Below are 72,089 nucleotides of genomic sequence, written 5' to 3' on the forward strand. Positions count from 1 at the left end.
TATTGATATAATGGTCAAGGTGATAAAAACGGACCCATCTCTAAATTTGTAGGTAGTTAACAAAAAAAAAACTTTTGAGAATCTCCTGTTTTTTTGAAGTTGGTTATAAATAATAGTGGGAATGTCCGGAAGGCAACCCCACCGGAACGTTATTTTTTCTAGAAGGGTGCATATACCTACTTAATGAAAGTGTATTTAGAATAGTTTAGACTTTAGATAAAAAAAAATGTTATTCTTGCGTAAAATAAGCGTAAGCTTATAATATGTATTTACACATCTTAAAAAGCTACTACGTAACATATTATTAATTATTTTATTAGCTGTTCATAACTGAAATATTACAACTCATATTAATTAACAATTCATATTTATTAGTGTACAACTTGTTCAGATATACACTGCGATTATTTTAAAAATAAGTATGCATAGAATATTCTTTATAATACTTAATACGGATATGGCATAATATGTATCTTAATTTCATATTAATAATCGCCAACGTCCATACCACGTTGAATACACCGGTTCTCGTCCGATCACCGAAGTTAAGCAACGTCGGGCGCGGTCAGTACTTGGATGGGTGACCGCCTGGGAACACCGCGTGATGTTGGCTTTTTTGGATAGTTTTTAAATTGCTTTAAAAAAAGGTTTTTCAACATCATTATTGCCATATATTTTATTGCACGCCTCATAAGCGAAGCGTTGAGGTGGGTACTACTGTCACTTCGCGCAAAACATCTGATTTTTCAAACTTAAAATGTCTTTATGTATCATACATTGCACTTGTAAGATAATACATACACACACATATTAAGAAAAAACACTATTTTTAACGTTCATGATATTTTTGATGTCATTTTTGTTATTTAAACTAGTTAAAAAACAGTTTAAAAAAGTTCTGTCTTGGACGTCCGTGTGTCTGTATGTGCGGATCCTTTTTCTTGTTAACACGATAGCGACCGAAATACTTTACTAATCGAGTCTTTTTTTTTCTCTTACGCTTGAGTATGCTCAGGAATAGAACCCTTTCATTTTTCAGGGTCTGATTCGATGTGGTTTAATTGTTATTAAATAAACAAAAATAATAATTAATAAATATTTATTAAAAAAAATTATGAGGCGTGCACTTTTGGATTTTCCAAATTATTTAATTTTATACGAAATAGTTTATAATGGTCCAGGATTTTCCCAGTCAACCCATTTTTAATACATTTTTTAATACACTAAATTTATTATAAAATGGGTCTCATTCTATTATCACGCCGCGGCCGTTGCATTTCGACTTATATTCGGATCTTACACCATAAGAAATCTACATGTATACTAATATTATAAAGCTGAAGAGTTTGTTTGAACGCGAGATTACTCGGGAACTACTGGTCCGATTTGAAAAAAATATTTCGATGTTACTGTTAGATAGCCCATTTATCGAGGAAGGCTTATAGGCATATATTATCATCTCGCTAAGACCAACACGAGCGGAGCACTGCGGGTAAAACCGCGGAGCTCAGCTAGTAAAATATAAAGACACACACCTAATAACTACATACTAGCCTTAGTGAATAGAATTGAATGTAAACTTAATGCGAATCTAATAAAATGTTCATATCTGGTTTAATAATAATCCGTACTCATACTGTATATTAATCATTATGATAAACAATTAGGCAGAGCCTTATAAATTATAATTTAGAAAGAACTAACATTACGTAAAAGCAATTAGTTACGTAATTTTAGTTACTGGAACGAATGGTAATCAAATACATAATAATATGAGAAAGCTGAAGACACTAATTAAATTATGTACAAATATTACATTAATTATATGTACAAGTATGCATAAACTACAAATTAAGTGACCACACTGTAAATATAATTTTTGGATAAGAAAAAATACTTAATTTGTTACTGAAAAATTTAACAGGCTACTTACAATAACGAAAACTAATTTCATATGTTTGAAACTGCTAATCTCAGTTCCCATTGTTTTGAATTGATTTTTTTTCTATCCTATTAATATTACATATAAATGTGAAAGTTTGTATGGATGTTTGTTACTCTTTCACGCAAAAACTACTGAACCGATTACAATGAATTTTAGCACACATATAACTTGGATTAACACATAGGATAGGTTTTATCCCGGTAATCCCACGGGAACGGGAACTATGCGGGTTTTCCTTTGAAAACGCGGGCGAAGCCGCGGGTGGAAATCTAGTGTTTTATAATGTATAGTCCATATATATTGAGGTAGCACAGAATACTTAATAGTAGCTAACGCTAACATGATATCTATACAATAATACAATAGACTACAAGCCCGCATAGGACAAAAATATGGGTCAAATGAACCACCATGGGACATATCTAGAACGATAGCAGAGCAAAAAATAATAAGATTCATCACTATGCCGTCACTTGTAAGCTGTCCAACTGAGTGCAGATGAGAATTGAAAAGTACAGGTAGACTCGGTAAATTTTGGTCATATATTTTTGTACGGCATTCTTAACCATCGATAGATCCATTAAAAATAATAAGAAACCGCTCAGTGCCGTACAAAAATGTGGGTCCACCAAGTCGGAATTTTTATTTAATTTCCGAGAGTTACCGGGGGTAAATTTGGTCATTTGACCATGTACGGCATCTGTGTCATACTATTGCTATACTGCTTTTAATCCATTATTCCGCAACGCCGTACAAAAATCATGGGGATAAGGGGAAAAAATCGAGAGATGCAATCCCCTCTCTTTCCCCACTCCAGGGGGTCATTTGACACAACACGAAATAAATTTATTTTTAAAGTATTTTATGCATAGATAATATTTTTTCATGTGCCGTACATTTTCGTTGGTTCAAAGGGGAAAAATCTGAAAAAGAAAAAAATCCATATAACGAAATATTTGCTTTATATTTTTATAATAAAATATAAATATACATTAATATTAAGAAGCTCGAGGTGGTTAATTATCACCTTGGAAAGTCGGAGTCAGGTGGAATGGACTCCGTTAAATTGATGAACTAATAAAAAAGCTATGAACGAAAAGATGTGAATTATATGCAATCAGTCCATGAATACAGGTAAAGTCACAAGCAAATGCTAGTAATATATACATATTCAAAATGTACAAGTAAAGCGCTTTCAAATGATACCAAACACTGCATATTTATCTTAACTTTATTTTTTTACTCTGTATGTTTTGTCCGCTAGAGGGCGCCACATTAGATTTTGTGAAACCCCATATAGCCTTTAGCTAGCTGGTCGTTGGTTATCCAGTGAACAATTCAGACGCCTCTAATGATATGTCATTTGTCGAATTCTGATAAGTAGTTTAGAAGTTACGAGGGAATAGATGAACATACATACATGACCTGTAAACAACCATAACCCTCCTTTTGCTTTGCCGTAGTTGGGTAAAAATATGTTAATGCCGTACTGTATCAAATGGCCATAAAGCACTCTTAAAATTGTAGCTTTCGTCGCTTTCATCAGCCTAAAAGATGTGGTCTGCACAAAAATGTACGGCATCGTTTTTTCCTAATTTATCTATGTTAATACTATTTAAAACAACGGATAAAGTGTAGAAAACTATTATATTTCATTAATCTACGATGTTTAAACTTTAACAAAATTTCTGGTTTTGCATTTCTCTATAACTTTTTTTAGAACGGTTTCTTTTGAACGGCAATACTATACAACAATTGAATTTTACAATATCATGTTAAAAAAAAAGTTCCCGTACAGGGTCAAATGACCTTACAGCTCTTTATATCAAGAATTCGATGAAATTAAGATGATTATTGGTATACATTTAAAAGAACAATTATTTTTTGACGGCATTGCTTTTAATAGTACTTTTGAGTGCTAGATAATGTTTTGGAACCGAAGCCGTACTTAGTCAAATGACCCCCTGGAGTGGGGAAAGAGAGGGGATTGCATCTCTCGATTTTTTCCCCTTATCCCCATGATTTTTGTACGGCGTTGCGGAATAATGGATTAAAAGCAGTATAGCAATAGTATGACACAGATGCCGTACATGGTCAAATGACCAAATTTACCCCCGGTAACTCTCGGAAATTAAATAAAAATTCCGACTTGGTGGACCCACATTTTTGTACGGCACTGAGCGGTTTCTTATTATTTTTAATGGATCTATCGATGGTTAAGAATGCCGTACAAAAATATATGACCAAAATTTACCGAGTCTACCTGTACTTTTCAATTCTCATCTGCACTCAGTTGGACAGCTTACAAGTGACGGCATAGTGATGAATCTTATTATTTTTTGCTCTGCTATCGTTCTAGATATGTCCCATGGTGGTTCATTTGACCCATATTTTTGTCCTATGCGGGCTTGTAGTCTACAACATACTTATAGTAAATTTGTTTGAAATGAAATAGCTTCGACTACTGCAAAATATAATTGCTGCAATCTGCAAAGGGTTATTGTATGAACATTTTAATTTTTTGTAATGAAAAATTCAACGCCTTTGACTTTTTGCTCTACATTAATTTGTATTTAAGGGTACAAAAAAAAAGTTTTTTCCCAACTTGGGATTCTTGTTTTTGGACTTTTGGGTTTTGGGGCTTTGCTATTTTAAGTGACCTCATTGAAATAAATTAACCACAATTTCGGCAATACTATCGCCAACGTCCATACCACGTTGAATACACCGGTTCTCGTCCGATCACCGAAGTTAAGCAACGTCGGGCGCGGTCAGTACTTGGATGGGTGACCGCCTGGGAACACCGCGTGATGTTGGCTTTTTACTTTTTTTCCTTTCGCTTTATTATAGAAACAAAGAAAATCGTAAGTCTCAAAAATCCCTATTTGGGCTATTATTTTTATATTTCAATTGCTAAATTTCTTCAACCTTGAGAGAAAGCAATTCTTACAATAAAATAGGGTGCAATCATAATAATGTGCGAGGATGTTTAGCGAGGAATGTGTTTGTAAAAAACCAATAGTATCGCTTCAAATCACTTCAAACTAAACGAAGCTATATGATTGGTTATTACTTATTTACTAACATATTTCTCTTTACACATCCTCGCACATTATAGTCCGGGATACATCGCCCATTTTTGCAAGTGATTACTATCAAGCTAATTTTTCGTGAGTAGCTTTATTTTGATGAGATGCCCAATAATTTCATGTACGAAACTCTCGATTGTGGTAGCTTACAGAGGTAACAAGGATAAAATATTTTGATTTGATGGTTCTCAAATATTTATTACGCAATTTGTAGGACAATATGTCTGTTGAATTATATAAGTATTAAATAAGTGAAAATAAAAAAATCAGCTGGTTAGTAATCATTTATGATGACTTCGTTATCGATACACATTGGAAAGGGGGACTCTTTGATCAAACCATAGATTTTGTAGGACAAAAATTTTTTCGAATAATTTAGATAATTATCTTGAGATTGAACAAAAAAAAACATTCAGTTAGTAATTAATATTTGAGAACCATCAAATCAAAATATTTTATCCTTGTTTCCTCTGGTAGCTACCACAATCGAGAGTTTCGTACATGAAATTATTGGGCATCTCATCAAAATAAAGCTACTCACGAAAAATTAGCTTGATAGTAATAACTTGCAAAAATGGGCGATGTATCCCGGACTATTATTGGTGGAAAAGAATCCATATAACTCCATATTATTTTCATTCAAGTCTTTTAGCTCAGCTCAGCTTTGTATCAAATACTATATCAAAATATACACTTAAGGGCTGATTTTTCAATGCTTGGTTAATACTTATTCGTCGAATAACATATTAAACTACCATTTCAAAAATGTATGTATGTATTCGGTGACATTTTAATATTATCGTGTTATACTTTATTGGGCGGATAAGTTTTAACCATGGATTGTAAAATCGGCCCTAAATTAGGTAGAGATTGTCTAATCTAAAAATGAACGCCCCTCCACTGTGTCTACGCTCACATTCAAAGTACGTGTATAGACGCAATACACACAAATTGGTCTGCCTCATTGGTCGTTCAGTCCTCCAGTCCCGTCCATGCCCGAACGACAGGACCAGTTGGCCAACTAGTGCATAAATGACGCGATGCACGACAGAACGGACGTGTCATCTCGTACATAGCGCGCTCTCCCCGCCATACAATGCTAGGCACCTGAACTGATCGCCCGATTAGTTGACAAATCAGTGCGCGAGTGTCAAAGTTTGCAGTAGAATCGACGCGCGCACACATATAAAGTGGTTCAATAATTATTTGTCCTCACACATTGAAACAATTAAGTTTAGTGGAGGGGCGTTCATTTTTAGATTAGACGATCTATACCTATTGAATATTAAAGATAATGTTCTAATAAAACACCATATTTTAATAAATATAACTTTATTTAGCGAATTATTATTATAGTACTCATCTAATTTATTAAAAAACGCCTTACGCTAAAAATCACAATTATTTAAGGTCAATATAGTTATAATTTGGATAAACATCCTACTTGATATATGTCAATAAATGCAAGAAATTTCACAAAATAACTTCTGCGCCAGCGCCTGTTTGCTCAGTCTGTAACAAAAGGAAATTGTTATTAATATTTTAAATCGAAAGATAGACAAAAATACATTGTAAATATAAATATTCAAAGCTCTTCATCTATCGTTTGCATACCTCCAAAATATTACAATAATTGAATTTATATTTTTGGTTTTATGGCATTCAAATGCTTTATAAATATAAATTTATAAAGAATAGAAAAAATTCCATCACGAGGCGGGACTCGAACCCGCATCCTTTCGCGCCATTCCGGGGCGGATGCCTGACCAACTCAGCCACTCGTGACCCGCCAGAGCAATCGAATTTATTCTCGATTCGAGTCCCGCCTCGTGATCGAATTTTTCTATTCTTTATAAATTTATATTTATAAAGCATTTGAATGCCATAAAACCAAAAATATAAATTCAACAAAAAAAGGTCGTGTTCCATCGTTACAATATTGTATTCACTGAAAAGTGCTACATATTGGTTGAAATGGTTGTTAATCATCTCAATAGATGGCGCGCGGTGTGTCCCTTCAGACACATAAAACTGAAAGAATAGAATAAATTCGATTGCTCTGGCGGGTCACGTCGAGTGGCTGAGTTGGTCAGGCATCCGCCCCAGAATGGCGCGAAAGGATGCGGGTTCGAGTCCCGCCTCGTGATCGAATTTTTTCTATTCTTTATAAATTTATATTACAATAATTTCCTTGAAATTTTGCAAGGAGTAGCTAGACAAGAGACACGAGTTACTTTTTGAAGTGAAACTTCTTTAAGCGCGTTGAGAGTAAAATTTCAAGGTCGGGTCGGGCAATACGACGATTTTGGTATCTTTGAATCTTGCCAAAAAAGTTTCACTTCTGACATGTGTGCTCTTTTTTATGTTTGTATAAGGTTTACTTTCATACACATAATATTATGAACTAGGAATATATTTTGTCATAGGTTTATTTTTTTATTTTACATCATCTTAAACTCACCTTTACTCATTGTTCGGTGTTCGGAAAAAAAAAACACTTCTTCTTCTTTATGTAGGTTGCATCAAGGTGATCTCTGAAAATTAATTCACAGTGAAATTATTTTTAAATCAATTTGCCATCTAACTACGTAATAACACGAATCCATATTTCTAATCACAAAACTATGGTTTCAAAAACAAAACTAGATGAGGTGGTAATAACATAGTTCTGCAATACAATGAAATATGCATATTTACAACTAAAAACTCTTAAAAGCCAATAACGATCCAACAAAATATGTACAAAAATCTACAAAACAGTGCGCCTTGCAGAACTATGCACTTACAAACATCAATCCCTTTCCTTCCTTTTAAAAATGTGCCAAATCCCCGACAAGTTTTTATAGAACGTGTATTTCTCGTTGTGCCTATCGAGAGAAAGGTCACATTAATCACTTATACTATGCGATTCAACTGACAATAGGATCAATTATCCGCATTTTGTGACGTCATTATAAGAAATAACGTTTGCATTAAGAAAAAAACTTTTTGACTTTTCCCATTTAGTTGCGTCGCATAGTATTTAGTTTTTTCGTAAGGGCATAGTCCGCAAAGCCGTGCGCGCTGGAGTAACCTCTTTCATCAGAAAATCGAAGAGATTCGACACGACATTGTATTTGGCCGCGTCTATTCCGTACTGTAGTATCGTGTTCGCGCAGTACGAGGACATCGGAGCCACGCAAGTGTTGTACAAGAGCAGTGCTAACATCCATTTCTGGGTACGACTGCTTGAATTCAACCTCGGCTCGGATAGAGGCCGCAATGGACGCTTCCCTTGCTTCGTTGGCGTGCTTTGTGTACTTGTCCTATCGGAATCGTTCCGCGTCATATCGCTTAGTTCCTGTGACGTTTCAAATCTAAACTTGCGTTTAGTTTTTGAGCTTTTTGTGTTAATTTATACTCGCGTTGCATGAAAACTTTTTATATTTTGTATGCATTTGACTTTTAGTGTTCATGCATTGCGAGTGTTATAAAATGTTACAACGTACCGTTTGTCAAAGTAAGATGGCGGCGTAGTGTCCAGTCCAACTACGTTGTTAGTTTCCTGTAAAAAATGCATGATATAAATTATTATTGCTAGAGCTATTTAGAATATCAATTATCCGCCATCGTCTCATTTAAATTCATAAAAAGAAAGAAGAAGAAATTATTAAAATTTTTGAGTAATTTCTGCGTGAATCGTTTTTAGTTAGTAAATATATGGATGGATGGATATCAAGGATGCAGTGGGCAATAATCGGGTCCACACATAGCGAGCAGCATCTCGAAATCACGAAACAGCTGCTATGTGGCGGTGTCACGGCCGAGAAAAACGGCAATACACGCGCTTTAAACTGACCGGTAGAGACTGATCAGCCTCCATAATGGACTGACTTATAATACTCACTTGGAATACTTTAATCCATCAGTCCTCGGAATCACAGACACAATAGAAAATCTATTGTGTCGCGCCCCGATCGGGCCTTACGGTGGTCAATGGGTTAAGAAGAGAGCGGTACTCCCTCAAAGGCCGGCAACGCAACCACAATACGCTAGTCTGTGGTTGTTCATGGGCGGCGCCAATCATCGCTTTCTGTCCGGTGACGCGCAAGCTCGTTTGCCAGCTTATACATAAAAAAAAACTTATGCCATGTGCGCCCTCTAGCGGCCGGCCACACTCACGTTCTCGTTGTTGTAAAAAAAAAATTATGCCGTGTGCGCCCTCTAGCAGCCGGCCACACTCACGTTCTCGTTGTTGTAAAAAAAAATTATGCCGTGTGCGCCCTCTAGCAGCCGGCCACACTCACGTTCTCGTTGTTGTAAAAAAAAAATTATGCCGTGTGCGCCCTCTAGCAGCCGGCCACACTCACGTTCTCGTTGTTGTAAAAAAAAAATTATGCCGTGTGCGCCCTCTAGCAGCCGGCCACACTCACGTTTTCGTTGTAAAAAAAAAATTATGCCGTGTGCGCCCTCTAGCAGCCGGCCACACTCACGTTCTCGTTGCCGTCGTCGCTTGGCGCGCTGTCGGACTGGCGCCGGTTCTTGCACAGCTCGCTCTGGCAGCGGCACGCGAGCCCGCAGCCCTTGTCCGCCTTCTTGCAGCCGCACAGCTTGGTGCTGCAGCTGCCGCGGCACGAGCAGTGCGCGCTGCCGTCGCTGCTGCGCTTTGTGGGCCGGCTCGTGTCCGCTTCGCCCGACTGGCTGAAGTTCATCGTGAGGCGGGAGCGCTGCGCCTGTGTATAATAACATTATAAATGTATAGTTCATCGTAAAACGGAAATATTACGCACACATATTATCTATAACATATGTATTTTCTTTATTTAGATGGAGAAGAACAAACAGGACAAAATTACATATTCATACAGAGATAAAAAGGAAGTGGTCATAAACTGCTAAAAGTGAAAACTTACAACTTACATTATAATACTTTTCAAAATTCACCACATTTGTGTTTTTTTTTTTATGACAATAAAAAGTTAAAACGTGCTCAACACGGTTAATATTGTCACTTCTTAATCGCACCGGTCGCAAATTCACTCACTAAAACTTCTTATTATACTGAACTTTCATACCTGAATGCGCTTAAACAGCGGCGTAGCCCTCCAATCGGGATCCTTATTATTATCCTCGTCATCGTTATCGTCATCATCCGTCATGTCCGTGTAATCGACCATCTTGAGCGTGTCGACGGGCTCCTTCTTGCGTTTCTTTGTCTTTTCAACTTTCTTGTTCGCGCTGCGGAGCTCTTCCAACTCGTCTGCTAGCTTTTTCTGAATAATTAGAATACGAAAATAATGAGAAATTATTGTTAATTTTATTTCATTCAAATTTGTTTCAAGGGCTCGTATATTTATTGGTCCTTCGAGCCGGATACAAGTATAAATACACAAAATACGTGTTTATTAGCTTCTCCTGTATGTTTGTATGTTACAGACTTATTTAGACTGATGGTGATTTTAACCCATTTTAAACGAACTTTGTATACTTATTATTAACCGGTGACAATTCAAAAAATTCACGTTTAAGTTTATTCATAAACAAGTATATTTTTATGGTCTTTCTATGAACTCGTAACGGTACCATTTTATCCTTAAATAATTTTCGTGTTCAGAAACAGTTATGGAGTCCACAGTGATAGGTAGGTTACGTTAAATGGCCGAAAAGCATAAATGGCACATTTCACAACTGCATCAATAGATATAAATAAATAAATAATAAAGGACATTATTACACAAATCGATCTAGTCCCACAGTAAGCTCAATTACGGCTTGTGGTGTGGGTACTAGGCGACGATAAATATAATATTTATAAATACATTTATAGATAGCACCCAGACCCAAGAACAAAAAAAAAATTTGTTGTCTGTAAAGTCGGTTTACTGACGATAGTTGAACGTGACAACGTCCGATTGTGCTTCTTTGTCGCTCGTTCCGCGCTCTCGCTCGCACTTCAAGCCTTACGTGGAACGCCTCAGATGAGTTAGAGCGAGGTAACGCCGCATGAGTCATGTTTTTTCGTGCGTGCAGCCGGCTTTATCGAATTATAAGACGTTGTCACGTCAATAATAGATCCTTACGTTCTCCAGCTCGAGCTGTTCCAGCTTGTCCTGCTGGTACTGTATGACGGTCTGTAAATTGCGGCACGCTTCGCCCCGCACACCGCCCGCTCGCCCGCCCGCTTGTAGCGCTACTAAGTCGCTAAGCTGTAATTATATTATTAGAATTGTAATTAATTTCAGTAGTGGCATCCGTTGTAAAATGGTTTTCTAACCTTTATGACTTTGTCAAATAGAACGCGCACTGAAATACAATAGACGTCAAAGAGCGTTCACGCTATGTGACGCTATGACACGGAATTGTGTTGTACTACACGGAAATCATCATATATATAATACTAGGTTTCCGCCCGCGGCTTCGCCCGCGCAGTCAAAGAAAAACCCGCATAGTTCCCGTTCCCGTGGGATTTCCGGGATTGCGTCATTTTCCCGGGATAAAAAGTAGCCTATTTCCTTTCTCGGATATCAAAATATATCCATACCAAATTTCATGAAAAATGGTTCAGTAGTTTAGGCGTGATTGAATAACAGACAGACAGACAGAGTTACTCTCGCATTTATAATATTAGTATGGATTCAAACAGACGACGCTGACGCGCGGTAAGTATTGGGTATCTGTACTGATAAAGCCATTAGCGCGTAGTACAATATATTTAGACGTCCTAGCGCGACATTAGCTTGTAATAAATTGATGAGCAATATTGTAAAAACAAATATTTATTATAAACACAGAATTGGATACAATAGTATCGTTAAATATCGCATATTCATGGTCAGATTATATAATACTAGCTTATTGCCCGCGGCTTCACCCGCTTTGTCTAAAACCTAATAAAATATCGAAGTGTCTAGTCGTCCGCTAAAAGGATGAATAAAATAAATTAGTCGTCCGATTACCGGATGAATAAAATAATTTAATCGTCCGATTACCGGATGAATAAAATAATTTAATCGTCCGATTATTCGGATTAATAGATAACCTTTTAACACTAAAGCTAGTTGGGTTGGTCTAAAGCAAAGGGGGCGCAGGACTTAGAAAATTTTTGATGGAGTTGGTGTCATTATAACACCTATTTATTATTGTTTTATCGTAAAGATTACGCTAATATAAGCATGTTTTATAGGAACAACTTTTCTCTAAAATCAAAAATGGCCGAGATATTCGCCCTTAATTCGTTAGGTTAGGTTTAGGTTAGGTTAGCCTTTAGGTTAGGTTAGGTTAGGTTTCTTAAAAAAAAACTACACAGAAATAGGAGACCCGCTTCGCGGGGCTCCGTCGACGCGCAAAAAAAAAATCAAGTTTAGGTTAGGTTAGCCGTTAGGTTAAGTTAGGTTAGGTTTCTTAAAAAAAAAACTACACAGAAATAGGAGACCCGCGAAGCGGGGCTCCGTCGACGCGCAAAAAAATAATCAAGTTTAGGTTAGGTTAGCCGTTAGGTTACGTTAGGTTAGGATTCTTAAAAAAAAAACTAAACAGAAATAGGAGCCGCGCGAAGCGGGGCTCCGTCGACGCGCAAAAAAAAAATCAAGTTTAGGTTAGGTTAGCCGTTAGGTTACGTTAGGTTAGGTTTCTTAAAAAAAAAACTACACAGAAATAGGAGCCCCGCGAAGCGGGGCTCCGTCGACGCGCAAAAAAAAAAATCAAATACCAACGGGTGCCCTCCTCCCCCCTCCTCCCCCCACAAAAAACCTATAATACGTGCGGCAGTTCTCTAAAGAAACCCCGATAACCTAACTATATAGATAAATAGATGTTATCGGACGATTAAATTATTTTATTCATCCGGTAATCGGACGACTAATTTATTTTATTCATCCGTTTAGCGGACGACTAGCTTTGTCCATAAAATATATATAAAAACCTTCCTCTTGAATCATTCTATGTATTGAAAAAAACCGCATCAAAATCCGATGCGTAGTTTTAAAGATTTAAGCATACAAAAATTACTTACAGTCTGTTCATTTTGCAATTTCATAGTGGCAATCTGCCGCTCAAACTCCGCCTTGCTATTCTCATACTCAATATTCAGTCTATCGAAAGCTTCCTTTATCTCCTCGTATTTGGACTGGAATCCCTTTTCGCTCTGGTTCTGTAACTCGCGCTTAGCATCTACTAATAGCTCGAATAAGCATTTGAGCGCTACTTTAGCTTCGAGCATGGATTGAATGTTGTCCCATTGTGTGCGTGCCTTGTTTTCTGCCAAAAAGGAAAATATTTCATAAATGTAATATTGTGGTATGATATTTTTTCAATTAAAAATAGATAACTTATGACTTAATGGAGAAAAATATCAAACCTATACATTTGTTTTATATATTTTCAAAATAATTTTCAAAATTAAATTAAATTTTAACCCTCGAAGAACATTTTATATACAGATAAACACTTTTTCAGTCGATAATAATAGTTGTAGTGAAGTAAATTTATTGGGTGCACTAAAGAAAATACAGAAAAAATCACATCACACAATACTACAATAATAATAGTATAAAAAACTAAAAAACACGCTTTTTATAGAAAACCGAACTAAAAAAATAGAAAATTTTATCAAATTAGTGTATTGTCATCGGTCCTCAATAAATCTACAAAGTTTGAACGAAATCTGGCCGTTTAAAGTGGGTCAAAATCGCGCCCAAAGAAGTCGGTTACAAACAAACAAACATACAGGTGAAGCTAATATTAAGCGTGTAATAATAAAGTGTGTAATAAATAATAAATAACATACCTTGATCAGCAGTAAGAATCTTCTGCTGCAGATCAGAAATCTGCGCCTTCCGTAGCGCGAGATCGTCCTCGAGCTCGGCTATCTTCTTACTGCTCGCTTCACTGTCTGGTCCGTTACGGAGGTTCTCTATTTCTTCTGTTATCCACGCCCTAAATAAAGGAAAATATTATTATAAATCTAAAAAAGCTTTCGAAATCGTCAAATTAGATATTTCGTTTTTTATATGCTGTATGCAGTAACGGTCCAACGTCAATCCGCTATATTTATTTTAATATAATTTTGATATCACTCCCACCATAAACGAATCTAACACATATAAAATACATCAATTCATGACAAAATTTTAACACAAAAGAACCTCATTCTTAAACAAGTAAAAGTAGTATGTAAGCGTTCTACAGACGAACGGCAAGTTGCGAAGTATTGACTGCTGCCGCCGACGCGTCGACGACTGACGTCGACAGGTGGCGACGGCTGAAGAAGCCTCTGCCGTTCACAACTTGCCGTTCGTGTGTTAGAACCAAGAAGCTTATATCTAATACACTGGAGATTTCAGTATGAACCCACTTGCCAAGTTAGGTGTGAAAGGGATAAAAAAACATACAGGCGTCATTTAAGGTCATATTTTCTTGTTACAAGTTAATGTTCATACTGAAATCTCCAGTGTATTAATGGTATTAGATACTAGCAGTCCGCCCCGGCTTCGCCCGTGGTACATATTTCGCAATAAAAGGTAGCCTATGTTCTTTCTCAGGGTCTAAAGATTATCTGTGCCAAATTTTATCAAAATCGGTCCAGTACTTTATGCGTGAAAACCATACATACATACATACATACAAACCTTTCCTCTTTATAATATTAGTATAGATATAGACTATAGATAAGCTTCTCGGTTAGAACTCTTAAATTTACCGATATTCCATAAGCTCCTCAAGCGATTTCTCCGCCTCCACAATACTGAGATGCACTTCAAGCTCTTGCTCAATGTACTGTTGTATAGCGCCAGCTTTCACGTTGCCTTTGGCGTTGCGTTTCATTGCCGTCTTCTTCTGCCTATCTAGAGCTTCCTGTATGATAAAAAAATAATTAATAAAGCTGTATAAAGTAAATTTGAAAATTACTATGTTACAGGTCAGTTGTCTATAGCTGACATTCCTTGGCAATTAAAACATTAGTAATTTAAAAAAAATACATATAGTTAAAAAAAACTAAAAGACACGCTTTCAAGATAGATACTATTAAAAATTAAAAAATAATGATTACCTTAGGAATTAAACAATAACCAATACCTATAATTGTGAAAAAAGCGTGGGGTGCCATGTATAATCAGCTCTTGAAAAGCGCCCCACGCTTTTTTAAAAGCGTGTTTTTAGTTTAACTATATTTTCTATTTTTTGATGAAGTAAGTAGTAGTAGTAAGTAACGCTTACACGCTGCGGCTAAGGTCACCGGCGCTGCGTATCTCACGTGCACAGAGTGCCACAGGTCTGGTTGTATGAAGCTTTGTCTCTGTATCGACTCTCGCGGCACAGAATACATAATAGTAGCTAAACGCTACAGAACGGACACCCTCCGCCTCCCGCCAAAATTAAACACTTACCTCACCCCGCACGATCAGTATATTAGATGGCCCGCATTTTTTCGTAAGGACGATACGCAACGAAGATTGACAACATTAATCAAATTAACCAATTTTATTATTTTGGATTTGTGAATATCGTTTTTCGTAGAAAATGGTTAGATATTGTGTTTCATCAGAAAAACGCGAATTTCTTTACGTTAGTCACAATAATTAATGTGCGAACCCTAAAGCGGTAACACACACATTTGCAGTCTCTACAGTGTGACTGTCAAAACGATAACTTTGTATGGAGTGTCCGGGGTGTGCTCGCGGTACGGGTGCCTCAAAGTCCACACGGCGCGACGCGTCAGCGTTGCGTCGTCGCAACGCAAATATTTGACGCATAGCCGGCCCCACGGGCGCTGCGCCATCGCAGCGTTACTACTGCTACAACTGAGCGCTGACACCCCCTCCCGCTTCGTCTCGGGGGCTGCTGTCCGTCACGTGTGCGTTGCGCCACGCAGCGCGCCGTGTGAACACCTCGGTTATTTGTATGTAAAACGACGCAGCGACAGCGCTACGACGCCGCAACGCTGACGCGACGCGCCGTGTGGACTCACTCTCACCTTGAGCCGCCTGTTGACCGCCACGGCCTCCTCCATCTTGCGCTTGAGCACGTTCTGCTGCTTGGCGTGCAGCGACTCCATCTTGGCCATGGCGGTGGCTCGCTTGCGGTCCTCGTTGCGCAGGCGCAGCATCGCCCGCTCGTTGTCCGCCTTCCACTTGCGGAACTTCTCGCTCTCCTCGCGCATTTGACGGATTATTTTCACCTGCGGAATTGATTTTTTTTTTAATAAATATTAAACTACTAAATATCATCATCGTACATACAAATAAAAATTAATCACCAAAGTGTGTGTAAGTACACTTACGAAATCGTAAGTTTATTTTTTCATTACTGTCATGAAGAATTGAAATTGAAAAAAAAGTCAAAAAAACAGACGTGATTCAAATTAGTTTGAAATAATACAGGGAATTTTCTTTTCTTCCCTAAAAATCACTCTCACTTTTTCATTACAATTAAACAAAAAGGCTAATTAAAAATAGTTAAAACGCAGTAGATATATTTTTACACCTTACTTTTGTAGTTTCATAAGAACTCACGCTATTACGAATTTCTCAAATAAATTACCTTAGTGGCCTTCATAGCTTGTAGTTCAGCATTCAACGAAGCGATCTTGGCTTCATTCTTCTCTTTGACCTTAATGATATTGGCCTGTGCCTGGCACTTCTTCTTGAGGTCCGATATTTCCGCCTCGAGAGTGGACACTTTCGTACGCCGCTCTTCGTGTGATGGATCTTTGCTCTGAAAATAGAACCAATAAAAACTTGGATTCATTTATGGCAATATAAATGCAATGATAGAATTTAATTAAATTTTTGAAGTGAAAACTTCTTTAGCGGCGTTGAGCACTTTTTCTGTAATGGGTATAAAATCTTAAACTCACGTCAGGACACGTGACCTGATCGAAAAAGCGTAAGACGGATACCATTTCAAAATATCAAACATGCTCAACGTTAATAATCAAGTTTTCACTTCTGCCGGCACGCCCGGAGTGCAACCCGTCTTTTTTTAAATTAAATTTAATTTCAGCAATTACAATTTATATTATACCACAATCGTTTATTATACCTTTTCAAATAAGTAATTAAAAATATGCCCATGACGACACACGCATCAGTGTTCGAATAAATCACGTTTAAAATCCATTAAAAGTTTTCAATTTATTAAATTTAACACTCGTCTGAAATAGATTACTCACTCTATTATGCTTCAACTGCTGCATGAGTTCATCTCTTTCTTTTTCCAATTGTGTTATTTTTTCCTCATTTTCACGCAAATTCTGGTGGCTATCTATCATCTCCTTGTTGTTAGCGAGTATGGCTTGCACCACAGACGCCTTGATTGCCATGGCGCGGTTTAGCTCTTGTAATTCTTGGTTTAGTGCAACCTAGTAACAAAAATATATACATTTATATTATAATTTGTTTTAACGCTAGAAAATGTCTTGGGTCGAAAACACGTTCCTAAAAATACAGAAGTTCGAAACAAGTCTAGGAAGGTACTTAAGTTTATAATGAATACAATTTGTATAGATTCGGTTTGTGAATAGAAAAATTGGGAAAACATAAAATTACGCACAAAATATAATGGGAGAATGTAGTAGTACTTTTTTATACGACGTTATAATTTGCGCGTAATTTTTTTCATTACTATTCAATAAACATTTAATAAGTTAGCAAAGAGTATAGATTTTATTAAATAAACATAATTATATAACCCTAGATTTCCGCCCGCGGCTTCGCCCGCGTTTTCAAAGGAAAACCCGCATAGTTCCCGTTCCCGTGGGATTTCCGGGATAAAACCTATCCTATGTGTTATTCTAATGTATAAGCTATATTGTGGTAAAGTTTCATTCAAATCCATTCAGTAGTTTTTACGTGAAAGAGTACCAAACATCCATACATCCATACTTACAAACTTTCGCCTTTATAATAGTAGTAGAATTACCTGTCCCATAGCCCGTTTCTCTTCCTCCAAAACAACTTGATCCTCATTGAGTACTTCATCATCATCTAATTTCTCGCCATCACCGTCCTTCTTAACAAACGACAGCTTGATCTCATGATCGATCATCTCTTCATTAGTCTTCATGTTGAACGATTGCAAATCTTCCAAACGAGTCTTTATTTCCTTCAAATAGTCCACCATAGTCGTCTTTTGCGATTCTTCATCTTGATTGTCCGTTGTATTCAAGTTTTCAATAGTTTGATTGCATTGTTGCGTCAGTTCGTTCAATTTACGTTCGATTTTTTCTTTCGCGCTCTCCGCTAATAATGCCTTTTCACACAAATTAGTGTTTTCTATCAACATATTTCCGAGGTGTTCTGTAACTTGCTTGTGTTTCTTCAATAGTTCTTGATATCTCGCCTTCTCTCTTTCAAGCTCTTCTTCCAATTGTACATTGTTTTGTTCACATACAGTTGGTAATTTACCGAGCAGCTGGAGTCTTAATTCATTGACTAAGTTGTTAAGCCTGTAAAGAAGTATTTTAGATATACAATAGTAGACTTATGTTGTTTATAATTTTTCATGCCCACATGATTTTAATAGTTCGAAAAATTTCAAACCCCGTTTCAACTAGTCAAAACTATATTCTAGAAATTGTTACATTAAATAGTATTTTGTGACTTCAAACAATTTGAAAGATTTTAATAAATTGAAAATATAAAAAAGACGTGTGGCACTCGGGGACTGCCGCGGTGAAGCTATTGCATGCTATGCCTTCAAGCCACACCTCCGCCCGTCGGAGTGGGGAGCGTGAGGTTTTTCGTTACGGAATTTCTGAATTCAGTCCACGCGCTCAAGGCCCGCGATAGAAGCTATGCAATAGCTTAACTATGTATGAAAACTATTGGTTTGTAGGTAACCATTATTTTTATTTTTTTCGATTTTCCTGCTTAAAAATACGTGTTAACTACAAACCTAACAATCTCAGCAGCCTTAGCGTCCTGGTTGATAATCGGTTTGTTGCGAATACGACGCGCTCTATCTGCGTATCTCAAAGTTGATACTGTTTCGTCCAAGTTGTAGTCCGCTGGGCTCACACAAGCCACCATCAGCGTTAACGAGTTACCTCCCAGACTGTCTGTGATTAAATTAATAGTGTATTGTGAGATAATAATATACAAGAATAATACGAAAATACTAGCTAGAACCCGAGCGTCACTCGCGTAGTACCCAAGTTTAGTATATGTTGATTTATACTTCATTCTACCAAATTTCATACAGATCCAATCATCCCTTTTTGCGTGTAACAAACATCATGAACATTTATTAAAAAAAAATAGAAATAGCATAAGCCATTCGATAGGAACATAAGTATTACATAGGTGGTAGTACATTACTTTCCAGTATTTACTGATGAAAGAAACTTGATAAAATTAGTGGGTTAAAGCTTAAAGCTCTCTATACAAACATACTCAACACACATAAATTTCAATAAAAATCTATAAATCACCTTGTAACAACCTAGTCAGCTTGCTATCCCTATAACTAATAAAGCTCCTATTTGTTCCGTCCCCTAGTGCAGATATCACATTGCCGAGTGCTAACAGCCCCTGGTTGATTTTAACACCTTCCTTTAATCTCTCCCCACTGGCTTTCGTCTTTTTTATACGTTCGGAACCAGCCAAGTCGACGAGGTGGAACTTTGATGATGTCGCTATGTTTCTGTAGATAATATGTGGGAAATTAAAAATAAACAATAATATGAAGTAGATAAAAACTTGCTTTTTGTGTCGTTTTGTATAACAACTAGTTGTAATAAATATATTTTATTATAGTTTTAGTTACAAATCTTTGCATTTTTATTTTCCTTTTTAGTCATTTATAAAAACTAACAAACAAGAGAGATCAACTGTAAACTGCAACTAAATAGACTAATATTTTCTAACTCAAATGTGTATGTTTCTCTACAGTCTTCCCTTTAACAGTTACTCCTACAATTTTAAATTATACTTTACTACTTGTATAGTGAAATCCCGTGTCCCCGTAGTGGGGTAAGGGGCAGATGCATTATTCATACATCTGTTTCACTGATCGATTTTCTTTAGGGACAAGTAGGTGATCAGCCTTCTGTGTCCTGCCAGACCGAGACATTTTTTTTTCTTCGTCTCCACCGGGAATCGAACCCAGGACCCCTCGGTTATACGCTCAAGCGCCAACCACTGTACCAAGGAGGCGGTCAATACTACTTGTATACAACATACTTATCAGTCCGGCTCTCCTTAATAATGACAATCGTGAACACAGCATGACTCCTACTGGAAGCTTGGTTCATTGCTGTAGAACCAGTTACACGTCCAGACGAACCTTTCTCGAGAGCCATCATTGTGTCTGCCGTGGAAGTGACTGGCAGTTCCGTTATACCTATAAAAAAAAAATGTATGCGTGTACTAGAGTACACACGTAAGAAGTGAAACTTCTTTATGACCTTAAAAATGTCACGCGTACGGCGTAACGCAAAAATGTTACACTAAATTTTTGTCCAACCCCGATAAAGAAGTTTCACTTCAAAAAAGACGGGTTGCACTCCGGGAGTGCCGGCAGAAGTGAAAACTTGATTATTAACGTTGAGCATGTTTGATATTTTGGAATGGTATCCGTCTTGCGCTTTTTCGATCAGGTCACGTGTCCTGACGCGAGTTTAAGATTTTATACCCATTACAGAAAAAGTGCTCAACGCCGCTAAAGAAGTTTTCACTTCAAAAATTAACAAGCTAAAGAATTTTAAACACATAAGTTTATATACTTTTGTACAATTGGAATAAATGTTTGGAAGTAGCTGTGAATAGTTTAATTTTATATATTTAAGACAGTTTAAAGTTTGTGATAACAGAAAATAATCTATATCACAGTTAAACTATAAAAATGTATTAAGTGTATCAAATAAATAGAAAGATAACATTTCACAAACATGAACTATGAAAAATAATGTCTGTGTAAAAGTGGAAAAAGAATAAAAATTTATGTATAATAAATAATACCTGGCAAAATCACCCCTTTATTGACATCCTCCCTTATTTCTATAACGCTATGACCACGCTCTTTGCCAGAAAGTAGATCATAGCACTGCTCTTGATATAGTTCCATAAAGGAAACCGACACTTTGAATATAAATTTATCCTCATGTGTTTCAATAAAGTCAAATATATCAGCGACAGCTTGAGGAATAACACCTACAACATAATACTCAATTAAATGTGGGAATAAAAATAATTAAGTTATCAAAATATATATTTTTAACAATTTTTGAAATAACTGTATTGCAAAGAAATCTAGAACTTACATATAATAGAAATACATAGTAATTACATAGTTTTATTAAGTCACCATATAAAACAGTTCTTTATAACAAGAAGTACCTTAAAAATAACTTAAGTAATAATAATCATCTCACCTAATTTGGACGAATCACCATAGGAACCTGAGTAATTTGTGCCCATTGTATAGGTCTTTCCAGAACCAGTCTGGCCATATGCAAGTATTGTAACATTGTAACCTGAAATAAAGAAAATTATTTAAACTAAATACTTACTAGTTCATAAAGTTATCAAAATTCTAAGTTCACATTTCTATCTTATAAGAAAACCATGGTCCTATTAAATTTCCACTGCAGGAAACAGGTCAGCTTTATTAACCAAATATTTGTAAGTAAGGCCGTATTCAGAAAGAAAGCTGGAAACTTATAAGCGCTTACCGGCGTTTGTTAGCGCTGGTTCATCCTACACAAAGGAAGCAGGTTGAAGCAGACCAAGAAAAATTTTATATGGCAGCGCCCAGCGCTTACCACCGTGTGTTGAAGCTTGTCAGCGCCGTACAGCGCTTATTTTCCTGCACGGGTTACCAGCGCTGATAAGTGCTTATAAGTTTCCAGCTTTCTTTCTGAATACGCCCTAATTCACCATAATGACCAAGCACAAGTAGGGTACACATTTCACATAAAAAGTTGCAATAATGTAATTTACAATTTGATTAAAGTTCTTTAACATACCTTGGAAAAGCTTGCTAATGAGACCTTTAACGGCTGTATCATAGAACTCTTGCTGGGTAATGTGTTGTGGAAATACATAATTGTATGTGAAAGCTAAATCCTTTATTTGAACTTGTTGCTCCCCGTTAACAATTTCGATACATTCGTCACATCCTCTTTCAATTTCTTGCTGCATCAACGGCCTTATTCTTAACGCAACTTGCACTGTATCTATAGTGCCCTTATTAAACTCTGTGTCAACCATTTTGAGGTATTATTTATGATTTTTTACCATGAAAAGTACCCTCGGCCCGTGTTTAAGCCCAAAATATATTTTCTATGTTGTTAATATCATGTCCAGGAGCTGTCAGTAATTTTTTTCTGTTGTCACCATGCCAGTATATCTGCATTTAGCCTAAAAAGGTTGGTATATAAATTAAAAAATTTATTGACAAAGTGATAATAGGTTGTTACTTGTTATATTTGTTTTATTCCAAATTCTTCATAAATTTACTGTACCTATATAAAACAGTACAACTTTAGATTTATCTTATACTATTTATCAGATTAATTAGCGAATTGGTACCTAACTACCTGTAAGACGTTTGAATTGAGAACAGATGGATTTCATTTGGTTAAATTTAGTCAACTACTTATTGAATGAAATCAAGAAGAAACATTTTTCTTTACAAGCATTCTATTTATTCAATACGTAGGTAATAATGTTTAAATACATGTATACGTGAAAAAACGAAGTTATCGATATTAATTAGCACAATGAATTTAGATTTTAGTTTCACTTTGGTAGAAAACAAAAAACATCCAAAAATAAACGCTTACCACATATGAACTATACTTTTCTATTTCATAAACGTTGAAATATTGAATAAAACTACAGCACCACTAAGTTTAAAAAACCAAAATAAAAACGTAACAATCAGTTGAAAAATTTCAAACAGCGAGGCAGTAACCAAGTAGCCGTAGGTAATTCTAATTTCAAAAAATACAACGGCAAACGGTCATCTGGTTGGCTATAGATAGTAGACTTCAGTAGAGTTCAGTAGAATTTTCCAATTTCCACCTGCAAGGAGTTTTGCAGTTTCCTCGAGAATACAATCACGATTAAAATTATTAAGTTTCATAATTCGATTAAATTAAATTATCCATCCAATACTTTAAAAGTTTATTATAACAAATAACATTAGATGAAAACATCTACATTTTTTAATGTAATTAAAATAAAAAATGTACTCACGCTATCTTTTTTAAATCTAATGAAAACTATTTCGTAATATTCAAAATTTTGGTAGGTACTGTATACAAAATTTTGCGTAATAATATTATGTTTATGTATAACGTAGGTAGTTCATTAAAGAAACCACAGAAAGAAACGAATCTTCAATGGCGGCGCTTATCATTCCCTCTCGCTTACACACGGCCGTACGGCATGCAAAAAAAAATGGAGAAATAAAATCACTAAAATGTATTTGATTTTCCCTATAATAGTTTTTATCATAAACTAGAGGTCCGCCCCGGCTTCGCCCGTGGTACATATTTAAGTTTTCTCTACATAAAAACCATCCTCGTACTTCAAGGAATATAATAAAAAAAGAATTATCGAAATCGGTTCAGCCGTTCTCGAGTTATGCGCTTACCAACACATTTTGCGATTCATTTTTATATATAAGACTAGCGGTCCGCCCCGGCTTCGCCCGTGGTACATATTTACGTTTTCTCTACATAAAAACCATCCTCGTACTTCAAGGAATATAATAAAAAAAGAATTATCGAAATCGGTTCAGCCGTTCTCGAGTTATGCGCTTACCAACACATTTTGCGATTCATTTTTATATATAAGATTTACAATGACAATTATGCATTTGTGAAAGTAAATAATGTTTTATTGGAATTTGACAAAATATGTTCTTTGGGAAAAGTTGTTCAGTTTCATTTACATTCTGTATACGTAAATATGATAATTCATATAAATACACAAATACCATAACAAAAAAGTTTGTCAACAAACAATTTGAAATAATTATTAAAATAATTATCCATTTACGTTATTTTTATTTTCTTTTTTGCTGACCCTACCATACGTCAGTGTCAGCTTTGGCCGCCATTGAAGATTCGTTTCTTTAATGAATCGCAATATACATTTAATACCGTCATATCCTCCAACATTGCCTTTCCAGCCTATCTTTGCCCAAATAGAAATTTTAACTTTCCCGAGTGTTTATGTGGAGTAGCATGACATTTAAGACTTGTTTTGTTTTTTGGTAGAAAATTAAAGTCTTTTCTCGCAATACTGATTAGATAGCACATGTATAACGTCAATCAGTCTGCTGCTACATGTCGACAAAGAAGGAGATGTTTTGGTGGTGCCATGGTGGTGCCAAATTTTTCTAAAAAAACTTGTCTCTGATCACTGGGAATCAATTAGAATACGTGAATATTTCTTATTATTTATTAAACTAGAATATAAAAAAGGAGGTTATTTGTTATTTCCAAGCAAAAATACGTAGTATTATAGGAGTTTTGTCGCTGGGCAATGTTAGGTTAATAAACGTAGTATGACCTATCCCAACATTGCCCAACCGTTTTGAGGTGCTAGGGCTGACACATTTTTAACAGACTTCTCAAATAGGTAGCAAGGTAATTTTTTTTTAGGTGTAAATTAAGTACACAGCATGTTTTTTCTTTTAGGTACCTAGGTAGGATTGTACGAGTATGTATGCCTAGCTAGGTACTTTTTAAATGTTTAGTAGAAGTTACGTATAGGTACATAAATATTCATAATTTCAGTTTCATTTTAAAGATATACCTAGAAACAGTACGAACGCAATATTATTGCATGTGTACCTACCTATTAATTGTTACCCACCTACATATTTTATTAAACTTAATTATTTCATCCTTTACCTAGTTTATTTTTTTGTGACAACCCTAAACCCTAAAGATTTTTGTATGAAGATTGTGAGAAAATTACACCGAACTTTGCCCATACAATTTAATGAAGATCTACTTAGTTTGGATCATATTTTGTAAGAGATTCGGCATCTTTGCCTTGTCTTGTAATTTGTCTCTTAAAAACAGCTACGTAAGTCTTAAAATGGCTGAAATATTAAAGGTGGGCAAAGTTGTATACTTTTCCACCTTATTTCGCCCACCTCTTTCTTCCTTATTTTTAGAGAAACTATTAAGAATATAATTATTTCAAGTATATCTATTCATTCTTCATTCTAAATTCAATTCCCTACTCAAATAACAGCATCAATTCTGTCCATGTTTTGTTTTTTCTTGTATATGATCAAAACACTGTGAAAAGCGGGCAATGTTGGAGGATATGACGGTATAAACATTCGTGCAAAATGAAAATAAAATATAAATTAACGCCTTTTTTTTAATTAAATAGAATTTTTTTTCCATTATGCCCCCCGGTAATTAAATGCTATATATATATGCTGCTATAGTATGCTATATATTCGTGATCTACTCAATAAGCTCTTTCATTTGATACCGCACACGGCATGTTTTGGAAATTTTTATTTTTTTCTTTGTATGCCATATTTAATTACCGGGGTGCGGGGAGGGGGACCACAAAACTGGTTGGCAACATCTGTCTATAGGATGTCTGGGATCTATAAAATATATATCAGAAGTCAGATTTAGGTCCGCTATTTTTGCAAACGAACATATCCTTGGAGCCTGCTCTATGATAGATTTGTCTATGGCTACAGAAATTTCCGAATTTGTCATTGTGGATTTGTTGTTTGGTTTGACAGATGACACTGTGGTTTGACAGAAAAAAACGAGCCAACTGTGTGAATTGTGGTGAATTAATGTGAAGTGAAATCTACAAATTTATGTTAAAAGTTATTTAAAAATAAAGTTACATGGGAAGGAATTAATAACCGTCTGTTTTTTGTGTAATTTAAAGTATAAACAATTGCTGAAAGTGTCAGTGAATTCTCGTAGATAGATCGTGTTGACTCCTTGTGGTGATGTTTATAGATAGTTTGACATCATGCCGCCAAAAACAAGAGGAAGCAAAACAACAAAAGTTTTAAAAGAAAATGTTGGAATAACAAGCAAATCGAAAGTAAAAGTTAAAAACGACGTTAAAAAAGCTCCAAGAAAGGCACTAGCGGATAAAACAAATTCTGCATCAGATGATAATGCGACATTTTCTACCAAGAAATCGTCACCAAACACAAAAAATGACGTCGACCCCCAGGCAAGTAAAGATGAGAATCCTAAGCAACGTCGTGTAAGACGAGTTCCCAATCGGTTTGTTGGAAATCCTATATTAACAAATTTAAGTAATAGTAGTAATGAATTATCAAGTACTCATATTACAACTCCAACTAAACCAGTTAAGTCAGCACCGACGAAAAAAGTTCCAATTGTAAAGCTGTCGCCCCTTAAAAACAAATCCCCTCTGAACAACAGTATAATAAAATCTCGCCCTAAGCGAATTTGTCGATTACCATCAAAATTAGAAGGTCATTCAATAAGTCCTAATAAATATATTCCCCTGCAACCTGTACATGCTAGCACACCTATAGCAAACAAAGTTGTTAAGTCTGTTCCAAGTAAAGCATCACATAATGATACAAGTATCAAGATATCACCTGTTTCAACTGCTGCAAAAAAAGGGGCTCAGAAAAATAAGAGCAAAGCAAAACCTGGGGCAGATACAAATAATAATGGCAAGAAACAAATGCAGATTGATAAATGTTTTGAAAAGCAACAGCAATCTGACAAAAGTAAGAATAAATCAAGAAAAATTGTGAATGCTAATTCATCATTTAGAGTATTTGATGATATAAAGAAATCTCTCAAAAGGGATTCAAGTAAACTTGATCCCTATGAGTTTACATTTGATCCAGATGAGGAACCTCCACCCCAGAAGAAAAAGAAAAAGAGGGTTGCTAAAAAGCCACAAACTAAGCCTAAGGCTGCAGTGAAGGGTGTTTATGAGAAAAATTTGGCAAAAGCATTGGCTTCTTTAAAGAACGCTGTTAAAGTAACTCAAGCTAATGTAGAAGGCCATGTTATTAAAGAGTTACAAAATATCAAAGAAAAAGAAACTCCAAAAGCTTTGGAAAATGTCAATGTTGCAGTTGTTAACACCAAAACATTGCCACAGAGAAATCCTGAAATATCTAAAGTTAATATAAATAAAAGCGTTCCCTGTGAAAATAATTACAATTCAGTAAGAGTCGAAGATATTGCACAGGATCTGCAAGATCTTGATGAAGGTCATAATATTGACTATTCACCTGTAAACTCACCATGTCGAGATATCCCTCAAATAGTTGTAAATGATGCCAGTTATCATGACATACCGGCTAATACTAAAGACCCGTTGAATTTACAAGAAGACCTAAGTTTCTTTGATGATCAGCCAGTAGCAAGCAGTAGTATGAATATGTCCACAAGGCATCCATTGGCTAGTCCATGGAGAGTTGAATTTGGTAGCTTACCCATAAAATGGCAAGCAAATACATATGTTAAGCCTAACATGACACCAGCTGTTGAAAGCTCATTCATAAATGCAAGTGACACAACGAAAAAACATGTCTATACCAATCTCGTACCAGATTGTAATGAATCTTTGCCCCAAATCATTGAACAGCCAAGTATGAAACAGACAAGCATAATTTCCTTTATAAGAGAAGTAGCTGAAAGGAGTGCAAATAAAAAGAAGAAAAAATCTACACCGGTCAAGGCAAATTCATTGTTTGAAGATATAACTCATGCATCACTAAATATAACTCCTACAAAGAGTTGTTCTTCGAAAGAGAATTCTAAAAGTGATCTAAGCGCTGCATCCGCTGGGGCAGAGAATCCAGTTGAAATGGATGTTGATCAAGAGAATGTTGAAAATTCAATCTTGACAACTCCAAATAAAAAAGACAAAACGCCCAAAAAACGTAACACATTCTTTGGTTTTGATGAAAGCGAGGAGCAGGAAAATATTTCTCCGCTTAAAAAAGATAAAAGGGTAAAAGCTTTACGACCAAGGGCTCGAGCAGTCCTGCAGGAGATTAATGATATGAAGGGACCATCTAGAGCTGCTATACCACTTGCTGTAAGATCTGTGCTTAATTCTGATAATTTAAACAAGAACTATGAAGACCCTAAATCTGGGACAGAGCCACCAGTGTTCCCAGACAAAGATGTTGCGCAGACCAATATAGAAACAGTTATGAATCCTGTTAGCACTTTGGAAAATGAAGATTCTCAATCTGTGCATCTGTTTGAAGATATGGATCTGATACATCACTATCACAAGGTAATATTATTCCTACTTATGTTTGTTTTAGGAAAATAGCTAATTGTGAATTATCCTGACTATGTCCAGGTTTGATTTATATTAAAAGAAATACTTATGAAACTCGGCAAAAATGATAAAGTAATTTTTAAAATTAATTTTAAGTCATTTTGATTTAATTCATTACAAACAACCAAATAAAAATTATTATTATTAATAATTGATTCATGTTAAAGATGTGTTAAGCTTCCATCCAACTGAGCTTTTTTTTTTAATCTTAACTTAGAATTACACATAAAATCAGAAATTGCCTGATTCTAATACCTAGGTGCTAACCATTTTGTTAATATGCTGTAATGATATGTGGTTAATTACATCATGTCACTATTGACTCAGTCCATCTATCTAACGTCAATTTGCAACTTTTCATAAAATTCAAATTAGAGGTGATAATTACAAATTACACATCTAAATAAGATGCTGATGTAATGTGTGTGAAGTCTATAATTTATTACAGTAGGTATATTCAATTAAATTGGTAGTTGATATGATAATATTTACTACCATCTTGGTTTAAGAAGTTTTAAGATAAAAATTATATTGTGAAAAAGAAGATAGCATTTTATAGTATATGCTTGAAATTATTTTGAATGAAATTATTGTATTGTCACCAATCCTTGTGTACAAAGTTTGATTAAAATCTGTGGGTCAAAATTGAATCAGAGTTGGTTCATTACAAACTTAAAAAAATGCAGGTGACTCTAATATAAGCTAATCTATGTTAAATGCATCAATATGGGTAATTTTATTAATTCTTTATTAACATTTTTTATCAATTCTTAGCCTCCACGCAAAAGTTACGGCAAAGCAAAGAAAGTTACGTTCCGACAGAATTCTGCCTCCGATAGTGACGCAGCTCCAAGTGAAATTGGTGATAGAGAGTCGTCCAGCGATGAAGACCATTTAGAAGACCTGTCGTTCAAATTACCAGCTGTAAAACGTAAGAGGACTGTTAAGAAAAAGTTGACGAAGAAACAACAGCTGTCTAAAAAGGAGGTTAGTAGAGTAAAAATAAACTATTGAAAAAAGTTGAGATACCAATGTATTCATAGTTTTTCAATGCTAAGTCTGTTACTCATATTATAATACAATTTTTAATGAGTAACTACATAACCTTAAAAGTTTCCTTGTGTTAGTAATTACTAATTAGTATTCCGTTTGACGTGTAACTATTACAGTGTAATTAAAATAAATGAAGAAATATTTAAAATTTTACTTAATTTTACACAGATAAAACCAGTTGTCATTCATTCATACATCTGTTTTTACAAATATACTGTCTAACATTAGTATTTTATTACATTAAGAGTTTGATAAATTGCTGTTGTTGTTATATCTTGCACACTAAATGTATATTGTATGTTTATTTTCAGGAGAAAGAAGCAGATACCTGGGCAGCGGGTTTCAATTCAATGTGCGAGGACATCGAGGAGTTTGATCTGGTTGTGGAATAGTTAATAGTAATGTTGTAACATATTATCTTTTAGAGAAGTAAGAACAAATAGATATGTCAATTAAGCATGACACTAAATTATAATTAATACATATCTACTCAGAAGAAATATTTTAATTTAAGTTTTAGATTTGGTTAGGTAAGTTAAATTAAGATTTTAAAGTTATAAAATATTCTTACAATAATCACAATTGTAACTTATCATGATTAGATTTTTAATGGGACCATTATTAATTTTATTTTTTTATTCAAATTTCAGTTAAAGTAGGGCATAAAAATTATGTGAAAATTATAAACAAAGAAAATATATTATTCATGATGACATTATCAGGTTGACTATTTTATACTAATTATTTTTATTACTAATTATTTTAATATTAATAATAAAAAAAAATGTATGTTTCGATGTCAAAAAATATATTTTAAAATATTAAACTCCAATTTTTGCATTATACATACAAATACAACTGAAAGCGCTAATATAAATACAAATTATGGTTAATTTTAATTATTGTGACTTAATATTTATTTACTGTGACTTTTTAATTCAAAATTGTGGGTTTTAATCGCCATTTACAGTTTGCCATTTAGTTGTAGAATTATTTATATGTAGGTTTAAAGTCAAGAAGCTTATATCTAATACACTGGAGATTTCAGTATGAACATTAACTTGTAACAAGAAAATATGACGTCGAATGACGCCTGTATGTTTTTTTATCCCTTTCACACCTACTTGGCATATTTTCTTGTTACAAGTTAATGTTCATACTGAAATCTCCAGTGTATTAGATATAAGCTTCTTGGTTTAAAGTGATGAAGCATTTAATATGAGGACTTTTTGACAAAGTCTTCTGATTTTAAGATAAACCCGTGATAAACACAAAAAAATGACTATTTTCAAGACATTCCTAACTAGCAACTTGTACAATTCCCAGTTTAAATCGACATTAATACCTTTTGTATCCAAAAAAGCGAAAGGAAAATAATTAAATTATTTTATTCTTTATAATAATTTCTAAACTATTCTATCTAAAGCTCTATGTATGATTATACTGTTCTAGTAACCTATAACACCTCAACATGTTATAATTTTATGTAAATAATATATAATATTTTATTGATTCGAATGATTTCATTCTCATTACTAAGGACATTATTTTGCTTTAAGTTATATTTTATTGTGTTAACGGAATGCATTTTAAAGTTAAGGGTATTTGTCTTCTTTTAATAAATTTTATAGAAAATAATTATTTGTTTCAATTTTTGTTGCCGTAAAACATAAAAAACTTAATATCTAAATTCGAAACCTAAATCACAGCTAAACAATAGGTACTAAACTAGTGCCTGAATCACAATATATTATAAGAGTCCTGTGCCCTCCGTACAAAAAAAAAGAATAAAATTTCAGCACCAGCGAAATCATTTCAACTGTTTTCGAAATCCGATTAATACGTACTAATATTATAAAAGCGAAAGCCAACAACAAAGTTGAACTAATTTAAATGAAATTTTGGGAAACCCTACACAGATAGAGTGGATCTTGAGAAAGAATAAACTTTCTATGGCGATAGGGTTGAAAATTCGTATGAATTATTGAATTTCATTCGGACGGAAGTCGGAAAGCTTTCGCATTCGTTCTGATAAATAATAGAATTTCTAGGTAACTAATTATGTCGAATATATCACTAGAATAAAAACTAATAAATACATATAGACCGGGAGATACTGACACAAAATTTCGAGTCATTTGTAACAGGATGGCGGTTCTACAGGGGTCTTAGTACGCAATGACAAAAAGAAAAACGATGGTGTGAACGCTGGTACCGGCGGCTTAGTCGCGTGGGCGTTAATCGAACTCGTCGGAAAAATAGCGAAGTCAAACGATTTGTAACACAAAAATGTTAGAATTTACCAATAGCCCATAAAAAAGAAGTAGGCGGTACTGTCATGCCATACTTTTCCGGTGTGACTTACAGCCCGCCATACCGACCCGAATGTGTTGATTTGAAAAAAACAATTCAACCATTTGTACCAGGCTAACTTTTGCACAGGTAACCATCGTCGTGCAGCCATTTACGAAAATCGCCATGCCATACTTTTCGGACGATTCCAAATGGTCGCCATACCGCTGAAAATCTGCAAATTTTTTTTTTCGCCGAACCATTTGTAACACACTAAATTTTTTTTTTCAACAACTCCTGAATGATTATAAATAGAAGTGTGATAATGCCATACCTGTGGGAGGTGGCGAATGTGTATAAGATTTTTTTTTATTGTATGATTTTATTCGTATTTTGAACGGTTTGTAACAGTATGGCATTAATCTTTCCTATATGTTTGAGGTTCAACAAATATAAATACAAAATTTCAAAGATCTAGGTGGTAGAAATCTCCACTTCTATAAATTAATAATAAATTTATTTATGAAGTATGGCAGCACTTTTCCCCCCTACTAGAAGTATGGCAAATATAATAATGGTCACATTTTATCAAATACTCTCCAAAAATCCAAATGCAATACTGATACAAAAAGTTTGGCGAAAAAAAAAATGTTTGCAGATTTTCGGCGGTATGGCGACCATTTGGAATCGTCCGAAAAGTATGGTATGGTGATTTTCGTAAATGGCTACACGACGATGGTTACCTGTGCAAAAGTTAGCCTGGTACAAATGGTTGAATTGTTTTTTTTTAAATCAACACATTTGCGTCGGTATGGCGGGCTGTAAGTCACACCGGAAAAGTATGGCATGACACTACCGCCTACTTCTTTTTTATGGGCTATCGGTAAATTCTAAAATTTTTGTGTTACAAATCGTTTGACTTTTGCTATTTTTACGACGAGTTCGACTAACGCCCACGCGACTAAGCCGCCGGTACCAGTGTTCACACCATCGTTTTTCTTTTTGTCATTGCGTACTAAGACCCCTGTAGAACCGCCATCCTGTTACAAATGACTCGAAATTTTGTGTCAGTATCTCCCGGTCTAATATCATTTCCAAATTTTAATAGACTGGGGTAGAAGCCTTTGAAAATAATGAAAAGATAAAAAAAATCGCAGTCGGATGAAACCCATTAGAAAAGGAGGGGAATATGATAAAAATGTAAGGAAAAATAAATTACGGTCAATCCGAGTTCGGGAAGCGGGAGGGGGGAGCTTTTAAGAGAAAAAAATGGTTTCTCTCGATTTCCGACAAAACTACAAGTCCTATAGAAAAAAGTTCAATGGCAAAGTTGTAGGTAATTAAAAGTTCTACAACTTTTGTATTCACAATTTTTTCACATAACCTAAAAATTTAGGTGAAAAATTCAAAAAACCAAGTTTTTGGTCTTTTATTTCTATCTACTTCAAAATTTATTTTTTTTCTACGAAATTTGGTGGAAACTTACTTTATTATGTCCCAAATACACTGTAATTTATTTGATTGAAAATATTTATTTTTTCGCCTTATTTTGAATTAATACCAAAAAAACAACCTAATTTTCAATCGAAAAGTCACCCGTCAAAATATCAGCTTTTTTCAAAAACTTGGAGTGCCTTTTATTCATTGAAATCTCTACTTTCATATGGTGTAAAAAAAAATAAACACCACTATAGTAAATGTTCTCAGGAAATGCATACAAACAGTGTGATAATGAGCTTTTACTAAATCAGGCACAATTCTTGAACTCTATATCTTCTCTTGTATCGGCTTTTCGGTAATATTTCAAAAGAAAAATAATTATCTGTTCTAAGTTTAATATTTTACAGCATATTCAAAAGCAAAATGATGTCGATAAAAACATTTCAGGTAGTTCGAGAAGTGTGCCTGATTTAGTAAAAGCTAATTTTCAGACTGTTTGTATGCATTTCCTGAGAACATTTACTATGGTGGTGTTTATTTTTTTTACACCATATGAAAGTAGAGATTTCAATGAATAAAAGGCACCCCAAGTTTTTGAAAAAAGCTGATATTTTGACGGGTGACTTTTCGATTGAAAATTAGGTTGTTTTTTTGGTATTAATTCAAAATAAGGCGAAAAAATAAATATTTTCAATCAAATAAATTACAGTGTATTTGGGACATAATAAAGTAAGTTTCCACCAAATTTCGTAGAAAAAAAATAAATTTTGAAGTAGATAGAAATAAAAGACCAAAAACTTGGTTTTTTGAATTTTTCACCTAAATTTTTAGGTTATGTGAAAAAATTGTGAATACAAAAGTTGTAGAACTTTTAATTACCTACAACTTTGCCATTGAACTTTTTTCTATAGGACTTGTAGTTTTGTCGGAAATCGAGAGAAACCATTTTTTTCTCTTAAAAGCTCCCCCCTCCCGCTTCCCGAACTCGGATTGACCGTAATTTATTTTTCCTTACATTTTTATCATATTCCCCTCCTTTTCTAATGGGTTTCATCCGACTGCGATTTTTTTTTGTTTCAAAAATTATCTTCTCTAGTCTATAAATTTAAGAAATTCTAGAAATAATAAAAATAAGCGACATCTGTTAGTGTAATGTGTCATGAACAAGATTTTCCGCCTAAAGGTTTTATTTAGATGCTTTGTTTGACAATATGGATGGCGCTGCAATAAATCTACTATTTGTCACGTTGTACAGTAGATGGCGCAACGTGTATCGTTTATTTGATTTTCACTATAAAAAAATTAAAACACTTCGCCGTGGAAATTTACTGTAGGTACTTTTTTAACGCGAATGGCCCCATTACTAGGTTCTTTTTTAATACAATTATTAAAAAAAAAATGTAAATTAGCATAAGAAATCTGAGAATTGACGGTATTTAATTTAAATAACATTGAGCAATTATATAGGATGTTCTATTTTCAGCGCCCATTTTTTCAAATATTTATTAGGTATAATATTATGTAAAAGTAGGCGATTCATATAAACTATTTTACCTGGTTTTGCACAAAATTCCTTAGTTCTAAATTAGTTTGCTAGTTTTTATTTACTTGTTTCTTTTTGTACAATAACGCGTTTTCAATAAATATATAGATATACTAGTGGTCCGCCCCGGCTTCGCCCGTGGCTTTTATTTCGCAATAAAATGTAGCCTATGTCCTTTCTCGGGTATCAAAATATCTCCATACCAAATTTCATGCAAATTGGTTCAGTAGTTTAGGCGTGATTGAGTAACAGACAGACAGAGTTACTTTCGCATTTATAATATTATATAAGTAAGTAGATATATAATAAGTATGGATGTACATAGTTACCTACCATTCTTTTTTGTAGCTCTTAATGCTTTCCGTAAGATTTTATTGTCATTCCTCGAAATGAGGCTCAATTTCATCTCACATGAAAACTATCTTCTCTTTAACTTTTTTCGATGCAGCTGTTGTTTCAGATTCAAAGTATAACCCATAAAAGTATCTAAAGAGGTCTGCCATAGTTTTAGACATTATATTTCACAAACAAAAACATTATATATACCTATCTATTTCAAAAAATACAAGCTGAACCGACTTGATACCTGATTGTTTATCCGTGAATTCTGGGAACGTCGTTTAAAAATACAAATAGGTTTAAAGACTTTATTACTCATAAAAACAATAGTTCACTTAAAATGAGTTACATGCTATCTTATATATAAATTAAATTTATCTCTAGTTTAAGGTAATACTCATACATTACAAATTTTACATATTTTTATACTTTATACAAAACAAGTTTAGGTTGTATTCTACTTTTCTATTCTAAATTACAGTGAATATGATTTTTAAGTAATTTTTTGAAGACTCTTACAATTTTTTAATTTTTTTGGTAGTCTATTGAACATCTGTGCTCCTTCAAAGAGTATAGTTTTTTTCCCATAGTTAGTTCGAGTCGAGATAGGTTGCAAATCATTTTGATTTCTCAAGTTATATTTTGTTGATTTTTTATCTATTTGTAAATTTGATTTTGTTGTATTTGTTGTTATTTTCTTGATAAGGATACATGTGGAATATGCGTAAATTTGTGAGAGTGTAAATAATTTTGTTTTTGAGTATAGTGTTTTTGTGGAAGTAAGGTAATGATAGTTAAAAAGAGTTTTTATAATTTTGTTCTGAGTTCTTTGTAGTGAAATTAAATTTGTTTTGGCGGCTGATCCCCATATCTCAATTAAATAATCTAGATGAGGCTTTACTAAAGAATTATAGATCATTAAACGTTCTTTTTTTGGAATACACTGTGTTACTCTATGGAGTGATCTTAGTAGTGATGTTAGTTTACTTTTGATATGGTTAATATGTACCGTCCAAGTGAGTTTATCATCTAACCACAGCCCTAGGTATTTTTCACAGTTTGAGTATTGGATGATTTCCTTATCTACAGTAAGAATTGGGGTAGTGTTTGGCAGGGGTTTATTCTTTGCAGCAAATATCATGAATGAAGTTTTTTTAGTGTTGATTGTGAGAAGATTGTATTTAAGCCATGTAGAAAGTAAGTCTAAATCTTGTTGAGCTAACGATGTAATGTTATTTAGGGATTTATCGAAGTAGAAGAGACACGTGTCGTCTGCATATAGTGTCAAGTATCCTTTAAGGCCAATTTTATCGATGTCATTTATGTAAATCAAAAAAAGTAAGGGGCTCAAAATCGAGCCTTGAGGACAGCCATATGTTAAGTTTTGAACTGAGCTTGTGTACTTATCAATTTTGACGACTTGTCTTCTGTTATCTAAAAATGATGTGAACATTTTGTGGGCATTTCCAGTCACCCCTAGGTTTTCTAACTTTTTAAGGAGCTTTTCGTGGCTGACGGTGTCGAAAGCTTTTTTTAAGTCAATGAAAATGCCTAATCCGAAATTCTTTTGGTCTATTTGAGTTTTTATTTTTGTTATTAAATCTACGGTGGCAGTAAGAGTACTAGATTTTGGACGAAAGCCGTACTGTTGATCGATTAATATATTTTTTTCGGTTAAGTATTGATAGAGTCGATTATGCAGTATTTTTTCAAATATTTTTGAAATAACGGGTAGAACTGACACCGGCCTGTAGTTACTTGGGTCAGTTCTACTTCCAGATTTGAAAATTGGACTGACTCTAGCCACTTTTAGAGAATCTGGAAATACACCAAAGGTCAAACATTTATTAATACAATGAGTTAAGCGATCAGCAATAGAGCTTTTTAAGCATTTGATGGCTTTTGTGCTTATACCGTCCAGTCCAGTGCTAGTGTTATTATTTAAGCTATCGATTATTTTTATTATCTCAAGTGTTGTGCATGGTTTTAGTACTTCTAGTTTGTCTTCACGTGAAAGTTGTGTACAATAAAGTGTAGTGTCAGTATTCGTATGGTATCTGCTTGGTATTTTGTTTGCTAATTCTGTGCCTATTGCGGAAAAATAAGAATTAAATAACTCACATATAGAATTGCCATCCGTTATTAAATTGGAACCCGATAACAGCTTTGGAGGAGCACTCGATTCTTTAATTTTATTTAAAGCTAAGTTGTTTATTAATTCCCACATTTTCTTCGGTTGATTGGAGTTCTTTTGAAATAAATTTAGATAATAGGTCTCTTTTTTCGTCTTTATAAGGTCCTTAGTTTTTTCACGTTGCTTTAAAAAATTTTCATTTAAGTTATAATCAGTTGGTTGAGATTTAGTTTGTTGCCATAATAGATTCCGTAAATTAATTGATTCTATTATTTCGCGGCTAATCCAATCTTTTTGTGGTAAATTCAAAATTTTTGTTTTGTCTATTTTGTTATTTTTTATTTGTTCTTTTATAAAATTCTCGAGGTAGCAATAGTCATTGTCTTCATTACAATAGGTCGCTAATGACGCACTCTTGCATAAATTTTCATAGTCGAGGGCCTTATATTGTATCTTCTTGGGTTTGGGTGGCGTTAGGGATCCTATTTCGATGTAGATTTGTTTATGATCTGATAAACTCGATTCTATTATGGATATGTTAAATGAGTGATTGTTTATGTTTGTACATATATGGTCCAGAATGGTTTTAGAAGTGCTGGTTTCTCTCGTGCAATATAATTTGTTAATTTTATTTAAAATCTCGTATCCATTTTCTTTGATTTCGTGTAAATATTTTGTGGAACTTGTGTCTGTGGTAAGCAAATCTATATTAAAATCCCCGAGTACTATTGCTCTTTTTCTGCTCTCGAGTTGTGAAGAATATATCTCCAAAAAATTATTTATATTTGTATCTCCAGGTTTGTATATAGCTCCAATGTTTAGTGATAGTTTTTGTAAATATATCCATAGATAGTGATTCCCGTCTTTGTATAAATCTTCCGTTATTTCAAATTTTATGTTGTTGTGAATATATATTGAAACACCCCCTCCTCTACAATTGGGTCTATAGTTATAAATATGCGTATAGTTTGGTAGTTCATACAGTTTAGCATCGGTTTCCGACGTAATCCAGGTCTCGGTGAAAATAAGTAAATGTGTGGTCATTGCTATTGATTTTATTATGCATTTTATTTCATCAAATTTTCCAGCTTTTCGAATACTACGTAAATTTGCATAAAATAATCTTAGTGAGGAGGAGTGTAGCGGAAATACGAAATACATAAATACGAAATAAATAAATAATATAATCCTATTTTCTTAACAACATTCTGAAATCAAATGTGAGAACAATTAGTCCTTTAGAAACCTGAAAATTTCATGGTCAAGTGAAATAATTAGTGCCTTAAATAGATTTGTAGATATAGTAATTCATTTTCTCATTTTCCAATTCCTTTTGGGAACTTAGCTTTCATCTTAATTTCTCTTAAAAGAATGAGACAAAGAACACTCTCAAGTCTCAGTAGACAAACGCAGACATTTCTATATTTTGATTTTCATTATTATTCATTACGCAAGCCTTAATAAAATCTCTATAAATTTCGTTGAAATTAAAGCAAATAGGAGAACATTTCAAAAACCTAATATTCCTAATTAAAATTGAAAAATTAATCCATAAAACAAAGAGTATCCCACTCGGCCCTAATGTGATGCCTGACGATATTAAAATGATTGCTCTTTAGCAAATATGGCGGGCGGCTGAATTATACAGCGGAAGCAAATATTACCCTCGCAAACATACGTCCCGGCAGAGCTAGCTAGTTCGCGCACTCAAAATTAAAAGCACACAATGAAAATACTGAACTGGAGCCCCTCCTAGATACCTATGTCGCGAAAAGTAAGTGCCTACTCCAAGCTCACTCTTAACACTACGTGCACTTAGCATTGTTGTCAATGAAAACAGTCGCCGAAGTGTTTTTTTGTTTATGGACTCTTCGATGTTGCTACTCGAAAATAAATAGCGGCGCGGTAACGAGCAATATGCCCTAACAAGCTGTTACATTTTTAACAATACCGCTTGTTTGTTATTGTTTTAAAATTGCTGACTATTATCTTACTTTTGTAAACTGACCGGAATGCTAAATGTATTATAGTATTTAATGTTCTTGTCGATTGAAGTGCTCGCATTCATTAAAACATAGGTACTATAATTGCCAACCCACGTAGCCGTCTGCGTTTAAATCTATTGTATAAAAATAATACAATAATAGAAAACAAATTGGTGCACTCAGCAGAATTAAAGATAGCTCCATAATTATTGTTGGCGAAGTAAACAATATGTAGTGATCTACGTGAAATTAATACCTCATGAACGTATCATTTCGTAAAATTAACAAAAGAGAGTCAACAGTTTGACTGTTCTAGTCATTTAATTAAAGAGCGACCGCGCACCAGGTTGTCCGAGTCGGGAATATTAACCGCAATTCTCGGTCAACATTCACAAAATTGACACGTCAAATATTTGTAACTTCGTCCAGAGACCACGTTAGACTGCAAACAGAATCGTGTCTGGTCCACCCTTAATTTCCAATGTTTCTACACGGTCGTTACAATGAACCAATTTAGCTTTTAAGCGCTCGTGTTTGAGTTGAAATTAGTGTGTTATGTGCGCGGCGGGATAGCCGCTTGTCAAAACAAAATGGCGCTGACTGTGTTTGAATTGGACCGTATCAGTCGCGAGAGGAGATTCATTTTGTCGCCTTGCTTAAGATCGCGGTAGAGTCGCCTACATATTGTCTCAGTACACACGGTGAGTGTGTGCCGGCCTGGGCTTGCATTTAAAGCTGGCTACAAATTTGTTGTTTCAGTACAAATACTATGATGATATTGTTTGCGGTTCGACTTTACGTTCGATCGAGGAGTTTACTCGACAATGTCTAACAATGCGAGTCAACACAAATAAGTTCATTAAGACAATCACTACTTTATTACTTGCTTATGCCAAACAAATCGGATGTTTAGGTAATATGTTATCCACATATTTGTTGTAGGATTCTAATAGCAAAACAATTTTACTTTCGAAGCAAACGTGTACGAACAGCGAATCGGTGACTAATCTCGAGTGTTTAATCTCCAAATTTGCCTTTGATTAAAAACTACGTATGTGGTGTAAATATAAACTTTCGAAGAGCATACTTGACAAATATTATATTGTAAACTTTACATTACCATGGTAAATATTAAATAATATGTGTACAGGTAAATAATACTGTCGCTAGCCGGTGCGCAGTCTACCTGATGCTCAGTGTTGCCATTATCATAAACCAAACACGTCAATATTTGTCCACACAAACAAGGGCGTAATTTTTAAATAAATTGTGGCATTTCGCGAAATTGTTTCGCAAATAGATTTGTGGACGTAGTCCGCTTAAATGTGTGCGCACCTTTTTTCATTTACCTCCATGTCGCGAAGTAAATTCTGCACAATCTAGACTCGATAAATTGTGCCAACTCTCACATGCAATTTCAGAGTATTGTTCCGATTTTAATATGCAGTATATTGCATTGTATTAAATTGTTTGAATACATAAATATCTACATCTATAGTAATGCATTAGCGGGTTTTCTCAATTAAAATCCTCTTCTAACAGGATTTAATATTTAATTGCAATAAAGCTGTGAAAAGAAAATAAGTTATACCTAGATAACAATGTTAGTTTGTAAGCAAGAATAGTTTTGTTTTAATAAAAATCTCAAATTTTTTAATTTCATATTACCCAATAAATATCCCCGATTACCTTACTTTATGATGTAGACCGTACCTATGCTCTACATTTGAGCGCACGTTTTATAACCTATCTGCTTTTCCAGTTCAAATTATCATAATATTATAATATGTGATATCAAGTAGGTATTTCACGTTATTTTAAAATGAATTTCATCTTATCACTATATCATTGAAATGACCGCGTCTAAAGGTTTATTCAACCCCGAGATATCGTTGGTGTGTTGATTGGCCTAACCGAATGGGGGCTCAGAAATATCTTATTACATCTGGTGGGAACGTATTTATATACATACTAGCGGTCCGCCCCGGCTTCGCCCGTGGTACATATGAAAAATAGATGTTGGCCGATTCTCAGACTTACCCGATATGCACAGAAAATTTCATGAGAATCGGTCCACCCGTTTCGGAGGAGTATGCAGACTAACATTGTGACACGAGAATTTTATATATAAGATAATGTTATTGTGTGATCGTTCATTAGCGTTTGTTGAAAATAATTATCCTTATAACTGATTTATCTGTAAGAAGGTAGACTAAGTACTTAGTAATTGTTTTGTATATTTTCATGAATCTTCCGTATGTAAGCTTAAACCGTTAAAATTACGCAACGGATTTTAATTTGGAATTTTGTAATAGATAGAGTGGCTCTCCAGGAAGGATTAAGTATAACTAAATTTTGCAATAGTTTAATACGGGCGGGCGAAGTCGCGGGCGGAATACTAGTTATACTTAAAACACATAGATTTTATGTAGGTATAAGACTACAAGTCGTTTAAGTGCGTCTTCGTACATTAAATTTTATTATATCTATAGCACATTTTCAAATACATAAGGAGATTATAAAAAACATCCCAGTCTCGTAAATACAGCGTTATCTTTGATAGGTATTCTGGCTCATGACGGCAGATGCCTCGCTATTTACTTAGGATGCGTTTATCGGATCCTGCAAGGGGCTGGCAGCCTCAGTGAAATATAAATTATGTTGTTAAATCATGTTTATACAATAATAAGACTCTTTACTATCTACTGTTCGCAGTTGTTAATTAAAGCTGTGACATGCTCGGGTCCTCTTATTAGGAGTAATATAAACAATACGCACAAGTTTTAGATATTGCAAATAAAACAATAAGACATCATGATAATTATTATATTGAGTGTATAAGAGTTCCTTCGATATCTTATTGCAAACTAAATCTTTTGTAAGTTTAAAACTATTTCAAAACCTCTCCATAGCAGCTTCGTCGTCCAAAGTTTGACGCTAAAAGTGTACATAAAGCTCTACTTTGCTCGTCATTTATTTGTCCACATACTCTATTTCCTATTTTTCTTGTTTATGATATTTTTGTGTAACTAATTTACCATATTTTCCGTCATAATATCATTAGGTAGGTAGTTATTTCCAAGCCTTCACACCCTACCTACACAATCAGAACTAGGTAGGTATACACCAAACATATCAAGAATTCTCACTTAACACACTATTCGCTAGTTTACCTTCAAAGTTGAGGCTTAAGCGGGGCGAATCCACAATTTATGTAAAACAAGTTTGCCGATGTGCACACACTAGTTGTTAATACTCAGCAAGTATTCAAGCGCTAAGTAGATTAAGTATTGGGGTTTTACTTAAGATATTCATTGAGTGAATTAGAGGCACTTAGTTATGTTTTTGAAGACGCCGCACGCCTGCATTATGGCTATTTAGTAGTAAATGCATGTTAGTTTTGTATATAGCGGGGTATTTATTTGTATAGACTAATGGACTCTAACATCTTCCGTTTTCGTTGGAATACCTGTCTACAAAGAGCCTACGTGATGTGTTATGGAAAAAACATCGGTAATTGTAAGTTGTATGCTTGAGGATTATTAGCATACCTATAATTAAATATGTCATGTATTTTTTTAGTATATAATACGGTGTAATGAAAATGATAAATGTTCGTAGGTACTTCTTTAATTTATACGATGAAATTTTGGGATAGATGGAAACTCCTAATTAGAATCTTATCTTTATAAATCATTATCTAGTTTTAGATTTCAATATTTTATTTTAACCAGTTTGTCAAAGATTTACACAAGTTATATTTAAGGCAACAAAAAGTAGGTACTTACGCTCTATATATCTGCGAACTAATGATGTCAATTATTCTTTAGTATTTAAATATTTCAAGTACAGATTCATACTCCAAATACAAACAAAAAGAACTAATAAATAAAACAAGTTCCGTGTGTATTGAGTTGGCATAAACTTTCGCAATGAAGTTGAAGAGACGCTTTCTTATACATAAACTTTTCGGGTTGCTAATGACTTACCTACACTTCAAATTAAAGATTTACATTAATTAAAAATATATCCGCAATATATGTTAAGCTATTAGATAATTACGGTACTAAAAAAGCTTAATCAATTTTATAGAGCTATAAAACATCACTTATCGTAGTAAGCTAGGATTAGCCGTTAATCAGGTAAGGCGAAAAATAATTGTTTCCTCCCCAATACCCTAACGTTCCCACCGGCCATAAAACCCATAAATAAAGAGCGAGCTTACGCCAACAGGGAAAGTGCGCAAACAACATAAAACACGAAATGATTGCAATTAAAAACGCATCGCGGTCACGTGGCCGGCCGCCATCTTGTGCGGTGATTAATCGTGACATTTATTGATGTTAATTACGAAATAATTGACCAAATAAAGATGGAAATTGAAATATGAGTATTTTCACAATTTACTGAAACTCCTGCACTCCTGAATTTGCTCTTATAAGTGCTTTTACAAATGACGGAAGGTCCAATTTTTGCTTTTATAAAGTTTTCTTCTGGGTATGCGTAATACTATAAAAATATCTACTATTTATTTCATGACACATAGAATGATTTACTCTACACTCAGTTACAAATCCAGGATCTAAAAGTACCTTCACCACATTTTGCTTTAAATCAAAATTATTTCCATTTTTAATCTAGCTTCCATTCTGCGCAACATTACGATTTGTAAACGCTATAATCGACAATAATGCAAGCAAATATTGGTAGAATAGAAGAGGATATTCCCAACAACGCTAGAGCGTCCGGATGCCGTGAATATCCGCGCTTTGTTTGCGAATGATTAAAGTAAATAACTCCAAGTGCATTCGATTGACTGCGTTATCGAAAATTCTAGAACGGGAATTTGTTTTGTTTTGTACTGTTTATAGGTATGGTATTCCGGATTGTTATGGTGGAATATTGGATGGTACGAAGAATATTATTATAATATGCGATAACAAACTTTTTAGATCTCCATCGCTGATTATTACCATAAAAAATCTCTGAATAGATCACTTTTTCCTGCAAGTTCATTAATAATAAGATGAGATTTATATTCATTCATTCATAAGAAGCGTGCACCGAGGAAAATTCAGGTACATACCTTATTTAATTTCGGTTTCACGTTAGATTCCAACTCATAAATTTCACAATATATTTCACAATATTCATCCCAATCCAAAAATTCCTCATAATACAGATACAGTACGCCATACAGATTATCTATTCACAGAGGATCTTCGCAAAAAAATCATTACATATTTATATCGAGCCACCCCTACAGTAGGTAATAAGTATTTTTTATTTATGGGCCTGAATTGCCCGCGGTGCTAATATCGGGTAAGACGTGGATGAGCCGTTTAGGGTTGGGGTCTAAGAGCCTGGGGGTTAAATGTAGTGATTTTATGCACCGGTACTTATTCGACGTTTATTATGAGAATGTTGGATTCGGCGGGCGTGTCATGATTTGGAGTTTAATTGTTTTATTGTCGTTGTTTCGTTTAAGGATAGAGATTTTTGAAAACTCACGCTATGACAGAAAAGAAAAAAAGATTAAAAATATCAATGAAAATTGTTTAGGTAGGTACCTATATGACAAGATGATCTCACAACGAACACAACGTAAATATTCTACTTTAAAAGGCTTCATTGTTTTTTGAATTGAATATTAGTCCACAATAGAAGCTCCACACATTCTGAAACTGTTATTTCATAAACATACCTAATGTGAAATTATGCAATATAATAATATTTTACTACTTTATTATATTTAATAATGCTGTAATAAAATAAATGTCTTATAATATTATCATGTTTTCTAACAGGTAGTATATTAGCCGTTGTAAAATGTTTGTAGCGTGGGTAGGTATTAGGTACTTAAAGTATTAGTTAGAATTAAATAATCTAGGTTGGCTTTTAATATGATTAAGTATTATATTACAGAAAATCTTATCATCTCATTGTTTTAATTACCGTTCTAGCGATTTTTATATCTTTTATCTCAAAGAGAAGGTACTAGGTTGATCCAAAAGTAATGATAATTGGGTATTTCCTGTGCACATAATAATATAAAATAAATATTTTTTGCTTGCTCATATACTCACTAAGTTATCACAAAAAAATCATATCAACAGGCCACGTTTCCAAGTATTTACATTAATTTGAATGTGAACCGTGGGTGCCAGAATGTTTCCCGACGAAAAGAAGAAACAACGATTCGACATTTAGAGGGTGAATTTCCAAATTTTTTATGAGATCAGGATAATTTTTTGTCACGATTTGTGATCATGGACGTTACCCGGGTTCACCATGTTTATGCTGAAACCAAGAAGCAATCAATGGCCTGGATGCGAGCTTCCAAAGTGACGATGAAGAAATTCAAAGTGAAAATTAGTGGGGTAGATTAAAGCGGTAGTTTTTTGGGACGCTGAAGGAATAATTATGGTGGGATATTTTAAGAAGGTAGCCACTATATTGGGCTCTTACTACACATACCAAATTAAAAGATTGCGGTAGGTTAGTAAGGAAAAGAGACATGGCAAAATGCGGGCTTGAATGCTGTTTCACCCAGACAACGCACCAGATCACAAAGCGTCAGTTGCAATGGCTGCCATTCAAAAATCGGCATTCCAAATGCTTGAACACCCACCCTGTTTGTTAGATCTAGCTCCTAGTTATTTCTATCTCTCTCCTCGGCACAAGAAACACCTTCGAGGCAAGAAATTTTAAGACGACAGCGAAGTGATGGCCGCAGTAGAGGGGTTTTTGTGGATGAAGTCAAAGTTTTTTTTTTTTTAAGTTTAAGAAAAAAATATCGATGTATATTATCTAGTTAGAAGACTATCTAGAGGAATACATAATAATTTTAACTGTAATGACCTTGTTTAATATTGATTATCATTACTTTTGGATCAACCCATGTACATAGGTATGTTTGTAAAGAGATTTTTGCATATATTTAATTAATTTCTTACATAATTCTCGGGAAGTGTATATAAATAAATAATCTTGCAAACATCCTTTGGAAATGCCCGCTAATCTCTGAGCAAATATCCTACCATCTTTTTCAAGTACTCGACCTCTGCTGTGACTCTTGCGTTCCAATGTTATCGGCAATCTAATATAATATCTTGAACTTTTGATTAAAAATTATTTATGGCTTTCTGTTTATATAATATTACGTGGAGGTTATTACGGGTATTTACTAATGTAGTTTATGGTTTAGAAGACGAACACATTTATTATAAGTAGTTAATTGCACTTATGCAACTAACTCATGTTTCTTGATTTTAGAAGGTATAAGTAGGTATTTAAAGAAGAGCGATTGTGAAGTTCTACAGGCATAGTTATTATCTATAGGTCCGACCTATAAAAATTGTAGAGTACCTAATAAAAATCGAATATTTGTTTTGCTGTGCGATTTTGGAAGTCGTGTACAAAAATATATATTCAATCAGTACTTATTGTAACAAAAATATAATGCATATTATTTTTTCTATCGATCAAAGATTACATCAACCTAGATTCTGTTAGATATACTTATTTCATATTCAAGAATCTTGTAAGCCTAAATAATGTTAATTTCGTGCACAAGGTTCATATTCAAGTAATCGTTTTCCAAGAAATTCTTGCCCAAGCTGTAGTATGGAAATATTTTAAGATACGAGCGAGCCGAAGTTTGTTCAGTGAGATAAGCAATGTAGCGGATGCTCTATGTTGACATATCGTATATGTATATGCCGTACAGGTTATAATATATTGCCGTCGTATGTACAATAGATAGGCGTAACAAAGAAATGTTGTTTCTGTTTTTATTGGGACGAGTTTTGTGGGGAATTTTCGTTCGAGAGGGGAACCAAAATTGTATTTTGTATAGTAAAATTGAATTTGAATTGTAAAATTCTTTGAAAATAAATGTCTCTATACCTATTTTATAAGAGGTTTTAACATTCTAGTATGATTCATTGTAGAATCATAATATTCTGTTGTTTTATAATACCAACCAAATTTCTACTAGGTACATATTATAAGAATTGGCATTCAGCATAACTGTAATAAATACAAATAGATGGCACGTTTCACCAAATGAAAGTTTAGGCATAATCAGAGTTCTTATATACGTATAAGTACTTGTTTTAGGAGGCAATATGATTAGAATATCGCCTGATATTTTACCAAATTGTACAATCCCATCTTAATTTTTTCAGAGGAGCTTTTAATTGAAGCTCTACATTATTTGTTTTAACTTTTACAAGGGCTTAATCAGGACAAATCAAAGAAAACCCGTTCCCGTAGGATTTCCGGGATAAAACCTATCCTATGTCCTTTCTCGGGTATCAAAATATCTCTAGGTATACCAAATTTCATGCAAATTGGTTCAGTAGTTAAGGCGTGATTGAGTAACAGACAGACAGACAGAGTTACTTTCGCATTTATAATATTAATATAGTATGGATGGATAAAGCTGACATATTTCGACAGTTTATAGTCGACACGCATAGGTAAATGATGTATGTATGCACACAGCTACCGTGGGTTTGCTTTCCCGACGGGCGTGGCGTGTGCTCATGGTAATTTTTATGCGAAATTTCTTAAGCCTTCGTTATATTTGTGTTCGCATATAGGTTCGCATTGAATAATTTGTTGTGGATGATAAATAGCATGTTTTTAAGGTGTCATACAATTCTTTAAGTCGGTAATTATTAATCCTGATTATGAATAACGAAAAAGGTTGCTTCTTTCGTGTGAGATGTACCTACCTAGAATGCTTTTGAGCATGACAAATGACAAAAGTTATGAATCAAATATTTCTCTATCAAAATATTTTTCATTGTTATATCTTCATATTATTGTATAGATGGGTATTAAACAATATCTCAATTTTATTTCGAATCAGACGTAAATAAAATAATCGAAGTTTCAGTGCCATTCCAGAACATTCCACGATAAAGAGACGTGGTAACAATCGTACCTACATCATTTATTCAACAGATAGGAAGGTTGCAAAACTTCTTAGTTCCTATTAAAAAGTTGTTTAAGAAAAGGTAAAACGTGGCCGAGCCGGCTGGCAGACAAGCCTGTGTCAACATTGAAGGAATTAGTCCAAATTATGTGCCCTCCGCACCCCCTCCCCTCGGCACATCAGGCTCCGAATCAATATTTGTTGTCCGCACTCTTCTGCCTTGATACAACACGCACTAAACCTACACACTGACCTTACATCTCGAACTTCAACTCTACTACATGATCACAAGAACGAATTTTGTGTGCACAATGTTGTGGCGCTTATGCCGTTTTCGCCCCGTACCGCTCAAGACTCATCCCCGCTGTAGCCATCTCTTTAAACGCAATGTTGTCTCTTTCTAACTAAATTTTCCGCGGGATACGTAGAGCATCCGTTTATTCGATATATGATTATGTTATGGTGGTTTTATTATTACACTGTAATAATATTACTTTGAATAAAAATGTTATTATTTGATTCTCTTATAGCTCTATATTTGTGCTTACCTATACCTGTATGATTAGTTTATTTATAAAATGCAAAAAATGTTGTTAGTCTACGCAAAGAAAATATCGTTTATAAATTGTGTTGTAGGTTGTTTTATTATTTCGTATGGCTGCCCACATTACAGACACATTAACCCAAAATAAATATATACGCCAGTTTCTACACCCAAACACCACTTAGCATATCCCAGCTTACATATAAGTCACACGTCAATTAATAAAAACTGGTATGCTTTTGAATATTCATAAAGAACTGTTAATTGCACAAGAAGGCAAATAGAGAGCGACTCTACGGTTTCGACTTCCAAGTAACCCCCTCCCCCACCCTTCAAAAGGCCAACCCTGCAGCACACAGATGCAGTCACACACACACGCAAGGCAGGCGCGCGCAACCAGGAAAACTACAGCCTTTTCCCTACGTATTGTGTACGAGAACGCAAATTTGTATATGAAAATATTTAACATGATTCTTCAGGAATTCTAAGAAATAAGATCGGTGAAAGACGTACTTTCATGCAAACATAGAGCACATAAACACCGTTTATTATAATACGTATACCAAGTCTTTACATTCTTTTATTTTACAATCATATTATTTTTTTAAACTGCTCAATTATTATCACCATTTTACCCATCTTCTTTACCCAAATAAAAAAGGCACACCAAACACTTATGTGCAAAACTCTACTAATAAATACATGTTCCATCTCCCGATTCCGCATATACTGCGCAAAATACGCGTGCTGGCTGTGTGCGCATCTATTTACGGGACAAGTAAATATGTACTCGCGTTTGTGGAGGCTGCATTAATAATTCAATTGGTCGCTCGCCCGCTCAGGTAGCGTTTAAACGATTTTTAACTCGTCAAATGGATTAATTGGGGAGAGCTGCCGAATTGAAACCATTGCTTCAGCTTACATATACTGGCTTTGTTTTATTTGTAAGATCGTGAATCCCTCTTGTGGCCCCTTTCGGAATGTTATTTGGAAAATTATTTGATAGGGATTTAAAGTTAATTTGCCAATTCTTTGCGTAGAAGTTTGTGCTGTTCATAGTTGACCTAGTCCATATTTATAAGTTTCTATTTCATACTGAATGTAACAAAGTATTTATGCAAAGGAAAAGCTGTTTTCTAAGGAAAAAAGTTGATTAAAGCGGACAATGTGGACTACATATAAAGTTAAGACTAGTGTAGGCTTTAAATTGCACATATTTTTTATTCCATTAGATAAAGTGAAAGCTCTATTTCTAATTATGTAAACAAAATTTTTAAAAATGTTATGGAATAATTCTTGAGCTTCTAATACAATATCGATGAATCGACCAGAAGCTGAAAAGGCATAGAAACTTCAAACATCTGTTGAAAAGTCATACTTCAATAAACTAACTAACTCACTTTAAAATAATTTAGTAGAGAATGAATTAAACTCTTCGCAAGCATATTGGTTACATGTAAAAGCCAGTTGATTGGGGTCACACGGAGGGACAAACAACTCCGCTCGTAGCTCCATTTCTTTGCCAAACACTAATATTTGTGGACCACGAGCGCTGCGATTAGTCGCGATTTTTTTTACTTTTCACAGCCGTTTGAACAATGTATTTGTGTGTCTATTGAGTTGATTGTTATGTCAAGAATACAATTGAATTAAAAGATACTAAACTCACGATTCCACTTTGAATCTTAATATGAATACTGAAGGCATTTGAGGAATAATCAGCTACTCCTACGGATTACGTGTTGTGCTATAGTTATTCTTGCTGAAGCCTGAAGTATATTCTTCTACTACTTAGTTACTTAACAATTAAAAACACAACGTACAAGATAATTACAAATACTTAAGTGTTAGTTTAGTTACAGTTTTTAGCGGTTAATAAAAATACACACGTGAACATGTCATGGTTCTTCCCATCGTATTTGTGTGTGATTTATTCAGTAGGTCATCTTGTTCCTTCCCTTTAAGTAGGGGTCTGAACTACGTGTCATAGTGAAGTTCTAGTATGCATTGAAACGAATTCTGTAAAGCTTGGGTTGTTACCACACCCTCGCAGAACGGCCTTTATATCATAACTTTAACGCACGGACCGGAAAGCCATATTTCCTGTAGTTTTCCTCTAGTTTCATGTAGGTAGTTTTTTACCGGCGTTCTTCATGGCCTCGTACTCAATAGTATTAGGTGTTGTTTCTTGTTGATGTGTCAAATATATTAAAAATAAGATACCTACTCTTTTTGCATTTGTACAAATTAATAGTAAATACGAAATCAATAAAACAGATTTAGGTACAATACATAGCAATTAAAATACGTATTAGCAAGCATTATGCGCTTTCTCTCGCAAAGCCCTGTGTACACTAGGGTAGTTGAAGTTAGAGTTGAGCGCCCCTGTATCTTTGTTGAAATATTTGCTGTGTAAGCGGTGGGTGACTATTCAATAGGTCGTGGTTATAGGCGGCGTTTGTATATCGCGGCGTTTTTAACCAGTTTTGGCGGGTAAATGTGAGAAACGACTCTGGTAAAGTGTCGGTTCTGATAAAACCTACCGCGCACTTTTCCCTTGTAGTCACTAGTCTGTGCTTCCTAATGCGCTGTTTTGGACCCAAAATGGTTTTTAATCTTTTCAAACTAAATTTAATCCTTACCTTCTAGCGCATTCTTTCTGTAAAAGTCGGTTACATGGCGACATCTCTCTTGGTTTTGTGGGTGATTATTATAGGTGGTTTTGATTGATTCGACAGTCGACTCAGGTGACAATTTAAAACATTAATCCAGCCTCAAACGAATTATCAAAAGAAACTGGGTCTTGCCACATGAATTGAGAAATTATAGGCTATGCTGAATTAAATAGAACTTTATAAACAAATCCATACGAAGTACCTACGCTAAAATCAGTTTTTATTTATATCCCATTGCGGGACAAAGGTTTCCTTCCGTAGGCGTCAAGTGTGGGTTGGCAGATATAATCTAAAGCACTATAAAAACGCCCACAAACCGTCCTGCTAGATGTGGTCCAGCCTTAATTCATACGTAGCGATGTTAGGTGCCGGTTGATTGTTGATACAGCAAATTTGTTCTCTTGTCTCACTCAACGACGGGATTAGCCTGTTTTTCTACTAAAGATAACAGTTTTATCTTAGTGAATATTAATTGCATTTGTTTGGATTGCAAAATCATAGCCCATTGTGAAAGTCTTGGGCGATGAGTCACGGGTTTTCGCTGATTTCAGTAAACAGGAATTTGCTTGTAAGATTCTGGGAATTTCAAGAGGGTTATACGGTTATTAATATGCTACATAATACTTAGAGATGTGTTATTATCCTGAAATACTTTATAATTAAGATGAAGAATAAGCAAAATCCAGATACCAGGTAGGCAGGTTATCTTCACAGCGTGGATATTTTTTTGTTATATGTACATAACATGAGAGGAATTTAAAGTAAATAAAATGTGTCATACATTAGAAAATCTATGGATTGAATTGATATTGCAAGCACCTTATGCAAGGGTAACGTAGGCTATATAGGACATCATTTTTACCATTTAGGTAACTTTGGGTTGAAACTTGAAAGTATACCTAGCCTTGTAGGAGTTAGAGCCAAACTGATTTTCCCTATCGTAGATACATATTAGATCTTAGACAGATTCTTGAAAAAAAAAAAGAAATTAATTTTTATTCACTTGTAAACTGACTTGTCATTATGTTTTAATTTATTAAATAGAAAAAGTTGCAAAACACGTTTGAAGATTGCAAGAACGCCATTAAACTAGGTAGGTATATAAAAATATATCACGCTGAGTAGGTGTGGATAATTAAAATTCACTTAAGAACAAACCCGTAAAATCTGAACATTTTACGACTTGGCCTCGATGTGTAAAACCAAGATGGCCGACGTCTTATCGCCGCCATGTTTGCGGAGCGGTTGCGCGCCACTGCGCAAGAGTTTATTTAATGTGGACCTGTTTTAAAAAGGTCTTAGTATGTAAATGAGGACTTTGGGATTATAATGTGTGTTTTTATTCAATACTTTGTCTGTGATTCATTTCGCTGAGTATTTATAACACTAACCTAGTTAATTATTCATTGTTTTAATTTACTATAGTGACTATATTATTGAGGTTCTGCAGTCTGTTGTAATATTGACCTTCTTGTATCCTTAAAAATCATATCAATAATAAAAAATAACCAATATTTAAATTAAAATCGGCGAAAACATGATAAACCCATAAAAACGGGTATTTCCTATTCATAATAATAATTATAGGTCAGTCCCAGGGATCGATAGTGTAACACAATACTCGAACCATTAGTCTGGTGAAGTCAATAATTCAGCTGGTCATCTCGAATTACGAAAAATTCGAAACTTTATAAACACATTAACAAGCTAGGGGTCGTATTGGTCGAGCTAAATATATGCTCACAACACACGTATGTACGCAGCGCACACAAGAAAATATTTGGTAACAGCCAATGTAATCCAAGGAGTTTGCCTTGATACACTAAACACACATTCGTTGATCGTTGAATTAATAGCTATTAAATACGCATTGTTCTTGTAACAGAACGATTAATTCGCAAATTATGCTATTGTCGTTTAAACTTGGTTAATGGTTTTGAGAAATATTGCTGTAAAAGTAGAAAAATAAGGCAATAAGGACTTGTTTATTACATTTACACCACAATGATTCATTCGTTTGTATTTTTTCCACTTTTACACAATGTTTAATAAATGATAGCAATATGTACAGTAAATAATGAACATACGGAATTGTATGCGTGGACTGTCATCATGACAGACTATACAGCCAAATACAGGGTGTCCCAAAAAGTAGTGATATACTGAAGCTGGGAGATAGAGGACTTAGAGGGCTATCCGAATCACCCCCATGTGTGTTATGCGATTTTTCGTATTTTCGGAGTTATTACATTTTTTTCAATTTTTCATCTATCGCCGAGTACGATGAGATTTTTATTTATGGTGACGTGAATTATTGCGCTAGATGCTTGATTTTTTTTTGTGTGCTAAGCTGAAAGATAGGCCAATTCAGTATGGTAACATTTACTATCGTTAAATCTTCGAATAGAATAAAAAAAAGAATTAAATGCCAAGAAAGATAAAATTACCCAGTATGTTCATAACTTCAAGGGCCCATAAAAAAATAAAATCACATAAAAAAGGTTTTCCATTTGGCTTTTAAAAACTTGCTCTATCGATCAGGTAGCTACCCTAAAAATTTCATTTTATTATTCTGAAGGCTTCAATCGAAAAATTGAAATCTAAATGTGGTAAGTGGAAAATTTTTATTAACATGATGATCATTAAAACCAATAAATAGGTGTTAAATTACCAGATTTTTTTTAAAATAGCCCCGCTGTTGCTCAATGCAAGTGCGACATCACCGTAAAAAGTTGTTTTTTTAATGTCTGAATGCTCTTTTATCATTTTAAATGGTTTCTTCTGCAACTATGAATTTCCGGGTTATTTCGTCCAAATTGTGGCAGTCTCTCGTCTTTGTAGTATTCCCACGGAAAAAATTCAATAGGGTTTATGTCCGGAGATCGTGGAGGCCAGGCTAAAGGGCAAAAATACTCTGAAAGATGGATTGGTCGTTGCAGCCTGCGCATGCGCCGGTGATGCCTGCTTTAAAGCCTGGCCTCCACGGTCCCACGACCTAAACCCCATTGATTTGTTTTAATGGGGATACTAAAAAGACCTTGGCCACTTGAGAGAATGCCACAATTTGGACGAAATAACCCGAAATTCATAGTTGCAGAAGAAACCATTAAAAATGATAAAAGAGCATTCAGACATTAAAAAGACAACTTTTTACGGTGATGTCGCACTTGCATTGAGCAACAGCGGGGCTATTTTAAAAAAATTCTGGTAATTTAACACCTATTTATTGGTTTTAATGATCATCATGTTAATAAAAATTTTCCACTTACCACATTTATATTTCAATTTTTCGATTGAAGCCTTCAGAATAATAAAATGAAATTTTTAGGGTAGCTACCTGATCGATAGAGCAAGTTTTTAAAAGCCAAATGGAAAACCTTTTTTATGTGATTTTATTTTTTTATGGGCCCTTGAAGTTATAAACATACTGGGTAATTTTATCTTTCTTGGCATTTAATTCTTTTTTTTTATTCCATTCGAAGATCTAACGATAGTAAATGTTACCATACTGAATTAGCCTATCTTTCAGCTTAGCACACAAAAAAAATCAAGCATCTAGCGCAATAATTCACGTCACCATAAATAAAAATCTCATCGTACTCGGCGATAGATGAAAAATTGAAAAAAATGTAATAACTCCGAAAATACGAAAAATCGCATAACACACATGGGGGTGATTCGGATAGCCCTCTTGGTCCTCTACCTTCCAGCTTTCGTTCATCACTACTTTTTGGGACACCCTGTATAAATAAAACATAATTAGACTCTACATGTTAACAAAAATAGTTTGTTTTATACATGTTTTATACAATTTTCATTAAATTGTATTTACTTTCCTACAACGATTTTACTTAACAAGTATATGAAAATAGACCATACGCTAAATCATTCATTTTAAACAGTTATTAGTAGAAGTTAGTAATTTTCTATGAAAACAATGAGTTTTAAGTACCAAAGGTAGTTTAACATTACATTATTTCCTACATGTCCATTAAATGGTATTAAGTCGTCATGTAGCTTGGATGTTATTAAATTAACTGCAAAGACGGAATTGCGTCAGAGAATTCTATTTTCTTGTTTATTCTTATGTACTCGTGAAGTAGTTCTGTACATAATAATGATAGCTGTATGTACGCAAGGAATAATATGGTTATGTTGACGTTGTAATGATAAATTTGTTTACAGTACTAGTGTGTTTGAGGCAAATTAGGTGCTTAATGTAACTTTTGATAAAACATTTGTTTTATCAGTTTGTACAAAGTGTACTGTCAAATTCTTTTGGCTTACGAATTTCTATGGAATGTTATGATGTAAGGTGTGATGAGGCATGTGACATTTATTACATTACCTAGGTAATATTTGGCCAAGCTAGCTAAATTATACTACAATGAATCGAACATAAACAGATTTAGGGATTTTAGAAAACCCTTTTGTTAATTCAAACTACATCTGAAAAGTTTGTGACAATTAAGTTTAATTCTATTTCATTTTTAAACTAAAGTAACGTGCTTATTTATTATTCATAGTGTTATGTTATGTTATGTAAATACAATCTAAAGTCCCTATATAATACTTAAAGGAAGAAGTCGTACTTCGTGGAAGCTTCACTTAAAAACAATAATATGTGTGCAGGAACAAATGAAACATAGTGGTACCCAACCTCTAAGTGTTATTTATCGCTACTTCGCAGTGTTTGCCTTTAGTTCCTTATTGTTTGTTACTATTGGTAGCTTAGAAGGCACTTATAACCCCTGTATAATATGCAGGTATATATTTTAAGATAATTCTGATTTTGCAAGTCTGATTTTTCATTAACAGTTTGATAAATTTTGTTACTTTATATTGTAATAAATAAAACGCATTCGTTTGATAGAAATAACCAGTTTTTTTTGTAACCAGATTTTATAAATATGTACTAGGAATGTATGAAGCATTTATTCATCATCAGTAGCTGTTATCATTACTCTACCACTCCTTATAGGTCTACATTCCGGCATTATCCTAAACTCATTCTATTGTACTTAATAGTGACCCACAGAATAATCGCCAATCAAATACAAAAACAGCAAAGTAGGGAAATATCCAGTGCAGCATTGCCATGACTTTATGCTCTACCAGGCATGACACTCCTCGATACAGATTGATATATACTGCCTATACAATACATTACGGATTAAAAATTTCTAATGGAAACTAATTGTCACCAAGTATGTATGAATAACTACATTCCCTACAGTGTCCTGTTTAATTGTCAGATATATCCAACAACATATATCATTGACATCATCCTGAAGACAACGACAACCACCAATCGCTTGTAAACAACGCTGACATTCGTATCAATGGGAACATTCAAAAAACACATTTTTAATATTGACAATGCAAACCTGACCGTGACCTTGCCCAGGTTCAGCATTTGATAACTAGAGTTAATATTGGCACCGTACACCACTCTGTTTGACGAACGCTCCGCTCTATCAATATATAAACATAATATTTATATTTGAGCCGCTTTTGGCCGCTACCAACACCACTTGTGTAATTTGTCACTGAAACTGATAATTTCAAGTTTTACGAGCGTTTCAATTGGTATGTTTGTAAGGATAGTGTAAGGATAGTGATTGTCCTAGCACTTCTTTTCATTCTTAGGGAGCATTCATTGTCTCGGATGACTACAAAAAAATAAGCTTTTCTTATTGTAACTTCTTCAAAAAAGTTAGTGAAACAGCTGTTCCTACTTATTCCTTTTATGAAATTAACAACTAAACTTCTTAAATATTACAATTAATAACCAAATCTGAATTTTAAGCTTGCATTTGAAGGTTCGCGTGACGAGATATCTTTCAGTATTTAGGTCACTCAAGCCCATGCAAAGCCTGTTAGTGTACGCTAGACATTGTCAGCTTTCATTGTGTACAACATTTAGCTTATCTAGCGTTTTCTTATAATAGTATAGTAAGTAGTAATATTTGGACATACATATTTGTGTATTGGCTATCATATTATGACTGTGAATTCGATACAAAATAGGAACATCGAGACAAATATATTTTTTAAAAACTGAGCTTTCAATAAAACATTGAACTATATTTTTTTTTATAGATTAATAAAATATAACTAGAACCTTGTCATCCCGTAAACATCGCGAAGCAGTAACCGAATAGAAGTGCATTTATTAAAATAGCAATATTTATTACTTACTAGCGGTCCGCCCCGGCTTCGCCCGTGGTACATGTTTACGTTTTCTCTACATAAGAACCATCCTCGTACTTCAAGGAATATAATAAAAAAAGAATTATCGAAATCGGTTCAGCCGTTCTCGAGTTATGCGCTTACCAACACATTTTGCGATTCATTTTTATATATAAGATTACAATACCTACTTAACATCATCTCGTCTGAAATTCATGAAATAGTAGCTTAAAAAGCTCTATTTAGCTTTGCAGAGCGTTTTAAGCGATTATTTTTCATAGCAAATATTTCATATATAACAAATGGAATTTATGTTTTGGTTGACAATTTTTCCGTTTGAATTAAAGAGGAACAGTAAAAATGAATCTATTTCAGCAATATTAATAATCAATTTTAAAATTAACAAAAGCCTGTCATGCTAATTGAAGTCCAAATAGAAATTAAGTGTCATTGCAAAACAAATATTAATGTTATTGTGAATTGCGTAATTCCATTGATTGTTATGATGTTATTAATTTGTTACAAAATATTCTATGAATTGTTCTATTTTGCTCTCCGTAGAGTTAATATTTTTTTTGATAAATACATTCTTACACAAAGATTAAATAAGAAGTTAGAAGATCTCCTATTTTAAATTGAAATATTCAATGTAATTTATGTTACTAATCCTTGGTTGTTTGTTACATTGTCAACTAAGCAAGTCACTAGTGTGAACGATCCTTAACACCAGACACGTCACAAGGAAATAAAATGTGAGCTGAATTTGGTTTCACAGTAATTTTCGTGTGCACCACAGCAGTGTTAATAAATCGAGTGGGACTCCAGACTGCACAAATTATCAGTTCCGATATAATGTTGCCCTCGGGTATCCTTTTATGTTCTGTGCTGCGTTTGTGTTGAGCGCAGCACTGGCTTCTAATCATGATTCATAAGTGGTGCTGTTGCTTCTGTTGGTTTTAGCTGGATGGACAATTGCGTATAGTCTGGGGGTGGGCAGAAATAATAATGATCAGTGGAGAATAATATTGCCGGAAAATAATTATGTACGGTATAACTGGATATAATCACAATAAATTAACGGTAAATAGCTTGTTGGAAATCTAGTTAAAATAAGCCCGTGTAATATTGTAATATAGCTTTGTACGTCATAAAACTAAGAGTAGAGAAATTAATTGGTATGAAGCAAGGTTTTTGCTAAAATAAAATTAATAAATTAGATACGTTACTATTTGAAATAAAAAAAAGAATTTAAATGAATATACAGCTGATTTATGGTTTAATTTCTTGACGTACATTCAGCTGTGTAAATACGGAATTTATATCTAATTGATAAAGATTACAAATTTATATTATGAACATATAACACATATAATAAGAGAAGCCTAACGAGGTATTATTTTAATGAAACGAACTGAAATCATTTATGTTCAGTGATTGATTATAAAGGTTTTCTAAATTATTATTTAAGCTAGTACAAGCATGTTTTAATAAATATATTCTCGTCCCAGAAAGCTCTATTTTTTTCAATGTACGACAGAGGGGAAATCGTATCATACATAGGGGATTTCATAACACAACTTTATCATGCCACCTAAACCGTGGTTCCAATCCAGTAACTATCCCATTCAAATGAGGCACGATCGCCAAAAGCGCAAGAGCACTGTTTGAGTTTTCAATTCATGTCCGCAAGATTCATGTAGCACACCGAAGCTAACTGATGTTTGGTTTACACGTGCCTGTAATTGACCGCCTGAATGTCGTTCTTTTTGTCGTTTCAATGCGATAAAACCTTTTTTTATATATTTGAATTGTAGGTTTCTGGTAAACATTTTGGTTCTAGATGGGTTCTTCGCCTAACCTGTATGCTGAGTAGACAGTATTCTGTTCCTTCAAATTAAATTAGTTGCAGAAAAATAAAGCACAGACAATTTCATTTGTTTAATTTTTATTAATACTCGAACAAACAGCATAATTTGTTTGTTTATGAGCTTTCTGTGTGTAAATTATAAAAAATATTTTGTACGCTCGACATAACAATAACTCAAACTTTCACCTTAATTTTCATAGGTAATAATTATTCACTTATAATACCACAAGAGCTTCAAAATTATCGGGTATTTTCCGATAGGTTCGTTGCAAACAAATGAAGGAGTCCAGTTTTTAGTCAAGGTTAAAAAATCACGAGCGCGAAGCGCGAGTGATTTTTCCTGAAAAACTTGACGACTTTATTTGTTTGCAGGGAACCTTGAGGGAAATGCCAGATAATTTTGAAGCTTGTGTGGTATTCGGGGGATTATTTTTCCGTCCCAAATGTCGGCCGCCAATAATTTCACAATTGAATTCAACCTGTCAGTTTGACGTCAACGACCAGAGAAAATTTTCAAAAAATTATCAGTATAATACCATGTAGGTTGTACCACGTGACGTCGAATGGTGCAATTCTATTGGTCGATATTTGGGTCGGAAAAATAATCATAAATAACCACAAAATGTCAATCTCAACTTGTCGAATAAGCGACATCAAACAGTACGTGCGACTTCAATAATTATGTTTGCTGAAAATGTTAGAAACCCCTTGCACGAGCACGACTCATGGTCACGTGGAAAATTTTAAATTAAATGTGGATATAAACCTCTTAGTTGTATACGTAGTATATTATTATTAGTCTGTGCTCTTAGTAATGAGATGTTTTTAAGGTTGAGGTTAGAATTGGTTGATGAGCATGTATTTTTTGAAAGAACTTTTGAAGTTTGTAGATACTCTTTCGGTATTGAGAGCTGAAAAGTTCTGATTTATTCGGATTATTTTTATTGGACACACTGTATTCTGCATTATTTTATTTCGACTCACTTATTATTACGTAACATTGGTGTGAAGCTACGATATAAAATTTTCTTATTTAACCAAGACGATTAGTAATACCTACTCTCTTATGAGTAGTATGGATTCCCGGGTACTGCCTCACTCTATGCTGCCTCACTGTATGGTACGGTGAGGACGTGACTTGATTGAAAACCCCGACTAAAAAAAAAAAAAAAAAAAAAAAAAGTTTGGACTCTTTTCCCACTAAAGCGGCCACGCTGAGTCGATAGCACTCACTCCCGAAGCGATAGGATGCACGGTTCCAAAGATAGCTGAGGTGTGCAGATCGATTAACTCTTATCAAATATCAATTAGATAAGAGTTAATCGATGGGTCATTAATGGGACGCTAATGACCCACCGGTTGTTTGCCTTTTCCTATTATCTATCGGCGTTCATATCTATTACTCATTGTGCACCTCGCTTATCACTGCTTTTGTATTAAACTTCTTTGTTACGACCTACCTCGCTATTCTAACCAAACGATGTATTATTATATTCAAGAAAAAATACGTCTAAAATCCTATATTTATATATTATCCTACTATATTATTATAATTGTTGCTTTTTTAAAAAGCGATTCGCTTCTGGCACTCGCCGGCCGCTGCCGCGGCACGCTCGCTTTGCTCGCTCGGCTCGTGCTATATTTATTGTTTGTAAGGAAATAAAAAATAGTAAATTGCATACAATTTGTTTTATTTAATTTTATAATGTTTCCCTTAGTTACATATACACAAAATGCATTAAGCATACATTAAGCAATATTCACTACAAACTGAAGTCCAAAGATAATGATTCCCAAATTATTCTCAATATAATTATAAGTACATAAGTGATTGCTTAACTATGTTCGTTGTTTTTGTTTGTGTTTGTTGTGTCATGTCTTGTGTATTAGTTGTTAGCTAAGTATGTTAATGTATTCATTTTTCGGAAATCCTTATAGATAAGATAATGATTCCAAAGTCGTGCTAGCCCCTTCCCAAATCTATCATATAAATATCCCTGCACGCATCCTTAGTATATTGTGTTTCGAATTCAACCACAGGTCAACGCGTAGAAATTTATTACAAATAACAAAATGGAGGTAAGTTATTATTATTATTAATATTATTTTTAATTATTACTTCAGTAAAATCTTTATTTATTTTTATCTTGTTAAACATATTTTTAATTATATATGTTATGTTTCAGGCTTCTTACAACCTCAAAGATGTGGAAAAATGTTTCAAGCCCTATAATTATTATGATTTATCGGATGAAGATGAGGTTTCTAACTTAACAATAAATAAAAATAAGAGGACCAGTCGTTTAGATGACTTTTTTCTTCAAGAGCCTGTATACAACATAACAAAGGAGATATCGGAGGAAGATAGTGCAAAACACTACAGCTTTAAAAATTAGGTTTCTTCATGTGGTAGCTTAGTAATTAGTTTATCTACTAGTATAAATGAGGTAAGTTATTATTATTATTAATATTATTTTTAATTATTACTTCAGTAAAATCTTTATTTATTTTTATCTTGTTAAACATATTTTTAATTATATATGTTATGTTTCAGGCTTCTTACAACCTCAAAGATGTGGAAAAATGTTTCAAGCCCTATAATTATTATGATTTATCGGATGAAGATGAGGTTTCTAACTTAACAATAAATAAAAATAAGAGGACCAGTCGTTTAGATGACTTTTTTCTTCGAGAGCCTGAGCGGAAAAAGAAAAAGGCGAAACTATCTTCAATTGTTGGACGTTCAGTGAAGGAGGGATGCATTTCATATATTTCAACAGACAAAGATGACGGAAAGGATGCTGATCTACTAGTGAAAATTGATTTATATAGTTTAAAAAAGTTGAAAGAAATCCCGGTGTCGCAACATTGGAAAAATGCTGATATTCGCATTAAATATTATACAAAAAACGATTCTAACATAGATCTTCAAATAAAAGATATTGTATACAACATAACAAAGGAGATATCGGAGGAAGATAGTGCAAAACACTACAGCTTTAAAAATTAGGTTTCTTCATGTGGTAGCTTAGTAATTAAATAGGAAGTTTGTAAGGAAATAAAAAATAGTAAATTGTATACAATTTGTTTTATTTAATTTTATAATGTTTCCTTTAGTTACATATACACAAAATGCATTAAGCATAACACATAAATCTAAAACATAACACACATTATAACCTTAACTACTATAGTCTACAGTAACATTTCTTAAAAACTACAATTATTTTACATTAGTTACAATCAAACAATACATTTTAAATATGTAATAAACTATTATATAACATTATAGCAATATCATAATTTTACATGCGGTACAAATTTTGTATATACACACAGAAATAATAGTAAAAAGTCACTTAGCGTAATTTATAATGTCCCCAAGCCAATGTATCAATGTTGTTGTTCATAATACATCGATTGGTATCATTATATGATAAAGATGTTTTATTTATTTTTTGTGTAAAAATAGTGTGTTTGATTGACTTAAATCGAAGCATACTTCTTGAGAACTTTAAATTATTCCATTTCTTTCATAAAACATATAATATATATTTTTTTATTGCAAATTTTTAAGCATTAACCTATCATTTAGTGTGTATTTTTATTTTTTTTAACTCTGTTGTAAGAACTAGAAATTCGACGCCATATACGCATAAAATTTCATCAAAGTAAGGTTATTTTAACTTAGATTTTCTTTGAATTTTTCAATAAAAGTACTTAAATTGCCTCGAACATATTTTAGGATGTCTCAGTGTCTTTACTGTTGTATATTTTATAAGAAAACTTCTTCTAATTAATTTTGTGTAAAATACAAAGACACGAACGTCCCGCATGGAAAAAATTGAAACACGCCTCAGGTTATTGGCTATTAAACAAACTGGACAATGAATATCAATAAATTGTCTCGAACGCATTTTAGATATTGAATGAATCTTTAATTTGAGATATCATCACACATTGTTACTAATTTAGTTTTGTTAAACGAGCTTCTAAAGAATTACAGAAACAAGCCAAAATCACTCTAAAATCGATAGGGACTCTTAAGGGTCTCAGATATATCTAAATACAAAATCCTAAATAAATCGGCTTATCATAAATTAATTTTGTTTTCCGTAATTGTATTGCGACTAATTAATGTTCTGAAAATATTGATAAACTATGGAATTCTGGTTTTGCAATCCAATCCTGAGCACCTAAAACTTTACCACGATTATCCCAGTGAGTTAGTAGTTTAACGTTTACTCTTTTTCAATATTTTCCATAGTCATATCGAAGACAGAATTGTTCATTAATTTAAAAAAGTCTTTTTCAAAGTTTGATGTAGCTAACGTTCTCAAACTAGTATTTAAGTCTATGTATTTCTTTAACCAAGAACTCTGTTTAAATTTTAAAATTCTATGTACCTACTTTAATTAATCCAATTCCCATTTCAATTCATTGTTTTAAATTCCTGTAGTGAATGATGTATTTATTTTTATTATTTAAATTAGGAACTAATTTAGTTTCTTCAGTATTACCCACACATATGTTTTCAGGACATAACGAAAAGTCAGAATGCAAATTATGAAGTTCATCAGGATATTCCAAATCAACTTCTAAAACAGAACCGAAATCAGAGTTATCCGACACATTATAATCTGTATTATAATCTATCCATTCGAAACCACCAACAGGAAGAGATTGAGTTAGGATAGTTCCTTTTTAGTTCTGTAAACTGATCATCATTAAGATTTTTAGCTAGTTGATCTAAACTACACGATAAAAATTTCAATGAATCTATGAATCTTAAACTTACTGATTGATTATTTATTGTTAGCAAAAATGTATTTTTATTTATTTATTTTTTTATTTTTTCACCTTCAAGAAAATTTCAAAAGTTCTATGTCAGTAATTGATATTTTTGGTTTATCGCATTCAAATGTAAATATTAATATAAAATACATTTTTTAACTAATTGTATTAGGTGTAGTTTGGGCAAGTGTATAATTCATATTTAATTTTAAAATCAAAGTCAATTAATTTTTCGAGAATGATGTAAATATTTTAGAATGTTTTATTGGATTAATTTTCAATCCAGTATTCGGTTAGCGAGCTTATTACAATATTAAGTACTATTTATTCTTTTGATTTATCTTTCCACCTTCCAAACAATATGAGATAAAAAATGTCAAATGATTTTTTTCTTAATAATAGTTTTTATTTTTTCATTAGACGTTTAAATTCAAGTTAAGCTTCATAAAATATGATCATATTATATTACAAAATAAAAACCTATGCATTAATATTTACTCACCTTTTTTACAAATATTTGATATCCTCATACTTTTTTTTCTTTGCTTTTGATATTCTTATTATGTCTATTTATTTTTTCGACGACGATAAAATTTTAAAAACTCGACCCCAAAATAAGACCATCCGCTCGATTTTTGCAAATAAGCAAAAATGTTTTTCATTATTTTTTTTTTAGGATGCTGGCACATTCACAGGTTCGCCAGGGTGGTCTTATTTTGGGATCGAGTTTTTAAAATTTTATCGCCGTCGAAAAAATAAATAGACATAATAAGAATATCAAAAGCAAAGAAAAAAAAGTATGAGGATATCAAATATTCGTAAAAAAGGTAAGTAAATATTAATGCATAGGTTTTTATTTTGTAATATAATATGATCATATTTTATGAAGCTTAACTTGAATTTAAACGTCTGATGAAAAAATAAAAACTATTATTAAGAAAAAAATCATTTGACATTTTTTATCTCATATTGTTTGGAAGGTGGAAAGATAAATCAAAAGAATAAATAGTACTTAATATTGTAATAAGCTCGCTAACCGAATACTGGATTGAAAATTAATCCAATAAAACATTCTAAAATATTTACATCATTCTCGAAAAATTAATTGACTTTGATTTTAAAATTAAATATGAATTATACACTTGCCCAAACTACACCTAATACAATTAGTTAAAAAATGTATTTTATATTAATATTTACATTTGAATGCGATAAACCAAAAATATCAATTACTGACATAGAACTTTTGAAATTTTCTTGAAGGTGAAAAAATAAAAAAATAAATAAATAAAAATACATTTTTGCTAACAATAAATAATCAATCAGTAAGTTTAAGATTCATAGATTCATTGAAATTTTTATCGTGTAGTTTAGATCAACTAGCTAAAAATCTTAATGATGATCAGTTTACAGAACTAAAAAGGAACTATCCTAACTCAATCTCTTCCTGTTGGTGGTTTCGAATGGATAGATTATAATACAGATTATAATGTGTCGGATAACTCTGATTTCGGTTCTGTTTTAGAAGTTGATTTGGAATATCCTGATGAACTTCATAATTTGCATTCTGACTTTTCGTTATGTCCTGAAAACATATGTGTGGGTAATACTGAAGAAACTAAATTAGTTCCTAATTTAAATAATAAAAATAAATACATCATTCACTACAGGAATTTAAAACAATGAATTGAAATGGGAATTGGATTAATTAAAGTACATAGAATTTTAAAATTTAAACAGAGTTCTTGGTTAAAGAAATACATAGACTTAAATACTAGTTTGAGAACGTTAGCTACATCAAACTTTGAAAAAGACTTTTTTAAATTAATGAACAATTCTGTCTTCGATATGACTATGGAAAATATTGAAAAAGAGTAAACGTTAAACTACTAACTCACTGGGATAATCGTGGTAAAGTTTTAGGTGCTCAGGATTGGATTGCAAAACCAGAATTCCATAGTTTATCAATATTTTCAGAACATTAATTAGTCGCAATACAATTACGGAAAACAAAATTAATTTATGATAAGCCGATTTATTTAGGATTTTGTATTTAGATATATCTGAGACCCTTAAGAGTCCCTATCGATTTTAGAGTGATTTTGGCTTGTTTCTGTAATTCTTTAGAAGCTCGTTTAACAAAACTAAATTAGTAACAATGTGTGATGATATCTCAAATTAAAGATTCATTCAATATCTAAAATGCGTTCGAGACAATTTATTGATATTCATTGTCCAGTTTGTTTAATAGCCAATAACCTGAGGCGTGTTTCAATTTTTTCCATGCGGGACGTTCGTGTCTTTGTATTTTACACAAAATTAATTAGAAGAAGTTTTCTTATAAAATATACAACAGTAAAGACACTGAGACATCCTAAAATATGTTCGAGGCAATTTAAGTACTTTTATTGAAAAATTCAAAGAAAATCTAAGTTAAAATAACCTTACTTTGATGAAATTTTATGCGTATATGGCGTCGAATTTCTAGTTCTTACAACAGAGTTAAAAAAAATAAAAATACACACTAAATGATAGGTTAATGCTTAAAAATTTGCAATAAAAAAATATATATTATATGTTTTATGAAAGAAATGGAATAATTTAAAGTTCTCAAGAAGTATGCTTCGATTTAAGTCAATCAAACACACTATTTTTACACAAAAAATAAATAAAACATCTTTATCATATAATGATACCAATCGATGTATTATGAACAACAACATTGATACATTGGCTTGGGGACATTATAAATTACGCTAAGTGACTTTTTACTATTATTTCTGTGTGTATATACAAAATTTGTACCGCATGTAAAATTATGATATTGCTATAATGTTATATAATAGTTTATTACATATTTAAAATGTATTGTTTGATTGTAACTAATGTAAAATAATTGTAGTTTTTAAGAAATGTTACTGTAGACTATAGTAGTTAAGGTTATAATGTGTGTTATGTTTTAGATTTATGTGTTATGCTTAATGCATTTTGTGTATATGTAACTAAAGGAAACATTATAAAATTAAATAAAACAAATTGTATACAATTTACTATTTTTTATTTCCTTACAAACTTCCTATTTAATTACTAAGCTACCACATGAAGAAACCTAATTTTTAAAGCTGTAGTGTTTTGCACTATCTTCCTCCGATATCTCCTTTGTTATGTTGTATACAATATCTTTTATTTGAAGATCTATGTTAGAATCGTTTTTTGTATAATATTTAATGCGAATATCAGCATTTTTCCAATGTTGCGACACCGGGATTTCTTTCAACTTTTTTAAACTATATAAATCAATTTTCACTAGTAGATCAGCATCCTTTCCGTCATCTTTGTCTGTTGAAATATATGAAATGCATCCCTCCTTCACTGAACGTCCAACAATTGAAGATAGTTTCGCCTTTTTCTTTTTCCGCTCAGGCTCTCGAAGAAAAAAGTCATCTAAACGACTGGTCCTCTTATTTTTATTTATTGTTAAGTTAGAAACCTCATCTTCATCCGATAAATCATAATAATTATAGGGCTTGAAACATTTTTCCACATCTTTGAGGTTGTAAGAAGCCTGAAACATAACATATATAATTAAAAATATGTTTAACAAGATAAAAATAAATAAAGATTTTACTGAAGTAATAATTAAAAATAATATTAATAATAATAATAACTTACCTCATTTATACTAGTAGATAAACTAATTACTAAGCTACCACATGAAGAAACCTAATTTTTAAAGCTGTAGTGTTTTGCACTATCTTCCTCCGATATCTCCTTTGTTATGTTGTATACAGGCTCTTGAAGAAAAAAGTCATCTAAACGACTGGTCCTCTTATTTTTATTTATTGTTAAGTTAGAAACCTCATCTTCATCCGATAAATCATAATAATTATAGGGCTTGAAACATTTTTCCACATCTTTGAGGTTGTAAGAAGCCTGAAACATAACATATATAATTAAAAATATGTTTAACAAGATAAAAATAAATAAAGATTTTACTGAAGTAATAATTAAAAATAATATTAATAATAATAATAACTTACCTCCATTTTGTTATTTGTAATAAATTTCTACGCGTTGACCTGTGGTTGAATTCGAAACACAATATACTAAGGATGCGTGCAGGGATATTTATATGATAGATTTGGGAAGGGGCTAGCACGACTTTGGAATCATTATCTTATCTATAAGGATTTCCGAAAAATGAATACATTAACATACTTAGCTAACAACTAATACACAAGACATGACACAACAAACACAAACAAAAACAACGAACATAGTTAAGCAATCACTTATGTACTTATAATTATATTGAGAATAATTTGGGAATCATTATCTTTGGACTTCAGTTTGTAGTGAATATTGCTTAATGTATGCTTAATGCATTTTGTGTATATGTAACTAAGGGAAACATTATAAAATTAAATAAAACAAATTGTATGCAATTTACTATTTTTTATTTCCTTACAAACAATAAATATACATATAAAAATATTGCATATATTGGCCGGCCTGCATTTCTAAATAAATACATATAAAAATATTTCATATATTGGGATGACAATATAACATGATGTTAGTTTAGGTTGATGATTGATAGAAATTGGATGAGGTCAAACATGTAAAAATGAATACATTAGACCTGCAAATGAGTCTTCATAGAATACACCCCAGCCTCCAGTATAGCGTGTACCCCTCGAATCGCCTGCCAATGCATATACACATACCTGCATTTATTATATGCAATCTCGACCCTGACTCACAGCCAGGTTCTCATTGGGTAGCTATTCATATCAACCACGAAAGAGTTGGAGAATATTTTGATTCCTTCGGACGTAAACCGATTATAGTAATAGCGGAATTTTTAAGAAGAAATTGTCGCATGTGGGACTATAATACTGCTAGAATTCAGGATATCTATTCCACGTTTTGTGGAGAGTATTGCGTGGTATATTTGTACTACAAGTTCCGAGGCCTGAGATTGGAAGATTTCCTTACAAATTTTTCGTATGACTCACCAAGAAATGATATGACACTTGTTAAATTGTATTGTAGTGTAATGCGGGTGTAAATAAAGAAATAATATATGGAAATAATATGTTTTATTTTCAATCAACTCTTTTACAATCCTTGTCCTGCCGTAACAAAGTTCGATACATCAGATTACCCGGAAAAACAATTAGGTTAGGTTAGACTTTGATAAACAACGCCAGAAGCGAATCGCTTTTTAAAAAAAGCAACAATTAGGTTAGGTTAGGTTAGACTTTGATAAACAACGCACGAGCCGAGCGAGCAAAGCGAGCGTGCCGCGGCAGCGGCCGGCGAGTGCCAGAAGCGAATCGCTTTTTAAAAAAGCAACAATTATAATAATATAGTAGGATAATATATAAATATAGGATTTTAGACGTATTTTTTCTTGAATATAATAATACATCGTTTGGTTAGAATAGCGAGGTAGGTCGTAACAAAGAAGTTTAATACAAAAGCAGTGATAAGCGAGGTGCACAATGAGTAATAGATATGAACGCCGATAGATAATAGGAAAAGGCAAACAACCGGTGGGTCATTAGCGTCCCATTAATGACCCATCGATTAACTCTTATCTAATTGATATTTGATAAGAGTTAATCGATCTGCACACCTCAGCTATCTTTGGAACCGTGCATCCTATCGCTTCGGGAGTGAGTGCTATCGACTCAGCGTGGCCGCTTTAGTGGGAAAAGAGTCCAAACTTTTTTTTTTTTTTTTTTTTTTTTTAGTCGGGGTTTTCAATCAAGTCACGTCCTCACCGTACCATACAGTGAGGCAGCATAGAGTGAGGCAGTACCCGGGAATCCATACTACTCTTATGTTTGGAAAAACTATTACTCTGAAGTACAATAATTAAACAATTAAGTATGTTTTTTTTGCAATTTTAATAAATCTTCTACAAATAGATATAATATTTCTTAGAAAGTGTAGTTGAGTACAAGCGAGGTGCTAATGAAGGAAGCATGTCGTGGTAAAGGCTGACGGAGCTATGCCTTAGGGTGCACTCACACACATCAGTCACCGTCAAGTCACCGATGACTGATCGGTGACGGTTCGTGTACGTATCCACAAACACCAGTCACCGTCATGTTGTCCGTCAGTCACGTCGCCGGTTTGACTGAATCATTGAACACATACATCAGGTTAGTGAGTGATTAGACGTGTGTCACGCTAGAGAACATGTAGCAATTGACGGTAGCACGACGCTGACTGAACTGAGACGTGACGGCACCGGGTGAGTGGGGATAAAAGTATGATACATGTATGGAAAGACTATTTGACGTGCCTGACCGGGGACGTCACTGATAGATTTCGTGCCGGCGACTGTCGTGTGGGAACAGAGTCATACTAGAACTATTGATACATATTTTTTTTTAATCCTGTCCGGTGACGTGCCGTGACGGTGACTGATGTGTGTGAGTGCACCCTTATCGTGCCTTAGAAATTATACTTTAGAGCTAGCGCGCACCACGACTTTATGCAGCGTGATTATTTTATCGCAGAAATACAACGTATGAGTTACTATGACAATGCGCGCACATGCGATTAGATAATCGCAGCGATTTTAAAATTGTGATTTGTCACATTTTGCTGCGACTGCTCGCGACGCGATTGTCGCGAAAATGAAATGCAGAATATGAAATTGTATGGTACCGCGCGCACTGCGATAATAAAATCGCACACTCGGGCCCGGCCGGCACTTCACTTGTGTTTCGTCTGTCCAACAGTAAACATCGTAGTGGTATAGGTACTGTTTGGTAAACATAAACTCAGTAATCTGTCAAAAGTTTCAATTTATTTATTTATTTATTTAACACTTTATTGTGCAAGAAACAAAATATACATAAAGCTTACAATAATAAAAAATAATAAAAAAGCACAAAGGGCAGCCTTTTGGCGGAATTTTCATTCTATAATAGCCAAAGAATTTTTCGGGATACATCCATATCAGAAATACAATGAATATGGATATCCATACATGGAAGTTCATTGTATTTTTGATAAAAGAAACCTTGGACAATTCTATCTGCTGTAAAAGGATGAGTCCAATATTGACGAATTTTCTTTTTTTTTTTTCTTATCCTCCGAAGTAGTAAATAAAGACAAGCAACTTGTACGAAATCCATGATGAAAGTGAGTAATGATCACTATTAAATTATCGCTGTGCGCGCACCGTACTTTCTGCGATTTTCTACAGCGCGATTTTGAAATCGTGTCGCAAAAATTAAAATCGTGGTGCGCGCTTGGCCTTAGTTGTGCCCTATTTTCTACTAGTAAATAAAAAAAATAACGTTAGCTTATTTTAATTGTAAATCATAATCCAAATTCATAATGTAAGGCTAACTAGTAATAAAAATAAATAATAATGTAACACTGTTGGTCTTTTGTAAGAAGTTACTAATATTATCGTAAGATAAAGTTTATGAAAATATAATATGTAGGTATAGCTTCCGTTTAATGTCACGATACGATCAAATCAATATTTTAAAATTCTCTCGAATATAATATACCATAAACAGTTAAATCAAATTTAATTGCACCCGAAAATTTCAAACATATACCTATTTACCAATTTCACAATTTAGTGTTTACATTTAACATCCCAATTTCAGCAATGTTAAATCATAACGCAATTTATCTACAAAGTAATTCCATAGTCAGCAATTAAAATTATTAGCTACACGAATGTTTTTGTTGGTGTTGACATCGAATTGAATCGTTACAAATGAATTTGTCGAGTCTTAGCTATTGTTGTACTCGCAAATACAACTCGTGTTTGACTAGGCAAATATTTAATATTTGATCCGTGCGATCTCTTGATTGCAGTGAAAAACTTATGAACGCTATCATGATTAATGTTATACTGTCAACATTTATGAAAACTGACGTAATTATAGTGCTGAGCACACGTGTCAGAAGTGAAACTTTTTTAGCAAGATTCAAAGATAAAAA

General features: G+C 33.5%; 2 protein-coding genes and 2 non-coding genes across 4 annotated transcripts; 3 read left to right on the forward strand and 1 right to left on the reverse strand.

Annotated features, from left to right (window-relative positions):
• Nucleotides 1-494: 494 nt before the first annotated feature.
• On the forward strand, nt 495-613 carry LOC149900523 (5S ribosomal RNA). Its single transcript, XR_016457774.1, has one exon. It is a non-coding gene; the product is annotated as a 5S ribosomal RNA (ribosomal RNA).
• Nucleotides 614-4,645: 4,032 nt separating this feature from the next.
• LOC149900524 (5S ribosomal RNA) lies at nt 4,646-4,764 on the forward strand. Its single transcript, XR_016457775.1, has one exon. It is a non-coding gene; the product is annotated as a 5S ribosomal RNA (ribosomal RNA).
• Nucleotides 4,765-6,366: 1,602 nt separating this feature from the next.
• On the reverse strand, nt 6,367-22,930 carry Klp3A (kinesin-like protein 3A). The gene is made up of 20 exons (XM_090112594.1): nt 22,796-22,930; nt 21,977-22,370; nt 21,383-21,484; nt 20,970-21,161; nt 20,193-20,352; nt 19,442-19,653; nt 18,907-19,069; nt 17,932-18,457; nt 17,183-17,371; nt 16,552-16,725; nt 15,986-16,189; nt 14,711-14,865; nt 13,799-13,947; nt 13,025-13,269; nt 11,094-11,219; nt 10,089-10,286; nt 9,507-9,746; nt 8,523-8,578; nt 7,496-7,568; nt 6,367-6,546 (listed from the first exon to the last, which is right to left on the reverse strand). Exons 2-19 carry the CDS (start codon nt 22,218-22,220, stop codon nt 7,502-7,504), a joined length of 3,402 nt encoding a protein of 1,133 aa, XP_089968720.1. The 5' UTR covers nt 22,221-22,370; nt 22,796-22,930; the 3' UTR covers nt 6,367-6,546; nt 7,496-7,501.
• Nucleotides 22,931-25,739: 2,809 nt separating this feature from the next.
• LOC149900526 (uncharacterized) lies at nt 25,740-30,807 on the forward strand. The gene is made up of 3 exons (XM_090112620.1): nt 25,740-28,256; nt 29,079-29,291; nt 29,669-30,807. Exons 1-3 carry the CDS (start codon nt 25,983-25,985, stop codon nt 29,747-29,749), a joined length of 2,568 nt encoding a protein of 855 aa, XP_089968746.1. The 5' UTR covers nt 25,740-25,982; the 3' UTR covers nt 29,750-30,807.
• Nucleotides 30,808-72,089: the final 41,282 nt, after the last annotated feature.

This window comes from Colias eurytheme, chromosome 18 (assembly GCF_061535395.1).
Source record: "Colias eurytheme isolate Ceu_HAF_F1 chromosome 18, ilColEury1 Martin Lab GWU primary, whole genome shotgun sequence".
Taxonomy (NCBI): Eukaryota; Metazoa; Arthropoda; class Insecta; order Lepidoptera; family Pieridae; genus Colias; species Colias eurytheme.

What these genes read in the sequence shown, in the direction of transcription:
- Klp3A (XM_090112594.1), bottom strand. Translation starts at nt 22,220, where the DNA reads ATGGTTGACACAGAGTTTAATAAGGGCACTATAGATACAGTGCAAGTT. An exon ending in AAGGCTGCTGAGATTGTTAG is followed by an intron (nt 18,458 to 18,906) that starts GTTTGTAGTTAA and finishes ACTTCTTTACAG; the next exon opens with GCTTAACAACTTAGTCAATG. An exon ending in AATTGCAAAATGAACAGACT is followed by an intron (nt 11,220 to 13,024) that starts GTAAGTAATTTT and finishes ATATAATTACAG; the next exon opens with CTTAGCGACTTAGTAGCGCT.
- LOC149900526 (XM_090112620.1), top strand. Translation starts at nt 25,983, where the DNA reads ATGCCGCCAAAAACAAGAGGAAGCAAAACAACAAAAGTTTTAAAAGAA. An exon ending in TGATACATCACTATCACAAG is followed by an intron (nt 28,257 to 29,078) that starts GTAATATTATTC and finishes ATCAATTCTTAG; the next exon opens with CCTCCACGCAAAAGTTACGG. An exon ending in AACAGCTGTCTAAAAAGGAG is followed by an intron (nt 29,292 to 29,668) that starts GTTAGTAGAGTA and finishes GTTTATTTTCAG; the next exon opens with GAGAAAGAAGCAGATACCTG.